The following is a 66428-nucleotide window of genomic DNA, read 5'->3' as shown; positions in this document are numbered from 1 at the left end:
TCTAGGCGTCCCAGGCGCTCCTCTCCTCCCGGCGCGGATTGGGGCTTGCTGGGCCAAGGCGTCGCCCTGAAGCCGTCCCGTGGCCGGGGCTCGGCGCTTCCCCCCGGGCGTTTCTGGCGGGCCTCCCTGCTCACGGCGCACCTGGAGCGCTTGGCCGGCAGGTCGGCGTCGCCGTCCCGACCTCGCCCTGAGCCGGGGCGCAGCAAGGGGCCCCGAGAACGCTGGCTCGGCTGGGGCCGACTGACGGCGTTCGCCCGCATGAGGGAAGCGGGGCTGCGGCCAGAAGGCCTCCGGCGCCCTCGGAACGAGTGGGATGGCTCTGCCGTGGTTCCCGTGTCACGGTCGCAGCAGGAGCCGCTTCCCACGCCCCTGCGGGGTGCTCCGCTGAGGCCGAGGGCGGGGGCCGCCTTCCAGGACGGCCCCCCACCCGAGGCCCGGCAGGCAGCCCTCCTTCGGCTTCCGCCGCACCCCGCCGCGGACAGCGTTCGCTCCTCGCGAGGGAGGCCTGCCCGCGGAAGGCAGCTCGGCTTCAGGCTGGCTTCTCGGAGGTCCGGCTGTGCTGCCCACGCGAGCTTGCCAGGCTAGGCCTTGCGAAGGCATCCTTCTCCGTGAAGCGACGTGTGTGTGGACGGGGACGGGGGTGGCTTTCCACCCTGCCTTGCTTCTCACAGGGAGGTCGAGGGGCTTGAGGCCAGGCGTGGCCAGCCCCGGCGAGTCAGCCCACCGCTTCCCCGTGGGGGACGCGAGGCGCCGGCCCGGGAGAGGCCGGCCCCACAGCCAGGCGCTCGGGCGTCACGAAGCACGCCCTTCCTCTCTCCTCCCCGCTTCTCTCCTTTCGCACTCGTCTTTCCCCGGGCGGACGTTTTCCCCCGCAGCACCGGGTTGCTGGGGAGCCAGGGCCCCGCTGTCTCCTCCGGCTTCTGGGATCAGGCGTGTGACGACCAGGACTCCCCGAAGCCCACTGTCGCCCCGGAGCTGCTGGCGGCACCCGCAGGTCCCTGGGGTGGAGGCCCGAGCTGGCAGGCTGTGCGCCTCAGCCTCCGCGCCCGAGAGGAGGCCTTGTGCTTGAGGGGCATGGGGAGCTGAGAGGTCCCGCTCCGGGAAGCGCCTGCCAAGAGCTGAGGGTTGGGCGCCCGGCTCCGTGCTTCTAGGCGTCCCAGGCGCTCCTCTCCTCCCGGCGCGGAGTGGGGCTTGCTGGGCCAAGGCGTCACCCTGAAGCCGTCCCGTGGCCGGGGCTCGGCGCTTCCCCCCGGGCGTTTCTGGCGGGCTTCCCTGCTTACGGCGCCCCCGGAGCGCTTGGCCGGCAGGCCGGCGTCGCCCTCCCGACCTCGCCGTGAGCCGGGGCGCAGCAAGGCGCCCCGAGAACGCTGGCTCCGCGGGGCCGACTGACGGCGTTCGCCCGGCTGAGGGAAGCAGGCTGCGGCCAGAAGGCCTCCGGCGCCCTCGGAACGAGTGGGATGGATCTGCCGTGGGTCCCGCGTCACGGTCGCAGCAGGAGCCGCTTCCCACGCCCCTGCGGGGTGCTCCGCTGAGGCCGAGGGCGGGGGCCGCCTTCCAGGACGGCCCCCCACCCGAGGCCCGGCAGGCAGCCCTCCTTCGGCTTCCGCCGCACCCCGCCGCGGCCAGCGTTCGCTCCTCGCGAGGGAGGCCTGCCCGCGGAAGGCAGCTCGGCTTCAGGCTGGCTTCTCGGAGGTCCGGCTGTGCTGCCCACGCGAGCTTGCCAGGCTAGGCCTTGCGAAGGCATCCTTCTCCGTGGAGCGACGTGTGTGGACGGGGACATGGGTGGCATTCCACCCTGCCTTGCTTCTCACAGGGACGTCGAGGGGCTTGAGCCCGGGCGTGGCCAGCCCCGGCGAGTCAGCCCACCGCTTCCCCGTGGGGGACGCGAGGCGCCGGCCCGGGAGAGGCCGGCCCCACAGCCAGGGCGCTCGGACCTCACGAAGCGCGCCCTTCCTCTCTTCTCCCCGCTTCTCTCCTTTCGCACTCGTCTTTCCCCGGGCGGACGTTTTCCCCGCAGCACCGGGTTGCTCGGGAGCCAGGGCCCCGCTGTCTCCTCCGGCTTCTGGGATCAGGCGTGTGACGACCAGGACTCCCCGAAGCCCACTGTCGCCCCGGAGCTGCTGGCGGCACCCGCAGGTCCCTGGGGTGGAGGCCCGAGCCGGCAGGCTGTGCGCCTCGGCCTCCGCGCCCGAGAGGAGGCCTTGTGCTTGAGGGGCATGGGGAGCTGAGAGGTCCCGCTCCGGGAAGCGCCTGCCAAGAGCTGAGGGTTGGGCGCCCGGCTCCGTGCTTCTAGGCGTCCCAGGCGCTCCTCTCCTCCCGGCGCGGAGTGGGGCTTGCTGGGCCAAGGCGTCGCCCTGAAGCCGTCCCGTGGCCGGGGCTCGGCGCTTCCCCCCGGGCGTTTCTGGCGGGCCTCCCTGCTTACGGCGCCCCCGGAGCGCTTGGCCGGCAGGCCGGCGTCGCCCTCCCGACCTCGCCGTGAGCCGGGGCGCAGCAAGGCGCCCCGAGAACGCTGGCTCCGCTGGGGCCGACTGACGGCGTTCGCCCGACTGAGGGAAGCGGGGCTGCGGCCAGGAGGTTCCGGCGCCCTCGGAACGAGTGGGATGGCTCTGCCGTGGGTCCCGCGTCACGGTCGCAGCAGGAGCCGCTTCCCACGCCCCTGCGGGGTGCTCCGCTGAGGCCGAGGGCGGGGTCCGCCTTCCAGGACGGCCCCCCACCCGAGGCCCGGCAGGCAGCCCTCCTTCGGCTTCCGCCGCACCCCGCCGCGGCCAGCGTTCGCTCCTCGCGAGGGAGGCCTGCCCGCGGAAGGCAGCTCGGCTTCAGGCTGGCTTCTCGGAGGTCCGGCTGTGCTGCCCACGCGAGCTTGCCAGGCTAGGCCTTGCGAAGGCATCCTTCTCCGTGGAGCGACGTGTGTGGACGGGGACATGGGTGGCATTCCACCCTGCCTTGCTTCTCACAGGGACGTCGAGGGGCTTGAGCCCGAGCGTGGCCAGCCCCGGCGAGTCAGCCCACCGCTTCCCCGTGTGAGACGCGAGGCGCCGGCCCGGGAGAGGCCGGCCCCACAGCCAGGGCGCTCGGACCTCACGAAGCGCGCCCTTCCTCTCTTCTCCCCGCTTCTCTCCTTTCGCACTCGTCTTTCCCCGGGCGGACGTTTTCCCCGCAGCACCGGGTTGCTCGGGAGCCAGGGCCCCGCTGTCTCCTCCGGCTTCTGGGATCAGGCGTGTGACGACCAGGACTCCCCGAAGCCCACTGTCGCCCCGGAGCTGCTGGCGGCACACGCAGGTCCCTGGGGTGGAGGCCCGAGCCGGCAGGCTGTGCGCCTCGGCCTCCGCGCCCGAGAGGAGGCCTTGTGCTTGAGGGGCATGGGGAGCTGAGAGGTCCCGCTCCGGGAAGCGCCTGCCAAGAGCTGAGGGTTGGGCGCCCGGCTCCGTGCTTCTAGGCGTCCCAGGCGCTCCTCTCCTCCCGGCGCGGAGTGGGGCTTGCTGGGCCAAGGCGTCGCCCTGAAGCCGTCCCGTGGCCGGGGCTCGGCGCTTCCCCCCGGGCGTTTCTGGCGGGCCTCCCTGCTTACGGCGCCCCCGGAGCGCTTGGCCGGCAGGCCGGCGTCGCCCTCCCGACCTCGCCGTGAGCCGGGGCGCAGCAAGGCGCCCCGAGTACGCTGGCTCCGCTGGGGCCGACTGACGGCGTTCGCCCGACTGAGGGAAGCGGGGCTGCGGCCAGGAGGTTCCGGCGCCCTCGGAACGAGTGGGATGGCTCTGCCGTGGGTCCCGCGTCACGGTCGCAGCAGGAGCCGCTTCCCACGCCCCTGCGGGGTGCTCCGCTGAGGCCGAGGGCGGGGTCCGCCTTCCAGGACGGCCCCCCACCCGAGGCCCGGCAGGCAGCCCTCCTTCGGCTTCCGCCGCACCCCGCCGCGGCCAGCGTTCTCTCCTCGCGAGGGAGGCCTGCCCGCGGAAGGCAGCTCGGCTTCAGGCTGGCATCTCGGAGGTCCGGCTGTGCTGCCCACGCTAGCTTGCCAGGCTAGGCCTTGCGAAGGCATCCTTCTCCGTGGAGCGACGTGTGTGTGGACGGGGACGGGGGTGGTTTTCCACCCTGCCTTGCTTCTCACAGGGAGGTCGAGGGGCTTGAGGCCGGGCGTGGCCAGCCCCGGCGAGTCAGCCCACCGCTTCCCCGTGGGGGACGCGAGGCGCCGGCCCAGGAGAGGCCGGCCCCACAGCCAGGCGCTCGGGCGTCACGAAGCACGCCCTTCCTCTCTCCTCCCCGCTTCTCTCCTTTCGCACTCGTCTTTCCCCGGGCGGACGTTTTCCCCGCAGCACCGGGTTGCTCGGGAGCCAGGGCCCCGCTGTCTCCTCCGGCTTCTGGGATCAGGCGTGTGACGACCTGGACTCCCCGAAGCCCACTGTCGCCCCGGAGCTGCTGGCGGCACCCGCAGGTCCCTGGGGTGGAGGCCCGAGCCGGCAGGCTGTGCGCCTCGGCCTCCGCGCCCGAGAGGAGGCCTTGTGCTTGAGGGGCATGGGGAGCTGAGAGGTCCCGCTCCGGGAAGCACCTGCCAAGAGCTGAGGGTTGGGCGCCCGGCTCCGTGCTTCTAGGCGTCCCAGGCGCTCCTCTCCTCCCGGCGCGGATTGGGGCTTGCTGGGCCAAGGCGTCGCCCTGAAGCCGTCCCGTGGCCGGGGCTCGGCGCTTCCCCCCGGGCGTTTCTGGCGGGCCTCCCTGCTCACGGCGCACCTGGAGCGCTTGGCCGGCAGGTCGGCGTCGCCGTCCCGACCTCGCCCTGAGCCGGGGCGCAGCAAGGGGCCCCGAGAACGCTGGCTCGGCTGGGGCCGACTGACGGCGTTCGCCCGCATGAGGGAAGCGGGGCTGCGGCCAGAAGGCCTCCGGCGCCCTCGGAACGAGTGGGATGGCTCTGCCGTGGTTCCCGTGTCACGGTCGCAGCAGGAGCCGCTTCCCACGCCCCTGCGGGGTGCTCCGCTGAGGCCGAGGGCGGGGGCCGCCTTCCAGGACGGCCCCCCACCCGAGGCCCGGCAGGCAGCCCTCCTTCGGCTTCCGCCGCACCCCGCCGCGGACAGCGTTCGCTCCTCGCGAGGGAGGCCTGCCCGCGGAAGGCAGCTCGGCTTCAGGCTGGCTTCTCGGAGGTCCGGCTGTGCTGCCCACGCGAGCTTGCCAGGCTAGGCCTTGCGAAGGCATCCTTCTCCGTGAAGCGACGTGTGTGTGGACGGGGACGGGGGTGGCTTTCCACCCTGCCTTGCTTCTCACAGGGAGGTCGAGGGGCTTGAGGCCAGGCGTGGCCAGCCCCGGCGAGTCAGCCCACCGCTTCCCCGTGGGGGACGCGAGGCGCCGGCCCGGGAGAGGCCGGCCCCACAGCCAGGCGCTCGGGCGTCACGAAGCACGCCCTTCCTCTCTCCTCCCCGCTTCTCTCCTTTCGCACTCGTCTTTCCCCGGGCGGACGTTTTCCCCCGCAGCACCGGGTTGCTGGGGAGCCAGGGCCCCGCTGTCTCCTCCGGCTTCTGGGATCAGGCGTGTGACGACCAGGACTCCCCGAAGCCCACTGTCGCCCCGGAGCTGCTGGCGGCACCCGCAGGTCCCTGGGGTGGAGGCCCGAGCTGGCAGGCTGTGCGCCTCAGCCTCCGCGCCCGAGAGGAGGCCTTGTGCTTGAGGGGCATGGGGAGCTGAGAGGTCCCGCTCCGGGAAGCGCCTGCCAAGAGCTGAGGGTTGGGCGCCCGGCTCCGTGCTTCTAGGCGTCCCAGGCGCTCCTCTCCTCCCGGCGCGGAGTGGGGCTTGCTGGGCCAAGGCGTCACCCTGAAGCCGTCCCGTGGCCGGGGCTCGGCGCTTCCCCCCGGGCGTTTCTGGCGGGCTTCCCTGCTTACGGCGCCCCCGGAGCGCTTGGCCGGCAGGCCGGCGTCGCCCTCCCGACCTCGCCGTGAGCCGGGGCGCAGCAAGGCGCCCCGAGAACGCTGGCTCCGCGGGGCCGACTGACGGCGTTCGCCCGGCTGAGGGAAGCAGGCTGCGGCCAGAAGGCCTCCGGCGCCCTCGGAACGAGTGGGATGGATCTGCCGTGGGTCCCGCGTCACGGTCGCAGCAGGAGCCGCTTCCCACGCCCCTGCGGGGTGCTCCGCTGAGGCCGAGGGCGGGGGCCGCCTTCCAGGACGGCCCCCCACCCGAGGCCCGGCAGGCAGCCCTCCTTCGGCTTCCGCCGCACCCCGCCGCGGCCAGCGTTCGCTCCTCGCGAGGGAGGCCTGCCCGCGGAAGGCAGCTCGGCTTCAGGCTGGCTTCTCGGAGGTCCGGCTGTGCTGCCCACGCGAGCTTGCCAGGCTAGGCCTTGCGAAGGCATCCTTCTCCGTGGAGCGACGTGTGTGGACGGGGACATGGGTGGCATTCCACCCTGCCTTGCTTCTCACAGGGACGTCGAGGGGCTTGAGCCCGGGCGTGGCCAGCCCCGGCGAGTCAGCCCACCGCTTCCCCGTGGGGGACGCGAGGCGCCGGCCCGGGAGAGGCCGGCCCCACAGCCAGGGCGCTCGGACCTCACGAAGCGCGCCCTTCCTCTCTTCTCCCCGCTTCTCTCCTTTCGCACTCGTCTTTCCCCGGGCGGACGTTTTCCCCGCAGCACCGGGTTGCTCGGGAGCCAGGGCCCCGCTGTCTCCTCCGGCTTCTGGGATCAGGCGTGTGACGACCAGGACTCCCCGAAGCCCACTGTCGCCCCGGAGCTGCTGGCGGCACCCGCAGGTCCCTGGGGTGGAGGCCCGAGCCGGCAGGCTGTGCGCCTCGGCCTCCGCGCCCGAGAGGAGGCCTTGTGCTTGAGGGGCATGGGGAGCTGAGAGGTCCCGCTCCGGGAAGCGCCTGCCAAGAGCTGAGGGTTGGGCGCCCGGCTCCGTGCTTCTAGGCGTCCCAGGCGCTCCTCTCCTCCCGGCGCGGAGTGGGGCTTGCTGGGCCAAGGCGTCGCCCTGAAGCCGTCCCGTGGCCGGGGCTCGGCGCTTCCCCCCGGGCGTTTCTGGCGGGCCTCCCTGCTTACGGCGCCCCCGGAGCGCTTGGCCGGCAGGCCGGCGTCGCCCTCCCGACCTCGCCGTGAGCCGGGGCGCAGCAAGGCGCCCCGAGAACGCTGGCTCCGCTGGGGCCGACTGACGGCGTTCGCCCGACTGAGGGAAGCGGGGCTGCGGCCAGGAGGTTCCGGCGCCCTCGGAACGAGTGGGATGGCTCTGCCGTGGGTCCCGCGTCACGGTCGCAGCAGGAGCCGCTTCCCACGCCCCTGCGGGGTGCTCCGCTGAGGCCGAGGGCGGGGTCCGCCTTCCAGGACGGCCCCCCACCCGAGGCCCGGCAGGCAGCCCTCCTTCGGCTTCCGCCGCACCCCGCCGCGGCCAGCGTTCTCTCCTCGCGAGGGAGGCCTGCCCGCGGAAGGCAGCTCGGCTTCAGGCTGGCTTCTCGGAGGTCCGGCTGTGCTGCCCACGCGAGCTTGCCAGGCTAGGCCTTGCGAAGGCATCCTTCTCCGTGAAGCGACATGTGTGTGGACGGGGACGGGGGTGGCTTTCCACCCTGCCTTGCTTCTCACAGGGAGGTCGAGGGGCTTGAGGCCGGGCGTGGCCAGCCCCGGCGAGTCAGCCCACCGCTTCCCCGTGGGGGACGCGAGGCGCCGGCCCGGGAGAGGCCGGCCCCAGAGCCAGGCGCTCGGGCGTCACGAAGCACGCCCTTCCTCTCTCCTCCCCGCTTCTCTCCTTTCGCACTCGTCTTTCCCCGGGCGGACGTTTTCCCCGCAGCACCGGGTTGATCGGGAGCCAGGGCCCCGCTGTCTCCTCCGGCTTCTGGGATCAGGCGTGTGACGACCTGGACTCCCCGAAGCCCACTGTCGCCCCGGAGCTGCCGGCGGCACCCGCAGGTCCCTGGGGTGGAGGCCCGAGCCGGCAGGCTGTGCACCTCGGCCTCCGCGCCCGAGAGGAGGCCTTGTGCTTGAGGGGCATGGGGAGCTGAGAGGTCCCGCTCCGGGAAGCGCCTGCCAAGAGCTGAGGGTTGGGCGCCCGGCTCCGTGCTTCTAGGCGTCCCAGGCGCTCCTCTCCTCCCGGCGCGGAGTGGGGCTTGCTGGGCCAAGGCGTCGCCCTGAAGCCGTCCCGTGGCCGGGGCTCGGCGCTTCCCCCCGGGCGTTTCTGGCGGGCCTCCCTGCTCACGGCGCACCTGGAGCGCTTGGCCGGCAGGTCGGCGTCGCCGTCCCGACCTCGCCCTGAGCCGGGGCGCAGCAAGGGGCCCCGAGAACGCTGGCTCGGCTGGGGCCGACTGACGGCGTTCGCCCGCATGAGGGAAGCGGGGCTGCGGCCAGAAGGCCTCCGGCGCCCTCGGAACGAGTGGGATGGCTCTGCCGTGGTTCCCGTGTCACGGTCGCAGCAGGAGCCGCTTCCCACGCCCCTGCGGGGTGCTCCGCTGAGGCCGAGGGCGGGGGCCGCCTTCCAGGACGGCCCCCCACCCGAGGCCCGGCAGGCAGCCCTCCTTCGGCTTCCGCCGCACCCCGCCGCGGCCAGCGTTCGCTCCTCGCGAGGGAGGCCTGCCCGCGGAAGGCAGCTCGGCTTCAGGCTGGCTTCTCGGAGGTCCGGCTGTGCTGCCCACGCGAGCTTGCCAGGCTAGGCCTTGCGAAGGCATCCTTCTCCGTGAAGCGACGTGTGTGTGGACGGGGACGGGGGTGGCTTTCCACCCTGCCTTGCTTCTCACAGGGAGGTCGAGGGGCTTGAGGCCGGGCGTGGCCAGCCTCGGCGAGACAGCCCAAAGCTTCCCCGTGGGGGACGCGAGGCGCCGGCCCGGGAGAGGCCGGCCCCACAGCCAGGCGCTCGGGCGTCACGAAGCACGCCCTTCCTCTCTCCTCCCCGCTTCTCTCCTTTCGCACTCGTCTTTCCCCGGGCGGACGTTTTCCCCCGCAGCACCGGGTTGCTCGGGAGCCAGGGCCCCGCTGTCTCCTCCGGCTTCTGGGATCAGGCGTGTGACGACCAGGACTCCCCGAAGCCCACTGTCGCCCCGGAGCTGCTGGCGGCACCCGCAGGTCCCTGGGGTGGAGGCCCGAGCTGGCAGGCTGTGCGCCTCAGCCTCCGCGCCCGAGAGGAGGCCTTGTGCTTGAGGGGCATGGGGAGCTGAGAGGTCCCGCTCCGGGAAGCGCCTGCCAAGAGCTGAGGGTTGGGCGCCCGGCTCCGTGCTTCTAGGCGTCCCAGGCGCTCCTCTCCTCCCGGCGCGGAGTGGGGCTTGCTGGGCCAAGGCGTCGCCCTGAAGCCGTCCCGTGGCCGGGGCTCGGCGCTTCCCCCCGGGCGTTTCTGGCGGGCCTCCCTGCTTACGGCGCCCCCAGAGCGCTTGGCCGGCAGGCCGGCGTCGCCCTCCCGACCTCACCGTGAGCCGGGGCGCAGCAAGGCGCCCCGAGAACGCTGGCTCCGCGGGGCCGACTGACGGCGTTCGCCCGGCTGAGGGAAGCGGGGCTGCGGCCAGAAGGCCTCCGGCGCCCTCGGAACGAGTGGGATGGATCTGCCGTGGGTCCCGCGTCACGGTCGCAGCAGGAGCCGCTTCCCACGCCCCTGCGGGGTGCTCCGCTGAGGCCGAGGGCGGGGGCCGCCTTCCAGGACGGCCCCCCACCCGAGGCCCGGCAGGCAGCCCTCCTTCGGCTTCCGCCGCACCCCGCCGCGGCCAGCGTTCGCTCCTCGCGAGGGAGGCCTGCCCGCGGAAGGCAGCTCGGCTTCAGGCTGGCTTCTCGGAGGTCCGGCTGTGCTGCCCACGCGAGCTTGCCAGGCTAGGCCTTGCGAAGGCATCCTTCTCCGTGGAGCGACGTGTGTGGACGGGGACATGGGTGGCATTCCACCCTGCCTTGCTTCTCACAGGGACGTCTAGGGGCTTGAGCCCGGGCGTGGCCAGCCCCGGCGAGTCAGCCCACCGCTTCCCCGTGTGGGACGCGAGGCGCCGGCCCGGGAGAGGCCGGCCCCACAGCCAGGGCGCTCGGACCTCACGAAGCGCGCCCTTCCTCTCTTCTCCCCGCTTCTCTCCTTTCGCACTCGTCTTTCCCCGGGCGGACGTTTTCCCCGCAGCACCGGGTTGCTCGGGAGCCAGGGCCCCGCTGTCTCCTCCGGCTTCTGGGATCAGGCGTGTGACGACCAGGACTCCCCGAAGCCCACTGTCGCCCCGGAGCTGCTGGCGGCACCCGCAGGTCCCTGGGGTGGAGGCCCGAGCCGGCAGGCTGTGCGCCTCTGCCTCCGCGCCCGAGAGGAGGCCTTGTGCTTGAGGGGCATGGAGAGCTGAGAGGTCCCGCTCCGGGAAGCGCCTGCCAAGAGCTGAGGGTTGGGCGCCCGGCTCCGTGCTTCTAGGCGTCCCAGGCGCTCCTCTCCTCCCGGCGCGGAGTGGGGCTTGCTGGGCCAAGGCGTCGCCCTGAAGCCGTCCCGTGGCCGGGGCTCGGCGCTTCCCCCCGGGCGTTTCTGGCGGGCCTCCCTGCTTACGGCGCCCCCGGAGCGCTTGGCCGGCAGGCCGGCGTCGCCCTCCCGACCTCGCCGTGAGCCGGGGCGCAGCAAGGCGCCCCGAGAACGCTGGCTCCGCTGGGGCCGACTGACGGCGTTCGCCCGGCTGAGGGAAGCGGGGCTGCGGCCAGAAGGCCTCCGGCGCCCTCGGAACGAGTGGGATGGATCTGCCGTGGGTCCCGCGTCACGGTCGCAGCAGGAGCCGCTTCCCACGCCCCTGCGGGGTGCTCCGCTGAGGCCGAGGGCGGGGGCCGCCTTCCAGGACGGCCCCCCACCCGAGGCCCGGCAGGCAGCCCTCCTTCGCCTTCCGCCGCACCCCGCCGCGGCCAGCGTTCGCTCCTCGCGAGGGAGGCCTGCCCGCGGAAGGCAGCTCGGCTTCAGGCTGGCTTCTCGGAGGTCCGGCTGTGCTGCCCACGCGAGCTTGCCAGGCTAGGCCTTGCGAAGGCATCCTTCTCCGTGAAGCGACGTGTGTGTGGACGGGGACGGGGGTGGCTTTCCACCCTGCCTTGCTTCTCACAGGGAGGTCGAGGGGCTTGAGGCCGGGCGTGGCCAGCCCCGGCGAGTCAGCCCACCGCTTCCCCGTGGGGGACGCGAGGCGCCGGCCCGGGAGACGCTGGCCCCACAGCCAGGCGCTCGGGCGTCACGAAGCACGCCCTTCCTCTCTCCTCCCCGCTTCTCTCCTTTCGCACTCGTCTTTCCCCGGGCGGACGTTTTCCCCCGCAGCACCGGGTTGCTCGGGAGCCAGGGCCCCGCTGTCTCCTCCGGCTTCTGGGATCAGGCGTGTGACGACCAGGACTCCCCGAAGCCCACTGTCGCCCCGGAGCTGCTGGCGGCACCCGCAGGTCCCTGGGGTGGAGGCCCGAGCCGGCAGGCTGTGCGCCTCGGCCTCCGCGCCCCAGAGGAGGCCTTGTGCTTGAGGGGCATGGGGAGCTGAGAGGTCCCGCTCCGGGAAGCGCCTGCCAAGAGCTGAGGGTTGGGCGCCCGGCTCCGTGCTTCTAGGCGTCCCAGGCGCTCCTCTCCTCCCGGCGCGGAGTGGGGCTTGCTGGGCCAAGGCGTCGCCCTGAAGCCGTCCCGTGGCCGGGGCTCGGCGCTTCCCCCCGGGCGTTTCTGGCGGGCCTCCCTGCTTACGGCGCCCCCGGAGCGCTTGGCCGGCAGGCCGGCGTCGCCCTCCCGACCTCGCCGTGAGCCGGGGCGCAGCAAGGCGCCCCGAGAACGCTGGCTCCGCTGGGGCCGACTGACGGCGTTCGCCCGGCTGAGGGAAGCGGGGCTGCGGCCAGAAGGCCTCCGGTGCCCTCGGAATGAGTGGGATGGATCTGCCGTGGGTCCCGCGTCACGGTCGCAGCAGGAGCCGCTTCCCACGCCCCTGCGGGGTGCTCCGCTGAGGCCGAGGGCGGGGGCCGCCTTCCAGGACGGCCCCCCACCCGAGGCCCGGCAGGCAGCCCTCCTTCGGCTTCCGCCGCACCCCGCCGCGGCCAGCGTTCGCTCCTCGCGAGGGAGGCCTGCCCGCGGAAGGCAGCTCGGCTTCAGGCTGGCTTCTCGGAGGTCCGGCTGTGCTGCCCACGCGAGCTTGCCAGGCTAGGCCTTGCGAAGGCATCCTTCTCCGTGAAGCGACGTGTGTGTGGACGGGGACGGGGGTGGCTTTCCACCCTGCCTTGCTTCTCACAGGGAGGTCGAGGGGCTTGAGGCCGGGCGTGGCCAGCCCCGGCGAGTCAGCCCACCGCTTCCCCGTGGGGGACGCGAGGCGCCGGCCCGGGAGAGGCCGGCCCCACAGCCAGGCGCTCGGGCGTCACGAAGCACGCCCTTCCTCTCTCCTCCCCGCTTCTCTCCTTTCGCACTCGTCTTTCCCCGGGCGGACGTTTTCCCCCGCAGCACCGTGTTGCTCGGGAGCCAGGGCCCCGCTGTCTCCTCCGGCTTCCGGGATCATGCGTGTGACGACCTGGACTCCCCGAAGCCCACTGTAGCCCCGGAGCTGCTGGCGGCACCCGCAGGTCCCTGGGGTGGCGGCCCGAGCCGGCAGGCTGTGCGCCTCGGCCTCCGTGCCCGAGAGGAGGCCTTGTGCTTGAGGGGCATGGGGAGGTGACAGGGCCTGCTCCGGGAAGCGCCTGCCAAGAGCTGAGGGTTGGGCGCCCGGCTCCGTGCTTCTAGGCGTCCCAGGCGCTCCTCTCCTCCTGGCGCGGAGTGGGGTTTGCTGGGCCAAGGCGTCGCCCTGAAGCCGTCCCGTGGCCGGGGCTCGGCGCTTCCCCCCGGGCGATTCTGGCGGGCCTCCCTGCTCACGGCGCCCCCGGAGCGCTTGGCCGGCAGGCCGGCGTCACCCTCCCTACCTCTCCGTGAGCCGGGGCGCAGCAAGGGGCCCCGAGAACGCTGGGTCCCCTGGGGCCGACTGACGGGGTTCGCCCGGCTGAGGGAAGCGGGGCTGCGGCCAGGAGGCCTCCGGCGCCCTCGGAATGAGTGGGATGGATCTGCCGTGGGTCCCGCGTCACGGTCGCAGCAGGAGCCGCTTCCCACGCCCCTGCGGGGTGCTCCGCTGAGGCCGAGGGCGGGGGCCGCCTTCCAGGACGGCCCCCCACCCGAGGCCCGGCAGGCAGCCCTCCTTCGGCTTCCGCCGCACCCCGCCGCGGCCAGCTTTCTCTCCTCGCGAGGGAGGCCTGCCCACGGAAGGCAGCTCGGCTTCAGGCTGGCGTCTCGGAGGTCCGGCTGTGCTGCCCACGCGAGCTTGCCAGGCTAGGCCTTGCGAAGGCATCCTTCTCCGTGGAGCGACGTGTGTGTTGACGGGGACGGGGGTGGCTTTCCACCCTGCCTTGCTTCTCACAGGCAGGTCGAGGGGCTTGAGGCCGGGCGTGGCCAGCCCCGGCGATTCAGCCCACCGCTTCCCCGTGTGGGACGCGAGGCGCCGGCCCGGGAGAGGCCGGCCCCACAGCCAGGGCGCTCGGACCTCACGAAGCGCGCCCTTCCTCTCTTCTCCCCGCTTCTCTCCTTTCGCACTCGTCTTTCCCCGGGCGGACGTTTTCCCCGCAGCACCGGGTTGCTCGGGAGCCAGGGCCCCGCTGTCTCCTCCGGCTTCTGGGATCAGGCGTGTGACGACCAGGACTCCCCGAAGCCCACTGTCGCCCCGGAGCTGCTGGCGGCACACGCAGGTCCCTGGGGTGGAGGCCCGAGCCGGCAGGCTGTGCGCCTCGGCCTCCGCGCCCGAGAGGAGGCCTTGTGCTTGAGGGGCATGGGGAGCTGAGAGGTCCCGCTCCGGGAAGCGCCTGCCAAGAGCTGAGGGTTGGGCGCCCGGCTCCGTGCTTCTAGGCGTCCCAGGCGCTCCTCTCCTCCCGGCGCGGAGTGGGGCTTGCTGGGCCAAGGCGTCGCCCTGAAGCCGTCCCGTGGCCGGGGCTCGGCGCTTCCCCCCGGGCGTTTCTGGCGGGCCTCCCTGCTTACGGCGCCCCCGGAGCGCTTGGCCGGCAGGCCGGCGTCGCCCTCCCGACCTCGCCGTGAGCCGGGGCGCAGCAAGGCGCCCCGAGTACGCTGGCTCCGCTGGGGCCGACTGACGGCGTTCGCCCGACTGAGGGAAGCGGGGCTGCGGCCAGGAGGTTCCGGCGCCCTCGGAACGAGTGGGATGGCTCTGCCGTGGGTCCCGCGTCACGGTCGCAGCAGGAGCCGCTTCCCACGCCCCTGCGGGGTGCTCCGCTGAGGCCGAGGGCGGGGTCCGCCTTCCAGGACGGCCCCCCACCCGAGGCCCGGCAGGCAGCCCTCCTTCGGCTTCCGCCGCACCCCGCCGCGGCCAGCGTTCTCTCCTCGCGAGGGAGGCCTGCCCGCGGAAGGCAGCTCGGCTTCAGGCTGGCATCTCGGAGGTCCGGCTGTGCTGCCCACGCTAGCTTGCCAGGCTAGGCCTTGCGAAGGCATCCTTCTCCGTGGAGCGACGTGTGTGTGGACGGGGACGGGGGTGGTTTTCCACCCTGCCTTGCTTCTCACAGGGAGGTCGAGGGGCTTGAGGCCGGGCGTGGCCAGCCCCGACGAGTCAGCCCACCGCTTCCCCGTGGGGGACGCGAGGCGCCGGCCCGGGAGAGGCCGGCCCCACAGCCAGGCGCTCGGGCGTCACGAAGCACGCCCTTCCTCTCTCCTCCCCGCTTCTCTCCTTTCGCACTCGTCTTTCCCCGGGCGGACGTTTTCCCCGCAGCACCGGGTTGCTCGGGAGCCAGGGCCCCGCTGTCTCCTCCGGCTTCTGGGATCAGGCGTGTGACGACCTGGACTCCCCGAAGCCCACTGTCGCCCCGGAGCTGCTGGCGGCACCCGCAGGTCCCTGGGGTGGAGGCCCGAGCCGGCAGGCTGTGCGCCTCGGCCTCCGCGCCCGAGAGGAGGCCTTGTGCTTGAGGGGCATGGGGAGCTGAGAGGTCCCGCTCCGGGAAGCACCTGCCAAGAGCTGAGGGTTGGGCGCCCGGCTCCGTGCTTCTAGGCGTCCCAGGCGCTCCTCTCCTCCCGGCGCGGATTGGGGCTTGCTGGGCCAAGGCGTCGCCCTGAAGCCGTCCCATGGCCGGGGCTCGGCGCTTCCCCCCGGGCGTTTCTGGCGGGCCTCCCTGCTCACGGCGCACCTGGAGCGCTTGGCCGGCAGGTCGGCGTCGCCGTCCCGACCTCGCCCTGAGCCGGGGCGCAGCAAGGGGCCCCGAGAACGCTGGCTCGGCTGGGGCCGACTGACGGCGTTCGCCCGCATGAGGGAAGCGGGGCTGCGGCCAGAAGGCCTCCGGCGCCCTCGGAACGAGTGGGATGGCTCTGCCGTGGTTCCCGTGTCACGGTCGCAGCAGGAGCCGCTTCCCACGCCCCTGCGGGGTGCTCCGCTGAGGCCGAGGGCGGGGGCCGCCTTCCAGGACGGCCCCCCACCCGAGGCCCGGCAGGCAGCCCTCCTTCGGCTTCCGCCGCACCCCGCCGCGGCCAGCGTTCGCTCCTCGCGAGGGAGGCCTGCCCGCGGAAGGCAGCTCGGCTTCAGGCTGGCTTCTCGGAGGTCCGGCTGTGCTGCCCACGCGAGCTTGCCAGGCTAGGCCTTGCGAAGGCATCCTTCTCCGTGAAGCGACGTGTGTGTGGACGGGGACGGGGGTGGCTTTCCACCCTGCCTTGCTTCTCACAGGGAGGTCGAGGGGCTTGAGGCCGGGCGTGGCCAGCCCCGGCGAGTCAGCCCACCGCTTCCCCGTGGGGGACGCGAGGCGCCGGCCCGGGAGAGGCCGGCCCCACAGCCAGGCGCTCGGGCGTCACGAAGCACGCCCTTCCTCTCTCCTCCCCGCTTCTCTCCTTTCGCACTCGTCTTTCCCCGGGCGGACGTTTTCCCCCGCAGCACCGGGTTGCTCGGGAGCCAGGGCCCCGCTGTCTCCTCCGGCTTCTGGGATCAGGCGTGTGACGACCAGGACTCCCCGAAGCCCACTGTCGCCCCGGAGCTGCTGGCGGCACCCGCAGGTCCCTGGGGTGGAGGCCCGAGCTGGCAGGCTGTGCGCCTCAGCCTCCGCGCCCGAGAGGAGGCCTTGTGCTTGAGGGGCATGGGGAGCTGAGAGGTCCCGCTCCGGGAAGCGCCTGCCAAGAGCTGAGGGTTGGGCGCCCGGCTCCGTGCTTCCAGGCGTCCCAGGCGCTCCTCTCCTCCCGGCGCGGAGTGGGGCTTGCTGGGCCAAGGCGTCGCCCTGAAGCCGTCCCGTGGCCGGGGCTCGGCGCTTCCCCCCGGGCGTTTCTGGCGGGCCTCCCTGCTTACGGCGCCCCCGGAGCGCTTGGCCGGCAGGCCGGCGTCGCCCTCCCGACCTCGCCGTGAGCCGGGGCGCAGCAAGGCGCCCCGAGAACGCTGGGTCCGCTGGGGCCGACTGACGGCGTTCGCCCGACTGAGGGAAGCGGGGCTGCGGCCAGGAGGTTCCGGCGCCCTCGGAACGAGTGGGATGGCTCTGCCGTGGGTCCCGCGTCACGGTTGCAGCAGGAGCCGCTTCCCACGCCCCTGCGGGGTGCTCCGCTGAGGCCGAGGGCGGGGTCCGCCTTCCAGGACGGCCCCCCACCCGAGGCCCGGCAGGCAGCCCTCCTTCGGCTTCCGCCGCACCCCGCCGCGGCCAGCGTTCTCTCCTCGCGAGGGAGGCCTGCCCGCGGAAGGCAGCTCGGCTTCAGGCTGGCATCTCGGAGGTCCGGCTGTGCTGCCCACGCTAGCTTGCCAGGCTAGGCCTTGCGAAGGCATCCTTCTCCGTGGAGCGACGTGTGTGTGGACGGGGACGGGGTGGTTTTCCACCCTGCCTTGCTTCTCACAGGGAGGTCGAGGGGCTTGAGGCCGGGCGTGGCCAGCCCCGGCGAGTCAGCCCACCGCTTCCCCGTGGGGGACGCGAGGCGCCGGCCCGGGAGAGGCCGGCCCCACAGCCAGGCGCTCGGGCGTCACGAAGCACGCCCTTCCTCTCTCCTCCCCGCTTCTCTCCTTTCGCACTCGTCTTTCCCCGGGCGGACGTTTTCCCCGCAGCACCGGGTTGCTCGGGAGCCAGGGCCCCGCTGTCTCCTCCGGCTTCTGGGATCAGGCGTGTGACGACCTGGACTCCCCGAAGCCCACTGTCGCCCCGGAGCTGCTGGCGGCACCCGCAGGTCCCTGGGGTGGAGGCCCGAGCCGGCAGGCTGTGCGCCTCGGCCTCCGCGCCCGAGAGGAGGCCTTGTGCTTGAGGGGCATGGGGAGCTGAGAGGTCCCGCTCCGGGAAGCACCTGCCAAGAGCTGAGGGTTGGGCGCCCGGCTCCGTGCTTCTAGGCGTCCCAGGCGCTCCTCTCCTCCCGGCGCGGATTGGGGCTTGCTGGGCCAAGGCGTCGCTCTGAAGCCGTCCCGTGGCCGGGGCTCGGCGCTTCCCCCCGGGCGTTTCTGGCGGGCCTCCCTGCTCACGGCGCACCTGGAGCGCTTGGCCGGCAGGTCGGCGTCGCCGTCCCGACCTCGCCCTGAGCCGGGGCGCAGCATGGGGCCCCGAGAACGCTGGCTCGGCTGGGGCCGACTGACGGCGTTCGCCCGCATGAGGGAAGCGGGGCTGCGGCCAGAAGGCCTCCGGCGCCCTCGGAACGAGTGGGATGGCTCTGCCGTGGTTCCCGTGTCACGGTCGCAGCAGGAGCCGCTTCCCACGCCCCTGCGGGGTGCTCCGCTGAGGCCGAGGGCGGGGGCCGCCTTCCAGGACGGCCCCCCACCCGAGGCCCGGCAGGCAGCCCTCCTTCGGCTTCCGCCGCACCCCGCCGCGGCCAGCGTTCGCTCCTCGCGAGGGAGGCCTGCCCGCGGAAGGCAGCTCGGCTTCAGGCTGGCTTCTCGGAGGTCCGGCTGTGCTGCCCACGCGAGCTTGCCAGGCTAGGCCTTGCGAAGGCATCCTTCTCCGTGAAGCGACGTGTGTGTGGACGGGGACGGGGGTGGCTTTCCACCCTGCCTTGCTTCTCACAGGGAGGTCGAGGGGCTTGAGGCCGGGCGTGGCCAGCCCCGGCGAGTCAGCCCACCGCTTCCCCGTGGGGGACGCGAGGCGCCGGCCCGGGAGAGGCCGGCCCCACAGCCAGGCGCTCGGGCGTCACGAAGCACGCCCTTCCTCTCTCCTCCCCGCTTCTCTCCTTTCGCACTCGTCTTTCCCCGGGCGGACGTTTTCCCCCGCAGCACCGGGTTGCTCGGGAGCCAGGGCCCCGCTGTCTCCTCCGGCTTCTGGGATCAGGCGTGTGACGACCAGGACTCCCCGAAGCCCACTGTCGCCCCGGAGCTGCTGGCGGCACCCGCAGGTCCCTGGGGTGGAGGCCCGAGCTGGCAGGCTGTGCGCCTCAGCCTCCGCGCCCGAGAGGAGGCCTTGTGCTTGAGGGGCATGGGGAGCTGAGAGGTCCCGCTCCGGGAAGCGCCTGCCAAGAGCTGAGGGTTGGGCGCCCGGCTCCGTGCTTCTAGGCGTCCCAGGCGCTCCTCTCCTCCCGGCGCGGAGTGGGGCTTGCTGGGCCAAGGCGTCGCCCTGAAGCCGTCCCGTGGCCGGGGCTCGGCGCTTCCCCCCGGGCGTTTCTGGCGGGCCTCCCTGCTTACGGCGCCCCCGGAGCGCTTGGCCGGCAGGCCGGCGTCGCCCTCCCGACCTCGCCGTGAGCCGGGGCGCAGCAAGGCGCCCCGAGAACGCTGGCTCCGCTGGGGCCGACTGACGGCGTTCGCCCGGCTGAGGGAAGCGGGGCTGCGGCCAGAAGGCCTCCGGTGCCCTCGGAATGAGTGGGATGGATCTGCCGTGGGTCCCGCGTCACGGTCGCAGCAGGAGCCGCTTCCCACGCCCCTGCGGGGTGCTCCGCTGAGGCCGAGGGCGGGGGCCGCCTTCCAGGACGGCCCCCCACCCGAGGCCCGGCAGGCAGCCCTCCTTCGGCTTCCGCCGCACCCCGCCGCGGCCAGCGTTCGCTCCTCGCGAGGGAGGCCTGCCCGCGGAAGGCAGCTCGGCTTCAGGCTGGCTTCTCGGAGGTCCGGCTGTGCTGCCCACGCGAGCTTGCCAGGCTAGGCCTTGCGAAGGCATCCTTCTCCGTGAAGCGACGTGTGTGTGGACGGGGACGGGGGTGGCTTTCCACCCTGCCTTGCTTCTCACAGGGAGGTCGAGGGGCTTGAGGCCGGGCGTGGCCAGCCCCGGCGAGTCAGCCCACCGCTTCCCCGTGGGGGACGCGAGGCGCCGGCCCGGGAGAGGCCGGCCCCACAGCCAGGCGCTCGGGCGTCACGAAGCACGCCCTTCCTCTCTCCTCCCCGCTTCTCTCCTTTCGCACTCGTCTTTCCCCGGGCGGACGTTTTCCCCCGCAGCACCGTGTTGCTCGGGAGCCAGGGCCCCGCTGTCTCCTCCGGCTTCCGGGATCATGCGTGTGACGACCTGGACTCCCCGAAGCCCACTGTAGCCCCGGAGCTGCTGGCGGCACCCGCAGGTCCCTGGGGTGGCGGCCCGAGCCGGCAGGCTGTGCGCCTCGGCCTCCGTGCCCGAGAGGAGGCCTTGTGCTTGAGGGGCATGGGGAGGTGACAGGCCCTGCTCCGGGAAGCGCCTGCCAAGAGCTGAGGGTTGGGCGCCCGGCTCCGTGCTTCTAGGCGTCCCAGGCGCTCCTCTCCTCCTGGCGCGGAGTGGGGTTTGCTGGGCCAAGGCGTCGCCCTGAAGCCGTCCCGTGGCCGGGGCTCGGCGCTTCCCCCCGGGCGATTCTGGCGGGCCTCCCTGCTCACGGCGCCCCCGGAGCGCTTGGCCGGCAGGCCGGCGTCACCCTCCCTACCTCTCCGTGAGCCGGGGCGCAGCAAGGGGCCCCGAGAACGCTGGGTCCCCTGGGGCCGACTGACGGGGTTCGCCCGGCTGAGGGAAGCGGGGCTGCGGCCAGGAGGCCTCCGGCGCCCTCGGAATGAGTGGGATGGATCTGCCGTGGGTCCCGCGTCACGGTCGCAGCAGGAGCCGCTTCCCACGCCCCTGCGGGGTGCTCCGCTGAGGCCGAGGGCGGGGGCCGCCTTCCAGGACGGCCCCCCACCCGAGGCCCGGCAGGCAGCCCTCCTTCGGCTTCCGCCGCACCCCGCCGCGGCCAGCTTTCTCTCCTCGCGAGGGAGGCCTGCCCACGGAAGGCAGCTCGGCTTCAGGCTGGCGTCTCGGAGGTCCGGCTGTGCTGCCCACGCGAGCTTGCCAGGCTAGGCCTTGCGAAGGCATCCTTCTCCGTGGAGCGACGTGTGTGTTGACGGGGACGGGGGTGGCTTTCCACCCTGCCTTGCTTCTCACAGGCAGGTCGAGGGGCTTGAGGCCGGGCGTGGCCAGCCCCGGCGATTCAGCCCACCGCTTCCCCGTGTGGGACGCGAGGCGCCGGCCCGGGAGAGGCCGGCCCCACAGCCAGGGCGCTCGGACCTCACGAAGCGCGCCCTTCCTCTCTTCTCCCCGCTTCTCTCCTTTCGCACTCGTCTTTCCCCGGGCGGACGTTTTCCCCGCAGCACCGGGTTGCTCGGGAGCCAGGGCCCCGCTGTCTCCTCCGGCTTCTGGGATCAGGCGTGTGACGACCAGGACTCCCCGAAGCCCACTGTCGCCCCGGAGCTGCTGGCGGCACACGCAGGTCCCTGGGGTGGAGGCCCGAGCCGGCAGGCTGTGCGCCTCGGCCTCCGCGCCCGAGAGGAGGCCTTGTGCTTGAGGGGCATGGGGAGCTGAGAGGTCCCGCTCCGGGAAGCGCCTGCCAAGAGCTGAGGGTTGGGCGCCCGGCTCCGTGCTTCTAGGCGTCCCAGGCGCTCCTCTCCTCCCGGCGCGGAGTGGGGCTTGCTGGGCCAAGGCGTCGCCCTGAAGCCGTCCCGTGGCCGGGGCTCGGCGCTTCCCCCCGGGCGTTTCTGGCGGGCCTCCCTGCTTACGGCGCCCCCGGAGCGCTTGGCCGGCAGGCCGGCGTCGCCCTCCCGACCTCGCCGTGAGCCGGGGCGCAGCAAGGCGCCCCGAGTACGCTGGCTCCGCTGGGGCCGACTGACGGCGTTCGCCCGACTGAGGGAAGCGGGGCTGCGGCCAGGAGGTTCCGGCGCCCTCGGAACGAGTGGGATGGCTCTGCCGTGGGTCCCGCGTCACGGTCGCAGCAGGAGCCGCTTCCCACGCCCCTGCGGGGTGCTCCGCTGAGGCCGAGGGCGGGGTCCGCCTTCCAGGACGGCCCCCCACCCGAGGCCCGGCAGGCAGCCCTCCTTCGGCTTCCGCCGCACCCCGCCGCGGCCAGCGTTCTCTCCTCGCGAGGGAGGCCTGCCCGCGGAAGGCAGCTCGGCTTCAGGCTGGCATCTCGGAGGTCCGGCTGTGCTGCCCACGCTAGCTTGCCAGGCTAGGCCTTGCGAAGGCATCCTTCTCCGTGGAGCGACGTGTGTGTGGACGGGGACGGGGGTGGTTTTCCACCCTGCCTTGCTTCTCACAGGGAGGTCGAGGGGCTTGAGGCCGGGCGTGGCCAGCCCCGGCGAGTCAGCCCACCGCTTCCCCGTGGGGGACGCGAGGCGCCGGCCCGGGAGAGGCCGGCCCCACAGCCAGGCGCTCGGGCGTCACGAAGCACGCCCTTCCTCTCTCCTCCCCGCTTCTCTCCTTTCGCACTCGTCTTTCCCCGGGCGGACGTTTTCCCCGCAGCACCGGGTTGCTCGGGAGCCAGGGCCCCGCTGTCTCCTCCGGCTTCTGGGATCAGGCGTGTGACGACCTGGACTCCCCGAAGCCCACTGTCGCCCCGGAGCTGCTGGCGGCACCCGCAGGTCCCTGGGGTGGAGGCCCGAGCCGGCAGGCTGTGCGCCTCGGCCTCCGCGCCCGAGAGGAGGCCTTGTGCTTGAGGGGCATGGGGAGCTGAGAGGTCCCGCTCCGGGAAGCACCTGCCAAGAGCTGAGGGTTGGGCGCCCGGCTCCGTGCTTCTAGGCGTCCCAGGCGCTCCTCTCCTCCCGGCGCGGATTGGGGCTTGCTGGGCCAAGGCGTCGCCCTGAAGCCGTCCCGTGGCCGGGGCTCGGCGCTTCCCCCCGGGCGTTTCTGGCGGGCCTCCCTGCTCACGGCGCACCTGGAGCGCTTGGCCGGCAGGTCGGCGTCGCCGTCCCGACCTCGCCCTGAGCCGGGGCGCAGCAAGGGGCCCCGAGAACGCTGGCTCGGCTGGGGCCGACTGACGGCGTTCGCCCGCATGAGGGAAGCGGGGCTGCGGCCAGAAGGCCTCCGGCGCCCTCGGAACGAGTGGGATGGCTCTGCCGTGGTTCCCGTGTCACGGTCGCAGCAGGAGCCGCTTCCCACGCCCCTGCGGGGTGCTCCGCTGAGGCCGAGGGCGGGGGCCGCCTTCCAGGACGGCCCCCCACCCGAGGCCCGGCAGGCAGCCCTCCTTCGGCTTCCGCCGCACCCCGCCGCGGACAGCGTTCGCTCCTCGCGAGGGAGGCCTGCCCGCGGAAGGCAGCTCGGCTTCAGGCTGGCTTCTCGGAGGTCCGGCTGTGCTGCCCACGCGAGCTTGCCAGGCTAGGCCTTGCGAAGGCATCCTTCTCCGTGAAGCGACGTGTGTGTGGACGGGGACGGGGGTGGCTTTCCACCCTGCCTTGCTTCTCACAGGGAGGTCGAGGGGCTTGAGGCCAGGCGTGGCCAGCCCCGGCGAGTCAGCCCACCGCTTCCCCGTGGGGGACGCGAGGCGCCGGCCCGGGAGAGGCCGGCCCCACAGCCAGGCGCTCGGGCGTCACGAAGCACGCCCTTCCTCTCTCCTCCCCGCTTCTCTCCTTTCGCACTCGTCTTTCCCCGGGCGGACGTTTTCCCCCGCAGCACCGGGTTGCTCGGGAGCCAGGGCCCCGCTGTCTCCTCCGGCTTCTGGGATCAGGCGTGTGACGACCAGGACTCCCCGAAGCCCACTGTCGCCCCGGAGCTGCTGGCGGCACCCGCAGGTCCCTGGGGTGGAGGCCCGAGCTGGCAGGCTGTGCGCCTCAGCCTCCGCGCCCGAGAGGAGGCCTTGTGCTTGAGGGGCATGGGGAGCTGAGAGGTCCCGCTCCGGGAAGCGCCTGCCAAGAGCTGAGGGTTGGGCGCCCGGCTCCGTGCTTCTAGGCGTCCCAGGCGCTCCTCTCCTCCCGGCGCGGAGTGGGGCTTGCTGGGCCAAGGCGTCACCCTGAAGCCGTCCCGTGGCCGGGGCTCGGCGCTTCCCCCCGGGCGTTTCTGGCGGGCCTCCCTGCTTACGGCGCCCCCGGAGCGCTTGGCCGGCAGGCCGGCGTCGCCCTCCCGACCTCGCCGTGAGCCGGGGCGCAGCAAGGCGCCCCGAGAACGCTGGCTCCGCGGGGCCGACTGACGGCGTTCGCCCGGCTGAGGGAAGCAGGCTGCGGCCAGAAGGCCTCCGGCGCCCTCGGAACGAGTGGGATGGATCTGCCGTGGGTCCCGCGTCACGGTCGCAGCAGGAGCCGCTTCCCACGCCCCTGCGGGGTGCTCCGCTGAGGCCGAGGGCGGGGGCCGCCTTCCAGGACGGCCCCCCACCCGAGGCCCGGCAGGCAGCCCTCCTTCGGCTTCCGCCGCACCCCGCCGCGGCCAGCGTTCGCTCCTCGCGAGGGAGGCCTGCCCGCGGAAGGCAGCTCGGCTTCAGGCTGGCTTCTCGGAGGTCCGGCTGTGCTGCCCACGCGAGCTTGCCAGGCTAGGCCTTGCGAAGGCATCCTTCTCCGTGGAGCGACGTGTGTGGACGGGGACATGGGTGGCATTCCACCCTGCCTTGCTTCTCACAGGGACGTCGAGGGGCTTGAGCCCGGGCGTGGCCAGCCCCGGCGAGTCAGCCCACCGCTTCCCCGTGGGGGACGCGAGGCGCCGGCCCGGGAGAGGCCGGCCCCACAGCCAGGGCGCTCGGACCTCACGAAGCGCGCCCTTCCTCTCTTCTCCCCGCTTCTCTCCTTTCGCACTCGTCTTTCCCCGGGCGGACGTTTTCCCCGCAGCACCGGGTTGCTCGGGAGCCAGGGCCCCGCTGTCTCCTCCGGCTTCTGGGATCAGGCGTGTGACGACCAGGACTCCCCGAAGCCCACTGTCGCCCCGGAGCTGCCGGCGGCACCCGCAGGTCCCTGGGGTGGAGGCCCGAGCCGGCAGGCTGTGCACCTCGGCCTCCGCGCCCGAGAGGAGGCCTTGTGCTTGAGGGGCATGGGGAGCTGAGAGGTCCCGCTCCGGGAAGCGCCTGCCAAGAGCTGAGGGTTGGGCGCCCGGCTCCGTGCTTCTAGGCGTCCCAGGCGCTCCTCTCCTCCCGGCGCGGAGTGGGGCTTGCTGGGCCAAGGCGTCGCCCTGAAGCCGTCCCGTGGCCGGGGCTCGGCGCTTCCCCCCGGGCGTTTCTGGCGGGCCTCCCTGCTCACGGCGCACCTGGAGCGCTTGGCCGGCAGGTCGGCGTCGCCGTCCCGACCTCGCCCTGAGCCGGGGCGCAGCAAGGGGCCCCGAGAACGCTGGCTCGGCTGGGGCCGACTGACGGCGTTCGCCCGCATGAGGGAAGCGGGGCTGCGGCCAGAAGGCCTCCGGCGCCCTCGGAACGAGTGGGATGGCTCTGCCGTGGTTCCCGTGTCACGGTCGCAGCAGGAGCCGCTTCCCACGCCCCTGCGGGGTGCTCCGCTGAGGCCGAGGGCGGGGGCCGCCTTCCAGGACGGCCCCCCACCCGAGGCCCGGCAGGCAGCCCTCCTTCGGCTTCCGCCGCACCCCGCCGCGGCCAGCGTTCGCTCCTCGCGAGGGAGGCCTGCCCGCGGAAGGCAGCTCGGCTTCAGGCTGGCTTCTCGGAGGTCCGGCTGTGCTGCCCACGCGAGCTTGCCAGGCTAGGCCTTGCGAAGGCATCCTTCTCCGTGGAGCGACGTGTGTGGACGGGGACATGGGTGGCATTCCACCCTGCCTTGCTTCTCACAGGGACGTCTAGGGGCTTGAGCCCGGGCGTGGCCAGCCCCGGCGAGTCAGCCCACCGCTTCCCCGTGTGGGACGCGAGGCGCCGGCCCGGGAGAGGCCGGCCCCACAGCCAGGGCGCTCGGACCTCACGAAGCGCGCCCTTCCTCTCTTCTCCCCGCTTCTCTCCTTTCGCACTCGTCTTTCCCCGGGCGGACATTTTCCCCGCAGCACCGGGTTGCTCGGGAGCCAGGGCCCCGCTGTCTCCTCCGGCTTCTGGGATCAGGCGTGTGACGACCAGGACTCCCCGAAGCCCACTGTCGCCCCGGAGCTGCTGGCGGCACCCGCAGGTCCCTGGGGTGGAGGCCCGAGCCGGCAGGCTGTGCGCCTCTGCCTCCGCGCCCGAGAGGAGGCCTTGTGCTTGAGGGGCATGGAGAGCTGAGAGGTCCCGCTCCGGGAAGCGCCTGCCAAGAGCTGAGGGTTGGGCGCCCGGCTCCGTGCTTCTAGGCGTCCCAGGCGCTCCTCTCCTCCCGGCGCGGAGTGGGGCTTGCTGGGCCAAGGCGTCGCCCTGAAGCCGTCCCGTGGCCGGGGCTCGGCGCTTCCCCCCGGGCGTTTCTGGCGGGCCTCCCTGCTTACGGCGCCCCCGGAGCGCTTGGCCGGCAGGCCGGCGTCGCCCTCCCGACCTCGCCGTGAGCCGGGGCGCAGCAAGGCGCCCCGAGAACGCTGGCTCCGCTGGGGCCGACTGACGGCGTTCGCCCGGCTGAGGGAAGCGGGGCTGCGGCCAGAAGGCCTCCGGCGCCCTCGGAACGAGTGGGATGGATCTGCCGTGGGTCCCGCGTCACGGTCGCAGCAGGAGCCGCTTCCCACGCCCCTGCGGGGTGCTCCGCTGAGGCCGAGGGCGGGGGCCGCCTTCCAGGACGGCCCCCCACCCGAGGCCCGGCAGGCAGCCCTCCTTCGCCTTCCGCCGCACCCCGCCGCGGCCAGCGTTCGCTCCTCGCGAGGGAGGCCTGCCCGCGGAAGGCAGCTCGGCTTCAGGCTGGCTTCTCGGAGGTCCGGCTGTGCTGCCCACGCGAGCTTGCCAGGCTAGGCCTTGCGAAGGCATCCTTCTCCGTGAAGCGACGTGTGTGTGGACGGGGACGGGGGTGGCTTTCCACCCTGCCTTGCTTCTCACAGGGAGGTCGAGGGGCTTGAGGCCGGGCGTGGCCAGCCCCGGCGAGTCAGCCCACCGCTTCCCCGTGGGGGACGCGAGGCGCCGGCCCGGGAGACGCTGGCCCCACAGCCAGGCGCTCGGGCGTCACGAAGCACGCCCTTCCTCTCTCCTCCCCGCTTCTCTCCTTTCGCACTCGTCTTTCCCCGGGCGGACGTTTTCCCCCGCAGCACCGGGTTGCTCGGGAGCCAGGGCCCCGCTGTCTCCTCCGGCTTCTGGGATCAGGCGTGTGACGACCAGGACTCCCCGAAGCCCACTGTCGCCCCGGAGCTGCTGGCGGCACCCGCAGGTCCCTGGGGTGGAGGCCCGAGCCGGCAGGCTGTGCGCCTCGGCCTCCGCGCCCCAGAGGAGGCCTTGTGCTTGAGGGGCATGGGGAGCTGAGAGGTCCCGCTCCGGGAAGCGCCTGCCAAGAGCTGAGGGTTGGGCGCCCGGCTCCGTGCTTCTAGGCGTCCCAGGCGCTCCTCTCCTCCCGGCGCGGAGTGGGGCTTGCTGGGCCAAGGCGTCGCCCTGAAGCCGTCCCGTGGCCGGGGCTCGGCGCTTCCCCCCGGGCGTTTCTGGCGGGCCTCCCTGCTTACGGCGCCCCCGGAGCGCTTGGCCGGCAGGCCGGCGTCGCCCTCCCGACCTCGCCGTGAGCCGGGGCGCAGCAAGGCGCCCCGAGAACGCTGGCTCCGCTGGGGCCGACTGACGGCGTTCGCCCGGCTGAGGGAAGCGGGGCTGCGGCCAGAAGGCCTCCGGTGCCCTCGGAATGAGTGGGATGGATCTGCCGTGGGTCCCGCGTCACGGTCGCAGCAGGAGCCGCTTCCCACGCCCCTGCGGGGTGCTCCGCTGAGGCCGAGGGCGGGGGCCGCCTTCCAGGACGGCCCCCCACCCGAGGCCCGGCAGGCAGCCCTCCTTCGGCTTCCGCCGCACCCCGCCGCGGCCAGCGTTCGCTCCTCGCGAGGGAGGCCTGCCCGCGGAAGGCAGCTCGGCTTCAGGCTGGCTTCTCGGAGGTCCGGCTGTGCTGCCCACGCGAGCTTGCCAGGCTAGGCCTTGCGAAGGCATCCTTCTCCGTGAAGCGACGTGTGTGTGGACGGGGACGGGGGTGGCTTTCCACCCTGCCTTGCTTCTCACAGGGAGGTCGAGGGGCTTGAGGCCGGGCGTGGCCAGCCCCGGCGAGTCAGCCCACCGCTTCCCCGTGGGGGACGCGAGGCGCCGGCCCGGGAGAGGCCGGCCCCACAGCCAGGCGCTCGGGCGTCACGAAGCACGCCCTTCCTCTCTCCTCCCCGCTTCTCTCCTTTCGCACTCGTCTTTCCCCGGGCGGACGTTTTCCCCCGCAGCACCGTGTTGCTCGGGAGCCAGGGCCCCGCTGTCTCCTCCGGCTTCCGGGATCATGCGTGTGACGACCTGGACTCCCCGAAGCCCACTGTAGCCCCGGAGCTGCTGGCGGCACCCGCAGGTCCCTGGGGTGGCGGCCCGAGCCGGCAGGCTGTGCGCCTCGGCCTCCGTGCCCGAGAGGAGGCCTTGTGCTTGAGGGGCATGGGGAGGTGACAGGGCCTGCTCCGGGAAGCGCCTGCCAAGAGCTGAGGGTTGGGCGCCCGGCTCCGTGCTTCTAGGCGTCCCAGGCGCTCCTCTCCTCCTGGCGCGGAGTGGGGTTTGCTGGGCCAAGGCGTCGCCCTGAAGCCGTCCCGTGGCCGGGGCTCGGCGCTTCCCCCCGGGCGATTCTGGCGGGCCTCCCTGCTCACGGCGCCCCCGGAGCGCTTGGCCGGCAGGCCGGCGTCACCCTCCCTACCTCTCCGTGAGCCGGGGCGCAGCAAGGGGCCCCGAGAACGCTGGGTCCCCTGGGGCCGACTGACGGGGTTCGCCCGGCTGAGGGAAGCGGGGCTGCGGCCAGGAGGCCTCCGGCGCCCTCGGAATGAGTGGGATGGATCTGCCGTGGGTCCCGCGTCACGGTCGCAGCAGGAGCCGCTTCCCACGCCCCTGCGGGGTGCTCCGCTGAGGCCGAGGGCGGGGGCCGCCTTCCAGGACGGCCCCCCACCCGAGGCCCGGCAGGCAGCCCTCCTTCGGCTTCCGCCGCACCCCGCCGCGGCCAGCTTTCTCTCCTCGCGAGGGAGGCCTGCCCGCGGAAGGCAGCTCGGCTTCAGGCTGGCGTCTCGGAGGTCCGGCTGTGCTGCCCACGCGAGCTTGCCAGGCTAGGCCTTGCGAAGGCATCCTTCTCCGTGGAGCGACGTGTGTGTTGACGGGGACGGGGGTGGCTTTCCACCCTGCCTTGCTTCTCACAGGCAGGTCGAGGGGCTTGAGGCCGGGCGTGGCCAGCCCCGGCGATTCAGCCCACCGCTTCCCCGTGGGGGACGCGAGGCGCCGGCCCGGGAGAGGCCGGCCCCACAGCCAGGCGCTCGGGCGGCCCGAAGCACGCCCTTCCTCTCTCCTCCCCGCTTCTCTCCTTTCGCACTCGACTTTCCCCGGGCGGACGTTTTCCCCGCAGCAACGGGTTGCTCGGGAGCCAGGGCCCCGCTGTCTCCTCCGGATTCTGGGATCAGGCGTGTGACGACCTGGACTCCCCGAAGCCCACTGTCGCCCCGGAGCTGCTGGCGGCACCCGCAGGTCCCTGGGGTGGAGGCCCGAGCCGGCAGGCTGTGCGCCTCGGCCTCCGCGCCCGAGAGGAGGCCTTGTGCTTGAGGGGCATGGGGAGCTTAGAGGTCCCGCTCCGGGAAGCGCCTGCCAAGAGCTGAGGGTTGGGCGGCCGGCTCCGTGCTTCTAGGCGTCCCAGGCGCTCCTCTCCTCCCGGCGCGGAGTGGGGCTTGCTGGGCCAAGGCGTCGCCCTGAAGCCGTCCCGTGGCCGGGGCTCGGCGCTTCCCCCCGGGCGTTTCTGGCGGGCCTCCCTGCTTACGGCGCCCCCGGAGCGCTTGGCCGGCAGGCCGGCGTCGCCCTCCCGACCTCGCCGTGAGCCGGGGCGCAGCAAGGCGCCCCGAGAACGCTGGCTCCGCTGGGGCCGACTGACGGCGTTCGCCCGGCTGAGGGAAGCGGGGCTGCGGCCAGAAGGCCTCCGGCGCCCTCGGAACGAGTGGGATGGATCTGCCGTGGGTCCCGCGTCACGGTCGCAGCAGGAGCCGCTTCCCACGCCCCTGCGGGGTGCTCCGCTGAGGCCGAGGGCGGGGGCCGCCTTCCAGGACGGCCCCCCACCCGAGGCCCGGCAGGCAGCCCTCCTTCGGCTTCCGCCGCACCCCGCCGCGGCCAGCGTTCGCTCCTCGCGAGGGAGGCCTGCCCGCGGAAGGCAGCTCGGCTTCAGGCTGGCTTCTCGGAGGTCCGGCTGTGCTGCCCACGCGAGCTTGCCAGGCTAGGCCTTGCGAAGGCATCCTTCTCCGTGAAGCGACGTGTGTGTGGACGGGGACGGGGGTGGCTTTCCACCCTGACTTGCTTCTCACAGGGAGGTCGAGGGGCTTGAGGCCGGGCGTGGCCAGCCCCGGCGAGTCAGCCCACCGCTTCCCCGTGGGGGACGCGAGGCGCCGGCCCGGGAGAGGCCGGCCCCACAGCCAGGCGCTCGTGCGTCACGAAGCGCGCCCTTCCTCTCTCCTCCCCGCTTCTCTCCTTTCGCACTCGTCTTTCCCCGGGCGGACGTTTTCCCCCGCAGCACCGGGTTGCTCGGGAGCCAGGGCCCCGCTGTCTCCTCCGGCTTCTGGGATCAGGCGTGTGACGACCAGGACTCCCCGAAGCCCACTGTCGCCCCGGAGCTGCTGGCGGCACCCGCAGGTCCCTGGGGTGGAGGCCCGAGCCGGCAGGCTGTGCGCCTCGGCCTCCGCGCCCGAGAGGAGGCCTTGTGCTTGAGGGGCAGGGGAGCTGAGAGGTCCCGCTCCGGGAAGCGCCTGCCAAGAGCTGAGGGTTGGGCGCCCGGCTCCGTGCTTCTAGGCGTCCCAGGCGCTCCTCTCCTCCCGGCGCGGAGTGGGGCTTGCTGGGCCAAGGCGTCGCCCTGAAGCCGTCCCGTGGCCGGGGCTCGGCGCTTCCCCCCGGGCATTTCTGGCGGGCCTCCCTGCTCACGGCGCCCCCGGAGCGCTTGGCCGGCAGGCCGGCGTCGCCCTCCCGACCTCGCCGTGAGCCGGGGCGCAGCAAGGCGCCCCGAGAACGCTGGCTCCGCTGGGGCCGACTGACGGCGTTCGCCCGGCTGAGGGAAGCGGGGCTGCGGCCAGAAGGCCTCCGGCGCCCTCGGAACGAGTGGGATGGATCTGCCGTGGGTCCCGCGTCACGGTCGCAGCAGGAGCCGCTTCCCACGCCCCTGCGGGGTGCTCCGCTGAGGCCGAGGGCGGGGGCCGCCTTCCAGGACGGCCCCCCACACGAGGCCCGGCAGGCAGCCATCCTTCGGCTTCCGCCGCACCCCGCCGCGGCCAGCGTTCGCTCCTCGCGAGGGAGGCCTGCCCGCGGAAGGCAGCTCGGCTTCAGGCTGTCTTCTCGGAGGTCCGGCTGTGCTGCCCACGCGAGCTTGCCAGGCTAGGCCTTGCGAAGGCATCCTTCTCCGTGGAGCGACGTGTGTGGACGGGGACGGGGGTGGCATTCCACCCTGCCTTGCTTCTCACAGGGACGTCGAGGGGCTTGAGCCCGGGCGTGGCCAGCCCCGGCGAGTCAGCCCACCGCTTCCCCGTGTGGGACGCGAGGCGCCGGCCCGGGAGAGGCCGGCCCCACAGCCAGGGCGCTCGGACCTCACGAAGCGCGCCCTTCCTCTCTCCTCCCCGCTTCTCTCCTTTCGCACTCGTCTTTCCCCGGGCGGACGTTTTCCCCGCAGCACCGGGTTGCTCGGGAGCCAGGGCCCCGCTGTCTCCTCCGGCTTCTGGGATCAGGCGTGTGACGACCTGGACTCCCCGAAGCCCACTGTCGCCCCGGAGCTGCTGGCGGCACCCGCAGGTCCCTGGGGTGGAGGCCCGAGCCGGCAGGCTGTGCGCCTCGGCCTCCACGCCCGAGAGGAGGCCTTGTGCTTGAGGGGCATGGGGAGCTGAGAGGTCCCGCTCCGGGAAGCACCTGCCAAGAGCTGAGGGTTGGGCGCCCGGCTCCGTGCTTCTAGGCGTCCCAGGCGCTCCTCTCCTCCCGGCGCGGATTGGGGCTTGCTGGGCCAAGGCGTCGCCCTGAAGCCGTCCCGTGGCCGGGGCTCGGCGCTTCCCCCCGGGCGTTTCTGGCGGGCCTCCCTGCTCACGGCGCACCTGGAGCGCTTGGCCGGCAGGTCGGCGTCGCCGTCCCGACCTCGCCCTGAGCCGGGGCGCAGCAAGGGGCCCCGAGAACGCTGGCTCGGCTGGGGCCGACTGACGGCGTTCGCCCGCACGAGGGAAGCGGGGCTGCGGCCAGAAGGCCTCCGGCGCCCTCGGAACGAGTGGGATGGCTCTGCCGTGGTTCCCGTGTCACGGTCGCAGCAGGAGCCGCTTCCCACGCCCCTGCGGGGTGCTCCGCTGAGGCCGAGGGCGGGGGCCGCCTTCCAGGACGGCCCCCCACCCGAGGCCCGGCAGGCAGCCCTCCTTCGGCTTCCGCCGCACCCCGCCGCGGCCAGCGTTCGCTCCTCGCGAGGGAGGCCTGCCCGCGGAAGGCAGCTCGGCTTCAGGCTGGCTTCTCGGAGGTCCGGCTGTGCTGCCCACGCGAGCTTGCCAGGCTAGGCCTTGCGAAGGCATCCTTCTCCGTGAAGCGACGTGTGTGTGGACGGGGACGGGGGTGGCTTTCCACCCTGCCTTGCTTCTCACAGGGAGGTCGAGGGGCTTGAGGCCGGGCGTGGCCAGCCCCGGCGAGTCAGCCCACCGCTTCCCCGTGGGGGACGCGAGGCGCCGGCCCGGGAGAGGCCGGCCCCACAGCCAGGCGCTCGGGCGTCACGAAGCACGCCCTTCCTCTCTCCTCCCCGCTTCTCTCCTTTCGCACTCGTCTTTCCCCGGGCGGACGTTTTCCCCCGCAGCACCGGGTTGCTCGGGAGCCAGGGCCCCGCTGTCTCCTCCGGCTTCTGGGATCAGGCGTGTGACGACCAGGACTCCCCGAAGCCCACTGTCGCCCCGGAGCTGCTGGCGGCACCCGCAGGTCCCTGGGGTGGAGGCCCGAGCTGGCAGGCTGTGCGCCTCAGCCTCCGCGCCCGAGAGGAGGCCTTGTGCTTGAGGGGCATGGGGAGCTGAGAGGTCCCGCTCCGGGAAGCACCTGCCAAGAGCTGAGGGTTGGGCGCCCGGCTCCGTGCTTCTAGGCGTCCCAGGCGCTCCTCTCCTCCCGGCGCGGAGTGGGGCTTGCTGGGCCAAGGCGTCACCCTGAAGCCGTCCCGTGGCCGGGGCTCGGCGCTTCCCCCCGGGCGTTTCTGGCGGGCCTCCCTGCTTACGGCGCCCCCGGAGCGCTTGGCCGGCAGGCCGGCGTCGCCCTCCCGACCTCGCCGTGAGCCGGGGCGCAGCAAGGCGCCCCGAGAACGCTGGCTCCGCGGGGCCGACTGACGGCGTTCGCCCGGCTGAGGGAAGCAGGCTGCGGCCAGAAGGCCTCCGGCGCCCTCGGAACGAGTGGGATGGATCTGCCGTGGGTCCCGCGTCACGGTCGCAGCAGGAGCCGCTTCCCACGCCCCTGCGGGGTGCTCCGCTGAGGCCGAGGGCGGGGGCCGCCTTCCAGGACGGCCCCCCACCCGAGGCCCGGCAGGCAGCCCTCCTTCGGCTTCCGCCGCACCCCGCCGCGGCCAGCGTTCGCTCCTCGCGAGAGAGGCCTGCCCGCGGAAGGCAGCTCGGCTTCAGGCTGGCTTCTCGGAGGTCCGGCTGTGCTGCCCACGCGAGCTTGCCAGGCTAGGCCTTGCGAAGGCATCCTTCTCCGTGGAGCGACGTGTGTGGACGGGGACATGGGTGGCATTCCACCCTGCCTTGCTTCTCACAGGGACGTCGAGGGGCTTGAGCCCGGGCGTGGCCAGCCCCGGCGAGTCAGCCCACCGCTTCCCCGTGTGGGACGCGAGGCGCCGGCCCGGGAGAGGCCGGCCCCACAGCCAGGGCGCTCGGACCTCACGAAGCGCGCCCTTCCTCTCTTCTCCCCGCTTCTCTCCTTTCGCACTCGTCTTTCCCCGGGCGGACGTTTTCCCCGCAGCACCGGGTTGCTCGGGAGCCAGGGCCCCGCTGTCTCCTCCGGCTTCTGGGATCAGGCGTGTGACGACCAGGACTCCCCGAAGCCCACTGTCGCCCCGGAGCTGCTGGCGGCACCCGCAGGTCCCTGGGGTGGAGGCCCGAGCCGGCAGGCTGTGCGCCTCGGCCTCCGCGCCCGAGAGGAGGCCTTGTGCTTGAGGGGCATGGGGAGCTGAGAGGTCCCGCTCCGGGAAGCGCCTGCCAAGAGCTGAGGGTTGGGCGCCCGGCTCCGTGCTTCTAGGCGTCCCAGGCGCTCCTCTCCTCCCGGCGCGGAGTGGGGCTTGCTGGGCCAAGGCGTCGCCCTGAAGCCGTCCCGTGGCCGGGGCTCGGCGCTTCCCCCCGGGCGTTTCTGGCGGGCCTCCCTGCTTACGGCGCCCCCGGAGCGCTTGGCAGGCAGGCCGGCGTCGCCCTCCCGACCTCGCCGTGAGCCGGGGCGCAGCAAGGCGCCCCGAGAACGCTGGGTCCGCTGGGGCCGACTGACGGCGTTCGCCCGACTGAGGGAAGCGGGGCTGCGGCCAGGAGGTTCCGGCGCCCTCGGAACGAGTGGGATGGCTCTGCCGTGGGTCCCGCGTCACGGTCGCAGCAGGAGCCGCTTCCCACGCCCCTGCGGGGTGCTCCGCTGAGGCCGAGGGCGGGGTCCGCCTTCCAGGACGGCCCCCCACCCGAGGCCCGGCAGGCAGCCCTCCTTCGGCTTCCGCCGCACCCCGCCGCGGCCAGCGTTCTCTCCTCGCGAGGGAGGCCTGCCCGCGGAAGGCAGCTCGGCTTCAGGCTGGCTTCTCGGAGGTCCGGCTGTGCTGCCCACGCGAGCTTGCCAGGCTAGGCCTTGCGAAGGCATCCTTCTCCGTGAAGCGACGTGTGTGTGGACGGGGACGGGGGTGGCTTTCCACCCTGCCTTGCTTCTCACAGGGAGGTCGAGGGGCTTGAGGCCGGGCGTGGCCAGCCCCGGCGAGTCAGCCCACCGGTTCCCCGTGGGGGACGCGAGGCGCCGGCCCGGGAGAGGCCGGCCCCACAGCCAGGCGCTCGGGCGTCACGAAGCACGCCCTTCCTCTCTCCTCCCCGCTTCTCTCCTTTCGCACTCGTCTTTCCCCGGGCGGACGTTTTCCCCGCAGCACCGGGTTGATCGGGAGCCAGGGCCCCGCTGTCTCCTCCGGCTTCTGGGATCAGGCGTGTGACGACCTGGACTCCCCGAAGCCCACTGTCGCCCCGGAGCTGCTGGCGGCACCCGCAGGTCCCTGGGGTGGAGGCCCGAGCCGGCAGGCTGTGCGCCTCGGCCTCCGCGCCCGAGAGGAGGCCTTGTGCTTGAGGGGCATGGGGAGCTGAGAGGTCCCGCTCCGGGAAGCGCCTGCCAAGAGCTGAGGGTTGGGCGCCCGGCTCCGTGCTTCTAGGCGTCCCAGGCGCTCCTCTCCTCCCGGCGCGGATTGGGGCTTGCTGGGCCAAGGCGTCGCCCTGAAGCCGTCCCGTGGCCGGGGCTCGGCGCTTCCCCCCGGGCGTTTCTGGCGGGCCTCCCTGCTCACGGCGCACCTGGAGCGCTTGGCCGGCAGGTCGGCGTCGCCGTCCCGACCTCGCCCTGAGCCGGGGCGCAGCAAGGGGCCCCGAGAACGCTGGCTCGGCTGGGGTCGACTGACGGCGTTCGCCCGCATGAGGGAAGCGGGGCTGCGGCCAGAAGGCCTCCGGCGCCCTCGGAACGAGTGGGATGGCTCTGCCGTGGTTCCCGTGTCACGGTCGCAGCAGGAGCCGCTTCCCACGCCCCTGCGGGGTGCTCCGCTGAGGCCGAGGGCGGGGGCCGCCTTCCAGGACGGCCCCCCACCCGAGGCCCGGCAGGCAGCCCTCCTTCGGCTTCCGCCGCACCCCGCCGCGGCCAGCGTTCGCTCCTCGCGAGGGAGGCCTGCCCGCGGAAGGCAGCTCGGCTTCAGGCTGGCTTCTCGGAGGTCCGGCTGTGCTGCCCACGCGAGCTTGCCAGGCTAGGCCTTGCGAAGGCATCCTTCTCCGTGAAGCGACGTGTGTGTGGACGGGGACGGGGGTGGCTTTCCACCCTGCCTTGCTTCTCACAGGGAGGTCGAGGGGCTTGAGGCCGGGCGTGGCCAGCCTCGGCGAGTCAGCCCACCGCTTCCCCGTGGGGGACGCGAGGCGCCGGCCCGGGAGAGGCCGGCCCCACAGCCAGGCGCTCGGGCGTCACGAAGCACGCCCTTCCTCTCTCCTCCCCGCTTCTCTCCTTTCGCACTCGTCTTTCCCCGGGCGGACGTTTTCCCCCGCAGCACCGGGTTGCTCGGGAGCCAGGGCCCCGCTGTCTCCTCCGGCTTCTGGGATCAGGCGTGTGACGACCAGGACTCCCCGAAGCCCACTGTCGCCCCGGAGCTGCTGGCGGCACCCGCAGGTCCCTGGGGTGGAGGCCCGAGCTGGCAGGCTGTGCGCCTCAGCCTCCGCGCCCGAGAGGAGGCCTTGTGCTTGAGGGGCATGGGGAGCTGAGAGGTCCCGCTCCGGGAAGCGCCTGCCAAGAGCTGAGGGTTGGGCGCCCGGCTCCGTGCTTCTAGGCGTCCCAGGCGCTCCTCTCCTCCCGGCGCGGAGTGGGGCTTGCTGGGCCAAGGCGTCGCCCTGAAGCCGTCCCGTGGCCGGGGCTCGGCGCTTCCCCCCGGGCGTTTCTGGCGGGCCTCCCTGCTTACGGCGCCCCCAGTGCGCTTGGCCGGCAGGCCGGCGTCGCCCTCCCGACCTCACCGTGAGCCGGGGCGCAGCAAGGCGCCCCGAGAACGCTGGCTCCGCGGGGCCGACTGACGGCGTTCGCACGGCTGAGGGAAGCGGGGCTGCGGCCAGAAGGCCTCCGGCGCCCTCGGAACGAGTGGGATGGATCTGCCGTGGGTCCCGCGTCACGGTCGCAGCAGGAGCCGCTTCCCACGCCCCTGCGGGGTGCTCCGCTGAGGCCGAGGGCGGGGGCCGCCTTCCAGGACGGCCCCCCACCCGAGGCCCGGCAGGCAGCCCTCCTTCGGCTTCCGCCGCACCCCGCCGCGGCCAGCGTTCGCTCCTCGCGAGGGAGGCCTGCCCGCGGAAGGCAGCTCGGCTTCAGGCTGGCTTCTCGGAGGTCCGGCTGTGCTGCCCACGCGAGCTTGCCAGGCTAGGCCTTGCGAAGGCATCCTTCTCCGTGGAGCGACGTGTGTGGACGGGGACATGGGTGGCATTCCACCCTGCCTTGCTTCTCACAGGGACGTCTAGGGGCTTGAGCCCGGGCGTGGCCAGCCCCGGCGAGTCAGCCCACCGCTTCCCCGTGTGGGACGCGAGGCGCCGGCCCGGGAGAGGCCGGCCCCACAGCCAGGGCGCTCGGACCTCACGAAGCGCGCCCTTCCTCTCTTCTCCCCGCTTCTCTCCTTTCGCACTCGTCTTTCCCCGGGCGGACATTTTCCCCGCAGCACCGGGTTGCTCGGGAGCCAGGGCCCCGCTGTCTCCTCCGGCTTCTGGGATCAGGCGTGTGACGACCAGGACTCCCCGAAGCCCACTGTCGCCCCGGAGCTGCTGGCGGCACCCGCAGGTCCCTGGGGTGGAGGCCCGAGCCGGCAGGCTGTGCGCCTCGGCCTCCGCGCCCGAGAGGAGGCCTTGTGCTTGAGGGGCATGGAGAGCTGAGAGGTCCCGCTCCGGGAAGCGCCTGCCAAGAGCTGAGGGTTGGGCGCCCGGCTCCGTGCTTCTAGGCGTCCCAGGCGCTCCTCTCCTCCCGGCGCGGAGTGGGGCTTGCTGGGCCAAGGCGTCGCCCTGAAGCCGTCCCGTGGCCGGGGCTCGGCGCTTCCCCCCGGGCGTTTCTGGCGGGCCTCCCTGCTTACGGCGCCCCCGGAGCGCTTGGCAGGCAGGCCGGCGTCGCCCTCCCGACCTCGCCGTGAGCCGGGGCGCAGCAAGGCGCCCCGAGAACGCTGGGTCCGCTGGGGCCGACTGACGGCGTTCGCCCGACTGAGGGAAGCGGGGCTGCGGCCAGGAGGTTCCGGCGCCCTCGGAACGAGTGGGATGGCTCTGCCGTGGGTCCCGCGTCACGGTCGCAGCAGGAGCCGCTTCCCACGCCCCTGCGGGGTGCTCCGCTGAGGCCGAGGGCGGGGTCCGCCTTCCAGGACGGCCCCCCACCCGAGGCCCGGCAGGCAGCCCTCCTTCGGCTTCCGCCGCACCCCGCCGCGGCCAGCGTTCTCTCCTCGCGAGGGAGGCCTGCCCGCGGAAGGCAGCTCGGCTTCAGGCTGGCTTCTCGGAGGTCCGGCTGTGCTGCCCACGCGAGCTTGCCAGGCTAGGCCTTGCGAAGGCATCCTTCTCCGTGAAGCGACGTGTGTGTGGACGGGGACGGGGGTGGCTTTCCACCCTGCCTTGCTTCTCACAGGGAGGTCGAGGGGCTTGAGGCCGGGCGTGGCCAGCCCCGGCGAGTCAGCCCACCGGTTCCCCGTGGGGGACGCGAGGCGCCGGCCCGGGAGAGGCCGGCCCCACAGCCAGGCGCTCGGGCGTCACGAAGCACGCCCTTCCTCTCTCCTCCCCGCTTCTCTCCTTTCGCACTCGTCTTTCCCCGGGCGGACGTTTTCCCCGCAGCACCGGGTTGATCGGGAGCCAGGGCCCCGCTGTCTCCTCCGGCTTCTGGGATCAGGCGTGTGACGACCTGGACTCCCCGAAGCCCACTGTCGCCCCGGAGCTGCTGGCGGCACCCGCAGGTCCCTGGGGTGGAGGCCCGAGCCGGCAGGCTGTGCGCCTCGGCCTCCGCGCCCGAGAGGAGGCCTTGTGCTTGAGGGGCATGGGGAGCTGAGAGGTCCCGCTCCGGGAAGCGCCTGCCAAGAGCTGAGGGTTGGGCGCCCGGCTCCGTGCTTCTAGGCGTCCCAGGCGCTCCTCTCCTCCCGGCGCGGATTGGGGCTTGCTGGGCCAAGGCGTCGCCCTGAAGCCGTCCCGTGGCCGGGGCTCGGCGCTTCCCCCCGGGCGTTTCTGGCGGGCCTCCCTGCTCACGGCGCACCTGGAGCGCTTGGCCGGCAGGTCGGCGTCGCCCTCCCGACCTCACCGTGAGCCGGGGCGCAGCAAGGCGCCCCGAGAACGCTGGCTCCGCGGGGCCGACTGACGGCGTTCGCACGGCTGAGGGAAGCGGGGCTGCGGCCAGAAGGCCTCCGGCGCCCTCGGAACGAGTGGGATGGATCTGCCGTGGGTCCCGCGTCACGGTCGCAGCAGGAGCCGCTTCCCACGCCCCTGCGGGGTGCTCCGCTGAGGCCGAGGGCGGGGGCCGCCTTCCAGGACGGCCCCCCACCCGAGGCCCGGCAGGCAGCCCTCCTTCGGCTTCCGCCGCACCCCGCCGCGGCCAGCGTTCGCTCCTCGCGAGGGAGGCCTGCCCGCGGAAGGCAGCTCGGCTTCAGGCTGGCTTCTCGGAGGTCCGGCTGTGCTGCCCACGCGAGCTTGCCAGGCTAGGCCTTGCGAAGGCATCCTTCTCCGTGGAGCGACGTGTGTGGACGGGGACATGGGTGGCATTCCACCCTGCCTTGCTTCTCACAGGGACGTCTAGGGGCTTGAGCCCGGGCGTGGCCAGCCCCGGCGAGTCAGCCCACCGCTTCCCCGTGTGGGACGCGAGGCGCCGGCCCGGGAGAGGCCGGCCCCACAGCCAGGGCGCTCGGACCTCACGAAGCGCGCCCTTCCTCTCTTCTCCCCGCTTCTCTCCTTTCGCACTCGTCTTTCCCCGGGCGGACATTTTCCCCGCAGCACCGGGTTGCTCGGGAGCCAGGGCCCCGCTGTCTCCTCCGGCTTCTGGGATCAGGCGTGTGACGACCAGGACTCCCCGAAGCCCACTGTCGCCCCGGAGCTGCTGGCGGCACCCGCAGGTCCCTGGGGTGGAGGCCCGAGCCGGCAGGCTGTGCGCCTCGGCCTCCGCGCCCGAGAGGAGGCCTTGTGCTTGAGGGGCATGGAGAGCTGAGAGGTCCCGCTCCGGGAAGCGCCTGCCAAGAGCTGAGGGTTGGGCGCCCGGCTCCGTGCTTCTAGGCGTCCCAGGCGCTCCTCTCCTCCCGGCGCGGAGTGGGGCTTGCTGGGCCAAGGCGTCGCCCTGAAGCCGTCCCGTGGCCGGGGCTCGGCGCTTCCCCCCGGGCGTTTCTGGCGGGCCTCCCTGCTTACGGCGCCCCCGGAGCGCTTGGCAGGCAGGCCGGCGTCGCCCTCCCGACCTCGCCGTGAGCCGGGGCGCAGCAAGGCGCCCCGAGAACGCTGGGTCCGCTGGGGCCGACTGACGGCGTTCGCCCGACTGAGGGAAGCGGGGCTGCGGCCAGGAGGTTCCGGCGCCCTCGGAACGAGTGGGATGGCTCTGCCGTGGGTCCCGCGTCACGGTCGCAGCAGGAGCCGCTTCCCACGCCCCTGCGGGGTGCTCCGCTGAGGCCGAGGGCGGGGTCCGCCTTCCAGGACGGCCCCCCACCCGAGGCCCGGCAGGCAGCCCTCCTTCGGCTTCCGCCGCACCCCGCCGCGGCCAGCGTTCTCTCCTCGCGAGGGAGGCCTGCCCGCGGAAGGCAGCTCGGCTTCAGGCTGGCTTCTCGGAGGTCCGGCTGTGCTGCCCACGCGAGCTTGCCAGGCTAGGCCTTGCGAAGGCATCCTTCTCCGTGAAGCGACGTGTGTGTGGACGGGGACGGGGGTGGCTTTCCACCCTGCCTTGCTTCTCACAGGGAGGTCGAGGGGCTTGAGGCCGGGCGTGGCCAGCCCCGGCGAGTCAGCCCACCGGTTCCCCGTGGGGGACGCGAGGCGCCGGCCCGGGAGAGGCCGGCCCCACAGCCAGGCGCTCGGGCGTCACGAAGCACGCCCTTCCTCTCTCCTCCCCGCTTCTCTCCTTTCGCACTCGTCTTTCCCCGGGCGGACGTTTTCCCCGCAGCACCGGGTTGATCGGGAGCCAGGGCCCCGCTGTCTCCTCCGGCTTCTGGGATCAGGCGTGTGACGACCTGGACTCCCCGAAGCCCACTGTCGCCCCGGAGCTGCTGGCGGCACCCGCAGGTCCCTGGGGTGGAGGCCCGAGCCGGCAGGCTGTGCGCCTCGGCCTCCGCGCCCGAGAGGAGGCCTTGTGCTTGAGGGGCATGGGGAGCTGAGAGGTCCCGCTCCGGGAAGCGCCTGCCAAGAGCTGAGGGTTGGGCGCCCGGCTCCGTGCTTCTAGGCGTCCCAGGCGCTCCTCTCCTCCCGGCGCGGATTGGGGCTTGCTGGGCCAAGGCGTCGCCCTGAAGCCGTCCCGTGGCCGGGGCTCGGCGCTTCCCCCCGGGCGTTTCTGGCGGGCCTCCCTGCTCACGGCGCACCTGGAGCGCTTGGCCGGCAGGTCGGCGTCGCCGTCCCGACCTCGCCCTGAGCCGGGGCGCAGCAAGGGGCCCCGAGAACGCTGGCTCGGCTGGGGTCGACTGACGGCGTTCGCCCGCATGAGGGAAGCGGGGCTGCGGCCAGAAGGCCTCCGGCGCCCTCGGAACGAGTGGGATGGCTCTGCCGTGGTTCCCGTGTCACGGTCGCAGCAGGAGCCGCTTCCCACGCCCCTGCGGGGTGCTCCGCTGAGGCCGAGGGCGGGGGCCGCCTTCCAGGACGGCCCCCCACCCGAGGCCCGGCAGGCAGCCCTCCTTCGGCTTCCGCCGCACCCCGCCGCGGCCAGCGTTCGCTCCTCGCGAGGGAGGCCTGCCCGCGGAAGGCAGCTCGGCTTCAGGCTGGCTTCTCGGAGGTCCGGCTGTGCTGCCCACGCGAGCTTGCCAGGCTAGGCCTTGCGAAGGCATCCTTCTCCGTGAAGCGACGTGTGTGTGGACGGGGACGGGGGTGGCTTTCCACCCTGCCTTGCTTCTCACAGGGAGGTCGAGGGGCTTGAGGCCGGGCGTGGCCAGCCTCGGCGAGTCAGCCCACCGCTTCCCCGTGGGGGACGCGAGGCGCCGGCCCGGGAGAGGCCGGCCCCACAGCCAGGCGCTCGGGCGTCACGAAGCACGCCCTTCCTCTCTCCTCCCCGCTTCTCTCCTTTCGCACTCGTCTTTCCCCGGGCGGACGTTTTCCCCCGCAGCACCGGGTTGCTCGGGAGCCAGGGCCCCGCTGTCTCCTCCGGCTTCTGGGATCAGGCGTGTGACGACCAGGACTCCCCGAAGCCCACTGTCGCCCCGGAGCTGCTGGCGGCACCCGCAGGTCCCTGGGGTGGAGGCCCGAGCTGGCAGGCTGTGCGCCTCAGCCTCCGCGCCCGAGAGGAGGCCTTGTGCTTGAGGGGCATGGGGAGCTGAGAGGTCCCGCTCCGGGAAGCGCCTGCCAAGAGCTGAGGGTTGGGCGCCCGGCTCCGTGCTTCTAGGCGTCCCAGGCGCTCCTCTCCTCCCGGCGCGGAGTGGGGCTTGCTGGGCCAAGGCGTCGCCCTGAAGCCGTCCCGTGGCCGGGGCTCGGCGCTTCCCCCCGGGCGTTTCTGGCGGGCCTCCCTGCTTACGGCGCCCCCGGAGCGATTGGCCGGCAGGCCGGCGTCGCCCTCCCGACCTCGCCGTGAGCCGGGGCGCAGCAAGGCGCCCCGAGAACGCTGGCTCCGCTGGGGCCGACTGAGGGCGTTCGCCCGGCTGAGGGAAGCGGGGCTGCGGCCAGAAGGCCTCCGGCGCCCTCGGAACGAGTGGGATGGATCTGCCGTGGGTCCCGCGTCACGGTCGCAGCAGGAGCCGCTTCCCACGCCCCTGCGGGGTGCTCCGCTGAGGCCGAGGGCGGGGGCCGCCTTCCAGGACGGCCCCCCACCCGAGGCCCGGCAGGCAGCCCTCCTTCGGCTTCCGCCGCACCCCGCCGCGGCCAGCGTTCGCTCCTCGCGAGGGAGGCCTGCCCGCGGAAGGCAGCTCGGCTTCAGGCTGGCTTCTCGGAGGTCCGGCTGTGCTGCCCACGCGAGCTTGCCAGGCTAGGCCTTGCGAAGGCATCCTTCTCCGTGAAGCGACGTGTGTGTGGACGGGGACGGGGGTGGCTTTCCACCCTGCCTTGCTTCTCACAGGGAGGTCGAGGGGCTTGAGGCCGGGCGTGGCCAGCCCCGGCGAGTCAGCCCACCGCTTCCCCGTGGGGGACGCGAGGCGCCGGCCCGGGAGACGCCGGCCCCACAGCCAGGCGCTCGGGCGTCACGAAGCACGCCCTTCCTCTCTCCTCCCCGCTTCTCTCCTTTCGCACTCGTCTTTCCCCGGGCGGACGTTTTCCCCCGCAGCACCGGGTTGCTCGGGAGCCAGGGCCCCGCTGTCTCCTCCGGCTTCTGGGATCAGGCGTGTGACGACCAGGACTCCCCGAAGCCCACTGTCGCCCCGGAGCTGCTGGCGGCACCCGCAGGTCCCTGGGGTGGAGGCCCGAGCCGGCAGGCTGTGCGCCTCGGCCTCCGCGCCCGAGAGGAGGCCTTGTGCTTGAGGGGCATGGGGAGCTGAGAGGTCCCGCTCCGGGAAGCGCCTGCCAAGAGCTGAGGGTTGGGCGCCCGGCTCCGTGCTTCTAGGCGTCCCAGGCGCTCCTCTCCTCCCGGCGCGGAGTGGGGCTTGCTGGGCCAAGGCGTCCCCCTGAAGCCGTCCCGTGGCCGGGGCTCGGCGCTTCCCCCCGGGCGATTCTGGCGGGCCTCCCTGCTTACGGCGCCCCCGGAGCGCTTGGCCGGCAGGCCGGCGTCGCCCTCCCGACCTCGCCGTGAGCCGGGGCGCAGCAAGGCGCCCCGAGAACGCTGGGTCCGCTGGGGCCGACTGACAGCGTTCGCCCGACTGAGGGAAGCGGGGCTGCGGCCAGGAGGTTCCGGCGCCCTCGTAACGAGTGGGATGGCTCTGCCGTGGGTCCCGTGTCACGATCGCAGCAGGAGCCGCTTCCCACGCCCCTGCGGGGTGCTCCACTGAGGCCGAGGGCGGGGTCCGCCTTCCAGGACGGCCCCCCACCCGAGGCCCGGCAGGCAGCCCTCCTTCGGCTTCCGCCGCACCCCGCCGCGGCCAGCGTTCTCTCCTCGCGAGGGAGGCCTGCCCGCGGAAGGCAGCTCGGCTTCAGGCTGGCATCTCGGAGGTCCGGCTGTGCTGCCCACGCTAGCTTGCCAGGCTAGGCCTTGCGAAGGCATCCTTCTCCGTGGAGCGACGTGTGTGTGGACGGGGACGGGGGTGGTTTTCCACCCTGCCTTGCTTCTCACAGGGAGGTCGAGGGGCTTGAGGCCGGGCGTGGCCAGCCCCGGCGAGTCAGCCCACCGCTTCCCCGTGGGGGACGCGAGGCGCCGGCCCGGGAGAGGCCGGCCCCACAGCCAGGCGCTCGGGCGTCACGAAGCACGCCCTTCCTCTCTCCTCCCCGCTTCTCTCCTTTCGCACTCGTCTTTCCCCGGGCGGACGTTTTCCCCGCAGCACCGGGTTGCTCGGCAGCCAGGGCCCCGCTGTCTCCTCCGGCTTCTGGGATCAGGCGTGTGACGACCAGGACTCCCCGAAGCCCACTGTCGCCCCGGAGCTGCTGGCGGCACCCGCAGGTCCCTGGGGTGGAGGCCCGAGCCGGCAGGCTGTGCGCCTCGGCCTCCGCGCCCGAGAGGAGGCCTTGTGCTTGAGGGGCATGGGGAGCTGAGAGGTCCCGCTCCGGGAAGCGCCTGCCAAGAGCTGAGGGTTGGGCGCCCGGCTCCGTGCTTCCAGGCGTCCCAGGCGCTCCTCTCCTCCCGGCGCGGAGTGGGGCTTGCTGGGCCAAGGCGTCGCCCTGAAGCCGTCCCGTGGCCGGGGCTCGGCGCTTCCCCCCGGGCGTTTCTGGCGGGCCTCCCTGCTTACGGCGCCCCCGGAGCGCTTGGCCGGCAGACCGGCGTCGCCCTCCCGACCTCGCCGTGAGCCGGGGCGCAGCAAGGCGCCCCGAGAACGCTGGCTCCGCTGGGGCCGACTGACGGCGTTCGCCAGACTGAGGGAAGCGGGGCTGCGGCCAGGAGGTTCCGGCGCCCTCGGAACGAGTGGGATGGCTCTGCCGTGGGTCCCGCGTCACGGTCGCAGCAGGAGCCGCTTCCCACGCCCCTGCGGGGTGCTCCGCTGAGGCCGAGGGCGGGGTCCGCCTTCCAGGACGGCCCCCCACCCGAGGCCCGGCAGGCAGCCCTCCTTCGGCTTCCGCCGCACCCCGCCGCGGCCAGCGTTCTCTCCTCGCGAGGGAGGCCGGCCCGCGGAAGGCAGCTCGGCTTCAGGCTGGCATCTCAGAGGTCTGGCTGTGCTGCCCACGCTAGCTTGCCAGGCTAGGCCTTGCGAAGGCATCCTTCTCCGTGGAGCGACGTGTGTGTGGACGGGGACGGGGGTGGTTTTCCACCCTGCCTTGCTTCTCACAGGGAGGTCGAGGGGCTTGAGGCCGGGCGTGGCCAGCCCCGGCGAGTCAGCCCACCGCTTCCCCGTGGGGGACGCGAGGCGCCGGCCCGGGAGAGGCCGGCCCCACAGCCAGGCGCTCGGGCGTCACGAAGCACGCCCTTCCTCTCTCCTCCCCGCTTCTCTCCTTTCGCACTCGTCTTTCCCCGGGCGGACGTTTTCCCCGCAGCACCGGGTTGCTCGGGAGCCAGGGCCCCGCTGTCTCCTCCGGCTTCTGGGATCAGGCGTGTGACGACCTGGACTCCCCGAAGCCCACTGTCGCCCCGGAGCTGCTGGCGGCACCCGCAGGTCCCTGGGGTGGAGGCCCGAGCCGGCAGGCTGTGCGCCTCGGCCTCCGCGCCCGAGAGGAGGCCTTGTGCTTGAGGGGCATGGGGAGCTGAGAGGTCCCGCTCCGGGAAGCACCTGCCAAGAGCTGAGGGTTGGGCGCCCGGCTCCGTGCTTCTAGGCGTCCCAGGCGCTCCTCTCCTCCCGGCGCGGATTGGGGCTTGCTGGGCCAAGGCGTCGCCCTGAAGCCGTCCCGTGGCCGGGGCTCGGCGCTTCCCCCCGGGCGTTTCTGGCGGGCCTCCCTGCTCACGGCGCACCTGGAGCGCTTGGCCGGCAGGTCGGCGTCGCCGTCCCGACCTCGCCCTGAGCCGGGGCGCAGCAAGGGGCCCCGAGAACGCTGGCTCGGCTGGGGCCGACTGACGGCGTTCGCCCGCATGAGGGAAGCGGGGCTGCGGCCAGAATGCCTCCGGCGCCCTCGGAACGAGTGGGATGGCTCTGCCGTGGTTCCCGTGTCACGGTCGCAGCAGGAGCCGCTTCCCACGCCCCTGCGGGGTGCTCCGCTGAGGCCGAGGGCGGGGGCCGCCTTCCAGGACGGCCCCCCACCCGAGGCCCGGCAGGCAGCCCTCCTTCGGCTTCCGCCGCACCCCGCCGCGGCCAGCGTTCTCTCCTCGTGAGGGAGGCCTGCCCGCGGAAGGCAGCTCGTTTTCAGGCTGTCTTCTCGGAGGTCCGGCTGTGCTGCCCACGCGAGCTTGCCAGGCTAGGCCTTGCGAAGGCATCCTTCTCCGTGGAGAGACGTGTGTGTGGACGGGGACGGGGGTGGCTTTCCACCCTGCCTTGCTTCTCACAGGGAGGTCGAGGGGCTTGAGGCCGGGCGTGGCCAGCCCCGGCGAGTCAGCCCACCGCTTCCCCGTGGGGGACGCGAGGCGCCGGCCCGGGAGAGGCCGGCCCCACACCAGGCGCTCGGGCGTCACGAAGCACGCCCTTCCTCTCTCCTCCCCGCTTCTCTCCTTTCGCACTCGTCTTTCCCCGGGCGGACGTTTTCCCCCGCAGCACCGGGTTGCTCGGCAGCCAGGGCCCCGCTGTCTCCTCCGGCTTCTGGGATCAGGCGTGTGACGACCAGGACTCCCCGAAGCCCACTGTCGCCCCGGAGCTGCTGGCGGCACCCGCAGGTCCCTGGGGTGGAGGCCCGAGCCGGCAGGCTGTGCGACTCGGCCTCCGCGCCCGAGAGGAGGCCTTGTGCTTGAGGGGCATGGGGAGCTGAGAGGTCCCGCTCCGGGAAGCGCCTGCCAAGAGCTGAGGGTTGGGCGCCCGGCTCCGTGCTTCCAGGCGTCCCAGGCGCTCCTCTCCTCCCGGCGCGGAGTGGGGCTTGCTGGGCCAAGGCGTCGCCCTGAAGCCGTCCCGTGGCCGGGGCTCGGCGCTTCCCCCCGGGCGTTTCTGGCGGGCCTCCCTGCTTACGGCGCCCCCGTAGCGCTTGGCCGGCAGGCCGGCGTCGCCCTCCCGACCTCGCCGTGAGCCGGGGCGCAGCAAGGCGCCCCGAGAACGCTGGCTCCGCTGGGGCCGACTGACGGCGTTCGCCCGGCTGAGGGAAGCGGGGCTGCGGCCAGAAGGCCTCCGGCGCCCTCGGAATGAGTGGGATGGATCTGCCGTGGGTCCCGCGTCACGGTCGCAGCAGGAGCCGCTTCCCACGCCCCTGCGGGGTGCTCCGCTGAGGCCGAGGACGGGGGCCGCCTTCCAGGACGGCCCCCCACCCGAGGCCCAGCAGGCAGCCCTCCTTCGGCTTCCGCCGCACCCCGCCGCGGCCAGCGTTCGCTCCTCGCGAGAGAGGCCTGCCCGCGGAAGGCAGCTCGGCTTCAGGCTGGCTTCTCGGAGGTCCGGCTGTGCTGCCCACGCGAGCTTGCCAGGCTAGGCCTTGCGAAGGCATCCTTCTCCGTGAAGCGACGTGTGTGTGGACGGGGACGGGGGTGGCTTTCCACCCTGCCTTGCTTCTCACAGGGAGGTCGAGAGGCTTGAGGCCGGGCGTGGCCAGCCCCGGCGAGTCAGCCCACCGCTTCCCCGTGGGGGACGCAAGGCGCCGGCCCGGGAGAGGCCGGCCCCACAGCCAGGCGCTCGGGCGTCACGAAGCACGCCCTTCCTCTCTCCTCCCCGCTTCTCTCCTTTCGCACTCGTCTTTCCCCGGGCGGACGTTTTCCCCGCAGCACCGGGTTGCTCGGGAGCCAGGGCCCCGCTGTCTCCTCCGGCTTCTGGGATCAGGCGTGTGACGACCAGGACTCCCCGAAGCCCACTGTCGCCCCGGAGCTGCTGGCGGCACCCGCAGGTCCCTGGGGTGGAGGCCCGAGCCGGCAGGCTGTGCGCCTCGGCCTCCGCGCCCGAGAGGAGTCCTTGTGCTTGAGGGGCAGGGGAGCTGAGAGGTCCCGCTCCGGGAAGCGCCTGCCAAGAGCTGAGGGTTGGGCGCCCGGCTCCGTGCTTCTAGGCGTCCCAGGCGCTCCTCTCCTCCCGGCGCGGAGTGGGGCTTGCTGGGCCAAGGCGTCGCCCTGAAGCCGTCCCGTGGCCGGGGCTCGGCGCTTCCCCCCGGGCGTTTCTGGCGGGCCTCCCTGCTTACGGCGCCCCCGGAGCGCTTGGCCGGCAGGCCGGCGTCGCCCTCCCGACCTCGCCGTGAGCCGGGGCGCAGCAAGGCGCCCCGAGAACGCTGGCTCCGCTGGGGCCGACTGACGGCGTTCGCCCGGCTGAGGGAAGCGGGGCTGCGGCCAGAAGGCCTCCGGCGCCCTCGGAATGAGTGGGATGGATCTGCCGTGGGTCCCGCGTCACGGTCGCAGCAGGAGCCGCTTCCCACGCCCCTGCGGGGTGCTCCGCTGAGGCCGAGGGCGGGGGCCGCCTTCCAGGACGGCCCCCCACCCGAGGCCCGGCAGGCAGCCCTCTTTCGGCTTCCGCCGCACCCCGCCGCGGCCAGCGTTCGCTCCTCGCGAGGGAGGCCTGCCCGCGGAAGGCAGCTCGGCTTCAGGCTGGCTTCTCGGAGGTCCGGCTGTGCTGCCCACGCGAGCTTGCCAGGCTAGGCCTTGCGAAGTCATCCTTCTCCGTGAAGCGACGTGTGTGTGGACGGGGACGGGGGTGGCTGTCCACCCTGCCTTGCTTCTCACAGGGAGGTCGAGGGGCTTGAGGCCGGGCGTGGCCAGCCCCGGCGATTCAGCCCACCGCTTCCCCGTGGGGGACGCGAGGCGCCGGCCCGGGAGAGGCCGGCCCCACAGCCAGGCGCTCGGGCGGCCCGAAGCACGCCCTTCCTCTCTCCTCCCCGCTTCTCTCCTTTCGCACTCGACTTTCCCCGGGCGGACGTTTTCCCCGCAGCAACGGGTTGCTCGGGAGCCAGGGCCCCGCTGTCTCCTCCGGATTCTGGGATCAGGCGTGTGACGACCTGGACTCCCCGAAGCCCACTGTCGCCCCGGAGCTGCTGGCGGCACCCGCAGGTCCCTGGGGTGGAGGCCCGAGCCGGCAGGCTGTGCGCCTCGGCCTCCGCGCCCGAGAGGAGGCCTTGTGCTTGAGGGGCATGGGGAGCTTAGAGGTCCCGCTCCGGGAAGCGCCTGCCAAGAGCTGAGGGTTGGGCGGCCGGCTCCGTGCTTCTAGGCGTCCCAGGCGCTCCTCTCCTCCCGGCGCGGAGTGGGGCTTGCTGGGCCAAGGCGTCGCCCTGAAGCCGTCCCGTGGCCGGGGCTCGGCGCTTCCCCCCGGGCGTTTCTGGCGGGCCTCCCTGCTTACGGCGCCCCCGGAGCGCTTGGCCGGCAGGCCGGCGTCGCCCTCCCGACCTCGCCGTGAGCCGGGGCGCAGCAAGGCGCCCCGAGAACGCTGGCTCCGCTGGGGCCGACTGACGGCGTTCGCCCGGCTGAGGGAAGCGGGGCTGCGGCCAGAAGGCCTCCGGCGCCCTCGGAACGAGTGGGATGGATCTGCCGTGGGTCCCGCGTCACGGTCGCAGCAGGAGCCGCTTCCCACGCCCCTGCGGGGTGCTCCGCTGAGGCCGAGGGCGGGGGCCGCCTTCCAGGACGGCCCCCCACCCGAGGCCCGGCAGGCAGCCCTCCTTCGGCTTCCGCCGCACCCCGCCGCGGCCAGCGTTCGCTCCTCGCGAGGGAGGCCTGCCCGCGGAAGGCAGCTCGGCTTCAGGCTGGCTTCTCAGAGGTCCGGCTGTGCTGCCCACGCGAGCTTGCCAGGCTAGGCCTTGCGAAGGCATCCTTCTCCGTGAAGCGACGTGTGTGTGGACGGGGACGGGGGTGGCTTTCCACCCTGACTTGCTTCTCACAGGGAGGTCGAGGGGCTTGAGGCCGGGCGTGGCCAGCCCCGGCGAGTCAGCCCACCGCTTCCCCGTGGGGGACGCGAGGCGCCGGCCCGGGAGAGGCCGGCCCCACAGCCAGGCGCTCGTGCGTCACGAAGCGCGCCCTTCCTCTCTCCTCCCCGCTTCTCTCCTTTCGCACTCGTCTTTCCCCGGGCGGACGTTTTCCCCCGCAGCACCGGGTTGCTCGGGAGCCAGGGCCCCGCTGTCTCCTCCGGCTTCTGGGATCAGGCGTGTGACGACCAGGACTCCCCGAAGCCCACTGTCGCCCCGGAGCTGCTGGCGGCACCCGCAGGTCCCTGGGGTGGAGGCCCGAGCCGGCAGGCTGTGCGCCTCGGCCTCCGCGCCCGAGAGGAGGCCTTGTGCTTGAGGGGCAGGGGAGCTGAGAGGTCCCGCTCCGGGAAGCGCCTGCCAAGAGCTGAGGGTTGGGCGCCCGGCTCCGTGCTTCTAGGCGTCCCAGGCGCTCCTCTCCTCCCGGCGCGGAGTGGGGCTTGCTGGGCCAAGGCGTCGCCCTGAAGCCGTCCCGTGGCCGGGGCTCGGCGCTTCCCCCCGGGCATTTCTGGCGGGCCTCCCTGCTCACGGCGCCCCCGGAGCGCTTGGCCGGCAGGCCGGCGTCGCCCTCCCGACCTCGCCGTGAGCCGGGGCGCAGCAAGGCGCCCCGAGAACGCTGGCTCCGCTGGGGCCGACTGACGGCGTTCGCCCGGCTGAGGGAAGCGGGGCTGCGGCCAGAAGGCCTCCGGCGCCCTCGGAACGAGTGGGATGGATCTGCCGTGGGTCCCGCGTCACGGTCGCAGCAGGAGCCGCTTCCCACGCCCCTGCGGGGTGCTCCGCTGAGGCCGAGGGCGGGGGCCGCCTTCCAGGACGGCCCCCCACACGAGGCCCGGCAGGCAGCCATCCTTCGGCTTCCGCCGCACCCCGCCGCGGCCAGCGTTCGCTCCTCGCGAGGGAGGCCTGCCCGCGGAAGGCAGCTCGGCTTCAGGCTGTCTTCTCGGAGGTCCGGCTGTGCTGCCCACGCGAGCTTGCCAGGCTAGGCCTTGCGAAGGCATCCTTCTCCGTGGAGCGACGTGTGTGGACGGGGACGGGGGTGGCATTCCACCCTGCCTTGCTTCTCACAGGGACGTCGAGGGGCTTGAGCCCGGGCGTGGCCAGCCCCGGCGAGTCAGCCCACCGCTTCCCCGTGTGGGACGCGAGGCGCCGGCCCGGGAGAGGCCGGCCCCACAGCCAGGGCGCTCGGACCTCACGAAGCGCGCCCTTCCTCTCTCCTCCCCGCTTCTCTCCTTTCGCACTCGTCTTTCCCCGGGCGGACGTTTTCCCCGCAGCACCGGGTTGCTCGGGAGCCAGGGCCCCGCTGTCTCCTCCGGCTTCTGGGATCAGGCGTGTGACGACCTGGACTCCCCGAAGCCCACTGTCGCCCCGGAGCTGCTGGCGGCACCCGCAGGTCCCTGGGGTGGAGGCCCGAGCCGGCAGGCTGTGCGCCTCGGCCTCCACGCCCGAGAGGAGGCCTTGTGCTTGAGGGGCATGGGGAGCTGAGAGGTCCCGCTCCGGGAAGCACCTGCCAAGAGCTGAGGGTTGGGCGCCCGGCTCCGTGCTTCTAGGCGTCCCAGGCGCTCCTCTCCTCCCGGCGCGGATTGGGGCTTGCTGGGCCAAGGCGTCGCCCTGAAGCCGTCCCGTGGCCGGGGCTCGGCGCTTCCCCCCGGGCGTTTCTGGCGGGCCTCCCTGCTCACGGCGCACCTGGAGCGCTTGGCCGGCAGGTCGGCGTCGCCGTCCCGACCTCGCCCTGAGCCGGGGCGCAGCAAGGGGCCCCGAGAACGCTGGCTCGGCTGGGGCCGACTGACGGCGTTCGCCCGCATGAGGGAAGCGGGGCTGCGGCCAGAAGGCCTCCGGCGCCCTCGGAACGAGTGGGATGGCTCTGCCGTGGTTCCCGTGTCACGGTCGCAGCAGGAGCCGCTTCCCACGCCCCTGCGGGGTGCTCCGCTGAGGCCGAGGGCGGGGGCCGCCTTCCAGGACGGCCCCCCACCCGAGGCCCGGCAGGCAGCCCTCCTTCGGCTTCCGCCGCACCCCGCCGCGGCCAGCGTTCGCTCCTCGCGAGGGAGGCCTGCCCGCGGAAGGCAGCTCGGCTTCAGGCTGGCTTCTCGGAGGTCCGGCTGTGCTGCCCACGCGAGCTTGCCAGGCTAGGCCTTGCGAAGGCATCCTTCTCCGTGAAGCGACGTGTGTGTGGACGGGGACGGGGGTGGCTTTCCACCCTGCCTTGCTTCTCACAGGGAGGTCGAGGGGCTTGAGGCCGGGCGTGGCCAGCCCCGGCGAGTCAGCCCACCGCTTCCCCGTGGGGGACGCGAGGCGCCGGCCCGGGAGAGGCCGGCCCCACAGCCAGGCGCTCGGGCGTCACGAAGCACGCCCTTCCTCTCTCCTCCCCGCTTCTCTCCTTTCGCACTCGTCTTTCCCCGGGCGGACGTTTTCCCCCGCAGCACCGGGTTGCTCGGGAGCCAGGGCCCCGCTGTCTCCTCCGGCTTCTGGGATCAGGCGTGTGACGACCAGGACTCCCCGAAGCCCACTGTCGCCCCGGAGCTGCTGGCGGCACCCGCAGGTCCCTGGGGTGGAGGCCCGAGCTGGCAGGCTGTGCGCCTCAGCCTCCGCGCCCGAGAGGAGGCCTTGTGCTTGAGGGGCATGGGGAGCTGAGAGGTCCCGCTCCGGGAAGCACCTGCCAAGAGCTGAGGGTCGGGCGCCCGGCTCCGTGCTTCTAGGCGTCCCAGGCGCTCCTCTCCTCCCGGCGCGGAGTGGGGCTTGCTGGGCCAAGGCGTCACCCTGAAGCCGTCCCGTGGCCGGGGCTCGGCGCTTCCCCCCGGGCGTTTCTGGCGGGCCTCCCTGCTTACGGCGCCCCCGGAGCGCTTGGCCGGCAGGCCGGCGTCGCCCTCCCGACCTCGCCGTGAGCCGGGGCGCAGCAAGGCGCCCCGAGAACGCTGGCTCCGCGGGGCCGACTGACGGCGTTCGCCCGGCTGAGGGAAGCAGGCTGCGGCCAGAAGGCCTCCGGCGCCCTCGGAACGAGTGGGATGGATCTGCCGTGGGTCCCGCGTCACGGTCGCAGCAGGAGCCGCTTCCCACGCCCCTGCGGGGTGCTCCGCTGAGGCCGAGGGCGGGGGCCGCCTTCCAGGACGGCCCCCCACCCGAAGCCCGGCAGGCAGCCCTCCTTCGGCTTCCGCCGCACCCCGCCGCGGCCAGCGTTCGCTCCTCGCGAGAGAGGCCTGCCCGCGGAAGGCAGCTCGGCTTCAGGCTGGCTTCTCGGAGGTCCGGCTGTGCTGCCCACGCGAGCTTGCCAGGCTAGGCCTTGCGAAGGCATCCTTCTCCGTGGAGCGACGTGTGTGGACGGGGACATGGGTGGCATTCCACCCTGCCTTGCTTCTCACAGGGACGTCGAGGGGCTTGAGCCCGGGCGTGGCCAGCCCCGGCGAGTCAGCCCACCGCTTCCCCGTGTGGGACGCGAGGCGCCGGCCCGGGAGAGGCCGGCCCCACAGCCAGGGCGCTCGGACCTCACGAAGCGCGCCCTTCCTCTCTTCTCCCCGCTTCTCTCCTTTCGCACTCGTCTTTCCCCGGGCGGACGTTTTCCCCGCAGCACCGGGTTGCTCGGGAGCCAGGGCCCCGCTGTCTCCTCCGGCTTCTGGGATCAGGCGTGTGACGACCAGGACTCCCCGAAGCCCACTGTCGCCCCGGAGCTGCTGGCGGCACCCGCAGGTCCCTGGGGTGGAGGCCCGAGCCGGCAGGCTGTGCGCCTCGGCCTCCGCGCCCGAGAGGAGGCCTTGTGCTTGAGGGGCATGGGGAGCTGAGAGGTCCCGCTCCGGGAAGCGCCTGCCAAGAGCTGAGGGTTGGGCGCCCGGCTCCGTGCTTCTAGGCGTCCCAGGCGCTCCTCTCCTCCCGGCGCGGAGTGGGGCTTGCTGGGCCAAGGCGTCGCCCTGAAGCCGTCCCGTGGCCGGGGCTCGGCGCTTCCCCCCGGGCGTTTCTGGCGGGCCTCCCTGCTTACGGCGCCCCCGGAGCGCTTGGCAGGCAGGCCGGCGTCGCCCTCCCGACCTCGCCGTGAGCCGGGGCGCAGCAAGGCGCCCCGAGAACGCTGGGTCCGCTGGGGCCGACTGACGGCGTTCGCCCGACTGAGGGAAGCGGGGCTGCGGCCAGGAGGTTCCGGCGCCCTCGGAACGAGTGGGATGGCTCTGCCGTGGGTCCCGCGTCACGGTCGCAGCAGGAGCCGCTTCCCACGCCCCTGCGGGGTGCTCCGCTGAGGCCGAGGGCGGGGTCCGCCTTCCAGGACGGCCCCCCACCCGAGGCCCGGCAGGCAGCCCTCCTTCGGCTTCCGCCGCACCCCGCCGCGGCCAGCGTTCTCTCCTCGCGAGGGAGGCCTGCCCGCGGAAGGCAGCTCGGCTTCAGGCTGGCTTCTCGGAGGTCCGGCTGTGCTGCCCACGCGAGCTTGCCAGGCTAGGCCTTGCGAAGGCATCCTTCTCCGTGAAGCGACGTGTGTGTGGACGGGGACGGGGGTGGCTTTCCACCCTGCCTTGCTTCTCACAGGGAGGTCGAGGGGCTTGAGGCCGGGCGTGGCCAGCCCCGGCGAGTCAGCCCACCGGTTCCCCGTGGGGGACGCGAGGCGCCGGCCCGGGAGAGGCCGGCCCCACAGCCAGGCGCTCGGGCGTCACGAAGCACGCCCTTCCTCTCTCCTCCCCGCTTCTCTCCTTTCGCACTCGTCTTTCCCCGGGCGGACGTTTTCCCCGCAGCACCGGGTTGATCGGGAGCCAGGGCCCCGCTGTCTCCTCCGGCTTCTGGGATCAGGCGTGTGACGACCTGGACTCCCCGAAGCCCACTGTCGCCCCGGAGCTGCTGGCGGCACCCGCAGGTCCCTGGGGTGGAGGCCCGAGCCGGCAGGCTGTGCGCCTCGGCCTCCGCGCCCGAGAGGAGGCCTTGTGCTTGAGGGGCATGGGGAGCTGAGAGGTCCCGCTCCGGGAAGCGCCTGCCAAGAGCTGAGGGTTGGGCGCCCGGCTCCGTGCTTCTAGGCGTCCCAGGCGCTCCTCTCCTCCCGGCGCGGATTGGGGCTTGCTGGGCCAAGGCGTCGCCCTGAAGCCGTCCCGTGGCCGGGGCTCGGCGCTTCCCCCCGGGCGTTTCTGGCGGGCCTCCCTGCTCACGGCGCACCTGGAGCGCTTGGCCGGCAGGTCGGCGTCGCCGTCCCGACCTCGCCCTGAGCCGGGGCGCAGCAAGGGGCCCCGAGAACGCTGGCTCGGCTGGGGTCGACTGACGGCGTTCGCCCGCATGAGGGAAGCGGGGCTGCGGCCAGAAGGCCTCCGGCGCCCTCGGAACGAGTGGGATGGCTCTGCCGTGGTTCCCGTGTCACGGTCGCAGCAGGAGCCGCTTCCCACGCCCCTGCGGGGTGCTCCGCTGAGGCCGAGGGCGGGGGCCGCCTTCCAGGACGGCCCCCCACCCGAGGCCCGGCAGGCAGCCCTCCTTCGGCTTCCGCCGCACCCCGCCGCGGCCAGCGTTCGCTCCTCGCGAGGGAGGCCTGCCCGCGGAAGGCAGCTCGGCTTCAGGCTGGCTTCTCGGAGGTCCGGCTGTGCTGCCCACGCGAGCTTGCCAGGCTAGGCCTTGCGAAGGCATCCTTCTCCGTGAAGCGACGTGTGTGTGGACGGGGACGGGGGTGGCTTTCCACCCTGCCTTGCTTCTCACAGGGAGGTCGAGGGGCTTGAGGCCGGGCGTGGCCAGCCTCGGCGAGTCAGCCCACCGCTTCCCCGTGGGGGACGCGAGGCGCCGGCCCGGGAGAGGCCGGCCCCACAGCCAGGCGCTCGGGCGTCACGAAGCACGCCCTTCCTCTCTCCTCCCCGCTTCTCTCCTTTCGCACTCGTCTTTCCCCGGGCGGACGTTTTCCCCCGCAGCACCGGGTTGCTCGGGAGCCAGGGCCCCGCTGTCTCCTCCGGCTTCTGGGATCAGGCGTGTGACGACCAGGACTCCCCGAAGCCCACTGTCGCCCCGGAGCTGCTGGCGGCACCCGCAGGTCCCTGGGGTGGAGGCCCGAGCTGGCAGGCTGTGCGCCTCAGCCTCCGCGCCCGAGAGGAGGCCTTGTGCTTGAGGGGCATGGGGAGCTGAGAGGTCCCGCTCCGGGAAGCGCCTGCCAAGAGCTGAGGGTTGGGCGCCCGGCTCCGTGCTTCTAGGCGTCCCAGGCGCTCCTCTCCTCCCGGCGCGGAGTGGGGCTTGCTGGGCCAAGGCGTCGCCCTGAAGCCGTCCCGTGGCCGGGGCTCGGCGCTTCCCCCCGGGCGTTTCTGGCGGGCCTCCCTGCTTACGGCGCCCCCAGTGCGCTTGGCCGGCAGGCCGGCGTCGCCCTCCCGACCTCACCGTGAGCCGGGGCGCAGCAAGGCGCCCCGAGAACGCTGGCTCCGCGGGGCCGACTGACGGCGTTCGCACGGCTGAGGGAAGCGGGGCTGCGGCCAGAAGGCCTCCGGCGCCCTCGGAACGAGTGGGATGGATCTGCCGTGGGTCCCGCGTCACGGTCGCAGCAGGAGCCGCTTCCCACGCCCCTGCGGGGTGCTCCGCTGAGGCCGAGGGCGGGGGCCGCCTTCCAGGACGGCCCCCCACCCGAGGCCCGGCAGGCAGCCCTCCTTCGGCTTCCGCCGCACCCCGCCGCGGCCAGCGTTCGCTCCTCGCGAGGGAGGCCTGCCCGCGGAAGGCAGCTCGGCTTCAGGCTGGCTTCTCGGAGGTCCGGCTGTGCTGCCCACGCGAGCTTGCCAGGCTAGGCCTTGCGAAGGCATCCTTCTCCGTGGAGCGACGTGTGTGGACGGGGACATGGGTGGCATTCCACCCTGCCTTGCTTCTCACAGGGACGTCTAGGGGCTTGAGCCCGGGCGTGGCCAGCCCCGGCGAGTCAGCCCACCGCTTCCCCGTGTGGGACGCGAGGCGCCGGCCCGGGAGAGGCCGGCCCCACAGCCAGGGCGCTCGGACCTCACGAAGCGCGCCCTTCCTCTCTTCTCCCCGCTTCTCTCCTTTCGCACTCGTCTTTCCCCGGGCGGACATTTTCCCCGCAGCACCGGGTTGCTCGGGAGCCAGGGCCCCGCTGTCTCCTCCGGCTTCTGGGATCAGGCGTGTGACGACCAGGACTCCCCGAAGCCCACTGTCGCCCCGGAGCTGCTGGCGGCACCCGCAGGTCCCTGGGGTGGAGGCCCGAGCCGGCAGGCTGTGCGCCTCGGCCTCCGCGCCCGAGAGGAGGCCTTGTGCTTGAGGGGCATGGAGAGCTGAGAGGTCCCGCTCCGGGAAGCGCCTGCCAAGAGCTGAGGGTTGGGCGCCCGGCTCCGTGCTTCTAGGCGTCCCAGGCGCTCCTCTCCTCCCGGCGCGGAGTGGGGCTTGCTGGGCCAAGGCGTCGCCCTGAAGCCGTCCCGTGGCCGGGGCTCGGCGCTTCCCCCCGGGCGTTTCTGGCGGGCCTCCCTGCTTACGGCGCCCCCGGAGCGCTTGGCAGGCAGGCCGGCGTCGCCCTCCCGACCTCGCCGTGAGCCGGGGCGCAGCAAGGCGCCCCGAGAACGCTGGGTCCGCTGGGGCCGACTGACGGCGTTCGCCCGACTGAGGGAAGCGGGGCTGCGGCCAGGAGGTTCCGGCGCCCTCGGAACGAGTGGGATGGCTCTGCCGTGGGTCCCGCGTCACGGTCGCAGCAGGAGCCGCTTCCCACGCCCCTGCGGGGTGCTCCGCTGAGGCCGAGGGCGGGGTCCGCCTTCCAGGACGGCCCCCCACCCGAGGCCCGGCAGGCAGCCCTCCTTCGGCTTCCGCCGCACCCCGCCGCGGCCAGCGTTCTCTCCTCGCGAGGGAGGCCTGCCCGCGGAAGGCAGCTCGGCTTCAGGCTGGCTTCTCGGAGGTCCGGCTGTGCTGCCCACGCGAGCTTGCCAGGCTAGGCCTTGCGAAGGCATCCTTCTCCGTGAAGCGACGTGTGTGTGGACGGGGACGGGGGTGGCTTTCCACCCTGCCTTGCTTCTCACAGGGAGGTCGAGGGGCTTGAGGCCGGGCGTGGCCAGCCCCGGCGAGTCAGCCCACCGCTTCCCCGTGGGGGACGCGAGGCGCCGGCCCGGGAGAGGCCGGCCCCACAGCCAGGCGCTCGGGCGTCACGAAGCACGCCCTTCCTCTCTCCTCCCCGCTTCTCTCCTTTCGCACTCGTCTTTCCCCGGGCGGACGTTTTCCCCGCAGCACCGGGTTGATCGGGAGCCAGGGCCCCGCTGTCTCCTCCGGCTTCTGGGATCAGGCGTGTGACGACCTGGACTCCCCGAAGCCCACTGTCGCCCCGGAGCTGCTGGCGGCACCCGCAGGTCCCTGGGGTGGAGGCCCGAGCCGGCAGGCTGTGCGCCTCGGCCTCCGCGCCCGAGAGGAGGCCTTGTGCTTGAGGGGCATGGGGAGCTGAGAGGTCCCGCTCCGGGAAGCGCCTGCCAAGAGCTGAGGGTTGGGCGCCCGGCTCCGTGCTTCTAGGCGTCCCAGGCGCTCCTCTCCTCCCGGCGCGGATTGGGGCTTGCTGGGCCAAGGCGTCGCCCTGAAGCCGTCCCGTGGCCGGGGCTCGGCGCTTCCCCCCGGGCGTTTCTGGCGGGCCTCCCTGCTCACGGCGCACCTGGAGCGCTTGGCCGGCAGGTCGGCGTCGCCGTCCCGACCTCGCCCTGAGCCGGGGCGCAGCAAGGGGCCCCGAGAACGCTGGCTCGGCTGGGGTCGACTGACGGCGTTCGCCCGCATGAGGGAAGCGGGGCTGCGGCCAGAAGGCCTCCGGCGCCCTCGGAACGAGTGGGATGGCTCTGCCGTGGTTCCCGTGTCACGGTCGCAGCAGGAGCCGCTTCCCACGCCCCTGCGGGGTGCTCCGCTGAGGCCGAGGGCGGGGGCCGCCTTCCAGGACGGCCCCCCACCCGAGGCCCGGCAGGCAGCCCTCCTTCGGCTTCCGCCGCACCCCGCCGCGGCCAGCGTTCGCTCCTCGCGAGGGAGGCCTGCCCGCGGAAGGCAGCTCGGCTTCAGGCTGGCTTCTCGGAGGTCCGGCTGTGCTGCCCACGCGAGCTTGCCAGGCTAGGCCTTGCGAAGGCATCCTTCTCCGTGAAGCGACGTGTGTGTGGACGGGGACGGGGGTGGCTTTCCACCCTGCCTTGCTTCTCACAGGGAGGTCGAGGGGCTTGAGGCCGGGCGTGGCCAGCCTCGGCGAGTCAGCCCACCGCTTCCCCGTGGGGGACGCGAGGCGCCGGCCCGGGAGAGGCCGGCCCCACAGCCAGGCGCTCGGGCGTCACGAAGCACGCCCTTCCTCTCTCCTCCCCGCTTCTCTCCTTTCGCACTCGTCTTTCCCCGGGCGGACGTTTTCCCCCGCAGCACCGGGTTGCTCGGGAGCCAGGGCCCCGCTGTCTCCTCCGGCTTCTGGGATCAGGCGTGTGACGACCAGGACTCCCCGAAGCCCACTGTCGCCCCGGAGCTGCTGGCGGCACCCGCAGGTCCCTGGGGTGGAGGCCCGAGCTGGCAGGCTGTGCGCCTCAGCCTCCGCGCCCGAGAGGAGGCCTTGTGCTTGAGGGGCATGGGGAGCTGAGAGGTCCCGCTCCGGGAAGCGCCTGCCAAGAGCTGAGGGTTGGGCGCCCGGCTCCGTGCTTCTAGGCGTCCCAGGCGCTCCTCTCCTCCCGGCGCGGAGTGGGGCTTGCTGGGCCAAGGCGTCGCCCTGAAGCCGTCCCGTGGCCGGGGCTCGGCGCTTCCCCCCGGGCGTTTCTGGCGGGCCTCCCTGCTTACGGCGCCCCCGGAGCGCTTGGCCGGCAGGCCGGCGTCGCCCTCCCGACCTCGCCGTGAGCCGGGGCGCAGCAAGGCGCCCCGAGAACGCTGGCTCCGCTGGGGCCGACTGAGGGCGTTCGCCCGGCTGAGGGAAGCGGGGCTGCGGCCAGAAGGCCTCCGGCGCCCTCGGAACGAGTGGGATGGATCTGCCGTGGGTCCCGCGTCACGGTCGCAGCAGGAGCCGCTTCCCACGCCCCTGCGGGGTGCTCCGCTGAGGCCGAGGGCGGGGGCCGCCTTCCAGGACGGCCCCCCACCCGAGGCCCGGCAGGCAGCCCTCCTTCGGCTTCCGCCGCACCCCGCCGCGGCCAGCGTTCGCTCCTCGCGAGGGAGGCCTGCCCGCGGAAGGCAGCTCGGCTTCAGGCTGGCTTCTCGGAGGTCCGGCTGTGCTGCCCACGCGAGCTTGCCAGGCTAGGCCTTGCGAAGGCATCCTTCTCCGTGAAGCGACGTGTGTGTGGACGGGGACGGGGGTGGCTTTCCACCCTGCCTTGCTTCTCACAGGGAGGTCGAGGGGCTTGAGGCCGGGCGTGGCCAGCCCCGGCGAGTCAGCCCACCGCTTCCCCGTGGGGGACGCGAGGCGCCGGCCCGGGAGAGGCCGGCCCCACAGCCAGGCGCTCGGGCGTCACGAAGCACGCCCTTCCTCTCTCCTCCCCGCTTCTCTCCTTTCGCACTCGTCTTTCCCCGGGCGGACGTTTTCCCCCGCAGCACCGGGTTGCTCGGGAGCCAGGGCCCCGCTGTCTCCTCCGGCTTCTGGGATCAGGCGTGTGACGACCAGGACTCCCCGAAGCCCACTGTCGCCCCGGAGCTGCTGGCGGCACCCGCAGGTCCCTGGGGTGGAGGCCCGAGCCGGCAGGCTGTGCGCCTCGGCCTCCGCGCCCGAGAGGAGGCCTTGTGCTTGAGGGGCATGGGGAGCTGAGAGGTCCCGCTCCGGGAAGCGCCTGCCAAGAGCTGAGGGTTGGGCGCCCGGCTCCGTGCTTCTAGGCGTCCCAGGCGCTCCTCTCCTCCCGGCGCGGAGTGGGGCTTGCTGGGCCAAGGCGTCCCCCTGAAGCCGTCCCGTGGCCGGGGCTCGGCGCTTCCCCCCGGGCGATTCTGGCGGGCCTCCCTGCTTACGGCGCCCCCGGAGCGCTTGGCCGGCAGGCCGGCGTCGCCCTCCCGACCTCGCCGTGAGCCGGGGTGCAGCAAGGCGCCCCGAGAACGCTGGGTCCGCTGGGGCCGACTGACAGCGTTCGCCCGACTGAGGGAAGCGGGGCTGCGGCCAGGAGGTTCCGGCGCCCTCGTAACGAGTGGGATGGCTCTGCCGTGGGTCCCGTGTCACGATCGCAGCAGGAGCCGCTTCCCACGCCCCTGCGGGGTGCTCCACTGAGGCCGAGGGCGGGGTCCGCCTTCCAGGACGGCCCCCCACCCGAGGCCCGGCAGGCAGCCCTCCTTCGGCTTCCGCCGCACCCCGCCGCGGCCAGCGTTCTCTCCTCGCGAGGGAGGCCTGCCCGCGGAAGGCAGCTCGGCTTCAGGCTGGCATCTCGGAGGTCCGGCTGTGCTGCCCACGCTAGCTTGCCAGGCTAGGCCTTGCGAAGGCATCCTTCTCCGTGGAGCGACGTGTGTGTGGACGGGGACGGGGGTGGTTTTCCACCCTGCCTTGCTTCTCACAGGGAGGTCGAGGGGCTTGAGGCCGGGCGTGGCCAGCCCCGGCGAGTCAGCCCACCGCTTCCCCGTGGGGGACGCGAGGCGCCGGCCCGGGAGAGGCCGGCCCCACAGCCAGGCGCTCGGGCGTCACGAAGCACGCCCTTCCTCTCTCCTCCCCGCTTCTCTCCTTTCGCACTCGTCTTTCCCCGGGCGGACGTTTTCCCCGCAGCACCGGGTTGCTCGGCAGCCAGGGCCCCGCTGTCTCCTCCGGCTTCTGGGATCAGGCGTGTGACGACCAGGACTCCCCGAAGCCCACTGTCGCCCCGGAGCTGCTGGCGGCACCCGCAGGTCCCTGGGGTGGAGGCCCGAGCCGGCAGGCTGTGCGCCTCGGCCTCCGCGCCCGAGAGGAGGCCTTGTGCTTGAGGGGCATGGGGAGCTGAGAGGTCCCGCTCCGGGAAGCGCCTGCCAAGAGCTGAGGGTTGGGCGCCCGGCTCCGTGCTTCCAGGCGTCCCAGGCGCTCCTCTCCTCCCGGCGCGGAGTGGGGCTTGCTGGGCCAAGGCGTCGCCCTGAAGCCGTCCCGTGGCCGGGGCTCGGCGCTTCCCCCCGGGCGTTTCTGGCGGGCCTCCCTGCTTACGGCGCCCCCGGAGCGCTTGGCCGGCAGGCCGGCGTCGCCCTCCCGACCTCGCCGTGAGCCGGGGCGCAGCAAGGCGCCCCGAGAACGCTGGCTCCGCTGGGGCCGACTGACGGCGTTCGCCCGACTGAGGGAAGCGGGGCTGCGGCCAGGAGGTTCCGGCGCCCTCGGAACGAGTGGGATGGCTCTGCCGTGGGTCCCGCGTCACGGTCGCAGCAGGAGCCGCTTCCCACGCCCCTGCGGGGTGCTCCGCTGAGGCCGAGGGCGGGGTCCGCCTTCCAGGACGGCCCCCCACCCGAGGCCCGGCAGGCAGCCCTCCTTCGGCTTCCGCCGCACCCCGCCGCGGCCAGCGTTCTCTCCTCGCGAGGGAGGCCGGCCCGCGGAAGGCAGCTCGGCTTCAGGCTGGCATCTCAGAGGTCTGGCTGTGCTGCCCACGCTAGCTTGCCAGGCTAGGCCTTGCGAAGGCATCCTTCTCCGTGGAGCGACGTGTGTGTGGACGGGGACGGGGGTGGTTTTCCACCCTGCCTTGCTTCTCACAGGGAGGTCGAGGGGCTTGAGGCCGGGCGTGGCCAGCCCCGGCGAGTCAGCCCACCGCTTCCCCGTGGGGGACGCGAGGCGCCGGCCCGGGAGAGGCCGGCCCCACAGCCAGGCGCTCGGGCGTCACGAAGCACGCCCTTCCTCTCTCCTCCCCGCTTCTCTCCTTTCGCACTCGTCTTTCCCCGGGCGGACGTTTTCCCCGCAGCACCGGGTTGCTCGGGAGCCAGGGCCCCGCTGTCTCCTCCGGCTTCTGGGATCAGGCGTGTGACGACCTGGACTCCCCGAAGCCCACTGTCGCCCCGGAGCTGCTGGCGGCACCCGCAGGTCCCTGGGGTGGAGGCCCGAGCCGGCAGGCTGTGCGCCTCGGCCTCCGCGCCCGAGAGGAGGCCTTGTGCTTGAGGGGCATGGGGAGCTGAGAGGTCCCGCTCCGGGAAGCACCTGCCAAGAGCTGAGGGTTGGGCGCCCGGCTCCGTGCTTCTAGGCGTCCCAGGCGCTCCTCTCCTCCCGGCGCGGATTGGGGCTTGCTGGGCCAAGGCGTCGCCCTGAAGCCGTCCCGTGGCCGGGGCTCGGCGCTTCCCCCCGGGCGTTTCTGGCGGGCCTCCCTGCTCACGGCGCACCTGGAGCGCTTGGCCGGCAGGTCGGCGTCGCCGTCCCGACCTCGCCCTGAGCCGGGGCGCAGCAAGGGGCCCCGAGAACGCTGGCTCGGCTGGGGCCGACTGACGGCGTTCGCCCGCATGAGGGAAGCGGGGCTGCGGCCAGAATGCCTCCGGCGCCCTCGGAACGAGTGGGATGGCTCTGCCGTGGTTCCCGTGTCACGGTCGCAGCAGGAGCCGCTTCCCACGCCCCTGCGGGGTGCTCCGCTGAGGCCGAGGACGGGGGCCGCCTTCCAGGACGGCCCCCCACCCGAGGCCCAGCAGGCAGCCCTCCTTCGGCTTCCGCCGCACCCCGCCGCGGCCAGCGTTCGCTCCTCGCGAGAGAGGCCTGCCCGCGGAAGGCAGCTCGGCTTCAGGCTGGCTTCTCGGAGGTCCGGCTGTGCTGCCCACGCGAGCTTGCCAGGCTAGGCCTTGCGAAGGCATCCTTCTCCGTGAAGCGACGTGTGTGTGGACGGGGACGGGGGTGGCTTTCCACCCTGCCTTGCTTCTCACAGGGAGGTCGAGAGGCTTGAGGCCGGGCGTGGCCAGCCCCGGCGAGTCAGCCCACCGCTTCCCCGTGGGGGACGCAAGGCGCCGGCCCGGGAGAGGCCGGCCCCACAGCCAGGCGCTCGGGCGTCACGAAGCACGCCCTTCCTCTCTCCTCCCCGCTTCTCTCCTTTCGCACTCGTCTTTCCCCGGGCGGACGTTTTCCCCGCAGCACCGGGTTGCTCGGGAGCCAGGGCCCCGCTGTCTCCTCCGGCTTCTGGGATCAGGCGTGTGACGACCAGGACTCCCCGAAGCCCACTGTCGCCCCGGAGCTGCTGGCGGCACCCGCAGGTCCCTGGGGTGGAGGCCCGAGCCGGCAGGCTGTGCGCCTCGGCCTCCGCGCCCGAGAGGAGTCCTTGTGCTTGAGGGGCAGGGGAGCTGAGAGGTCCCGCTCCGGGAAGCGCCTGCCAAGAGCTGAGGGTTGGGCGCCCGGCTCCGTGCTTCTAGGCGTCCCAGGCGCTCCTCTCCTCCCGGCGCGGAGTGGGGCTTGCTGGGCCAAGGCGTCGCCCTGAAGCCGTCCCGTGGCCGGGGCTCGGCGCTTCCCCCCGGGCGTTTCTGGCGGGCCTCCCTGCTTACGGCGCCCCCGGAGCGCTTGGCCGGCAGGCCGGCGTCGCCCTCCCGACCTCGCCGTGAGCCGGGGCGCAGCAAGGCGCCCCGAGAACGCTGGCTCCGCTGGGGCCGACTGACGGCGTTCGCCCGGCTGAGGGAAGCGGGGCTGCGGCCAGAAGGCCTCCGGCGCCCTCGGAATGAGTGGGATGGATCTGCCGTGGGTCCCGCGTCACGGTCGCAGCAGGAGCCGCTTCCCACGCCCCTGCGGGGTGCTCCGCTGAGGCCGAGGGCGGGGGCCGCCTTCCAGGACGGCCCCCCACCCGAGGCCCGGCAGGCAGCCCTCTTTCGGCTTCCGCCGCACCCCGCCGCGGCCAGCGTTCGCTCCTCGCGAGGGAGGCCTGCCCGCGGAAGGCAGCTCGGCTTCAGGCTGGCTTCTCGGAGGTCCGGCTGTGCTGCCCACGCGAGCTTGCCAGGCTAGGCCTTGCGAAGTCATCCTTCTCCGTGAAGCGACGTGTGTGTGGACGGGGACGGGGGTGGCTGTCCACCCTGCCTTGCTTCTCACAGGGAGGTCGAGGGGCTTGAGGCCGGGCGTGGCCAGCCCCGGCGATTCAGCCCACCGCTTCCCCGTGGGGGACGCGAGGCGCCGGCCCGGGAGAGGCCGGCCCCACAGCCAGGCGCTCGGGCGGCCCGAAGCACGCCCTTCCTCTCTCCTCCCCGCTTCTCTCCTTTCGCACTCGACTTTCCCCGGGCGGACGTTTTCCCCGCAGCAACGGGTTGCTCGGGAGCCAGGGCCCCGCTGTCTCCTCCGGATTCTGGGATCAGGCGTGTGACGACCTGGACTCCCCGAAGCCCACTGTCGCCCCGGAGCTGCTGGCGGCACCCGCAGGTCCCTGGGGTGGAGGCCCGAGCCGGCAGGCTGTGCGCCTCGGCCTCCGCGCCCGAGAGGAGGCCTTGTGCTTGAGGGGCATGGGGAGCTTAGAGGTCCCGCTCCGGGAAGCGCCTGCCAAGAGCTGAGGGTTGGGCGGCCGGCTCCGTGCTTCTAGGCGTCCCAGGCGCTCCTCTCCTCCCGGCGCGGAGTGGGGCTTGCTGGGCCAAGGCGTCGCCCTGAAGCCGTCCCGTGGCCGGGGCTCGGCGCTTCCCCCCGGGCGTTTCTGGCGGGCCTCCCTGCTTACGGCGCCCCCGGAGCGCTTGGCCGGCAGGCCGGCGTCGCCCTCCCGACCTCGCCGTGAGCCGGGGCGCAGCAAGGCGCCCCGAGAACGCTGGCTCCGCTGGGGCCGACTGACGGCGTTCGCCCGGCTGAGGGAAGCGGGGCTGCGGCCAGAAGGCCTCCGGCGCCCTCGGAAGGAGTGGGATGGATCTGCCGTGGGTCCCGCGTCACGGTCGCAGCAGGAGCCGCTTCCCACGCCCCTGCGGGGTGCTCCGCTGAGGCCGAGGGCGGGGGCCGCCTTCCAGGACGGCCCCCCACCCGAGGCCCGGCAGGCAGCCCTCCTTCGGCTTCCGCCGCACCCCGCCGCGGCCAGCGTTCGCTCCTCGCGAGGGAGGCCTGCCCGCGGAAGGCAGCTCGGCTTCAGGCTGGCTTCTCGGAGGTCCGGCTGTGCTGCCCACGCGAGCTTGCCAGGCTAGGCCTTGCGAAGGCATCCTTCTCCGTGAAGCGACGTGTGTGTGGACGGGGACGGGGGTGGCTTTCCACCCTGACTTGCTTCTCACAGGGAGGTCGAGGGGCTTGAGGCCGGGCGTGGCCAGCCCCGGCGAGTCAGCCCACCGCTTCCCCGTGGGGGACGCGAGGCGCCGGCCCGGGAGAGGCCGGCCCCACAGCCAGGCGCTCGTGCGTCACGAAGCGCGCCCTTCCTCTCTCCTCCCCGCTTCTCTCCTTTCGCACTCGTCTTTCCCCGGGCGGACGTTTTCCCCCGCAGCACCGGGTTGCTCGGGAGCCAGGGCCCCGCTGTCTCCTCCGGCTTCTGGGATCAGGCGTGTGACGACCAGGACTCCCCGAAGCCCACTGTCGCCCCGGAGCTGCTGGCGGCACCCGCAGGTCCCTGGGGTGGAGGCCCGAGCCGGCAGGCTGTGCGCCTCGGCCTCCGCGCCCGAGAGGAGGCCTTGTGCTTGAGGGGCAGGGGAGCTGAGAGGTCCCGCTCCGGGAAGCGCCTGCCAAGAGCTGAGGGTTGGGCGCCCGGCTCCGTGCTTCTAGGCGTCCCAGGCGCTCCTCTCCTCCCGGCGCGGAGTGGGGCTTGCTGGGCCAAGGCGTCGCCCTGAAGCCGTCCCGTGGCCGGGGCTCGGCGCTTCCCCCCGGGCATTTCTGGCGGGCCTCCCTGCTCACGGCGCCCCCGGAGCGCTTGGCCGGCAGGCCGGCGTCGCCCTCCCGACCTCGCCGTGAGCCGGGGCGCAGCAAGGCGCCCCGAGAACGCTGGCTCCGCTGGGGCCGACTGACGGCGTTCGCCCGGCTGAGGGAAGCGGGGCTGCGGCCAGAAGGCCTCCGGCGCCCTCGGAACGAGTGGGATGGATCTGCCGTGGGTCCCGCGTCACGGTCGCAGCAGGAGCCGCTTCCCACGCCCCTGCGGGGTGCTCCGCTGAGGCCGAGGGCGGGGGCCGCCTTCCAGGACGGCCCCCCACACGAGGCCCGGCAGGCAGCCATCCTTCGGCTTCCGCCGCACCCCGCCGCGGCCAGCGTTCGCTCCTCGCGAGGGAGGCCTGCCCGCGGAAGGCAGCTCGGCTTCAGGCTGTCTTCTCGGAGGTCCGGCTGTGCTGCCCACGCGAGCTTGCCAGGCTAGGCCTTGCGAAGGCATCCTTCTCCGTGGAGCGACGTGTGTGGACGGGGACGGGGGTGGCATTCCACCCTGCCTTGCTTCTCACAGGGACGTCGAGGGGCTTGAGCCCGGGCGTGGCCAGCCCCGGCGAGTCAGCCCACCGCTTCCCCGTGTGGGACGCGAGGCGCCGGCCCGGGAGAGGCCGGCCCCACAGCCAGGGCGCTCGGACCTCACGAAGCGCGCCCTTCCTCTCTCCTCCCCGCTTCTCTCCTTTCGCACTCGTCTTTCCCCGGGCGGACGTTTTCCCCGCAGCACCGGGTTGCTCGGGAGCCAGGGCCCCGCTGTCTCCTCCGGCTTCTGGGATCAGGCGTGTGACGACCTGGACTCCCCGAAGCCCACTGTCGCCCCGGAGCTGCTGGCGGCACCCGCAGGTCCCTGGGGTGGAGGCCCGAGCCGGCAGGCTGTGCGCCTCGGCCTCCACGCCCGAGAGGAGGCCTTGTGCTTGAGGGGCATGGGGAGCTGAGAGGTCCCGCTCCGGGAAGCACCTGCCAAGAGCTGAGGGTTGGGCGCCCGGCTCCGTGCTTCTAGGCGTCCCAGGCGCTCCTCTCCTCCCGGCGCGGATTGGG

Source organism: Martes martes (assembly GCF_963455335.1).
Source record: "Martes martes genome assembly, chromosome: 14".
Taxonomy (NCBI): Eukaryota; Metazoa; Chordata; class Mammalia; order Carnivora; family Mustelidae; genus Martes; species Martes martes.
The sequence above is the reverse complement of the archived record's forward strand: the minus strand, read 5'-3'. Positions refer to the sequence as shown.